The following is a 72,089-nucleotide window of genomic DNA, read 5'->3' on the forward strand; positions in this document are numbered from 1 at the left end:
TGCTAAGTCCCGACCGGGTGTGCTGGTGAAGGTAAAGAGGTCAGACACCGACTCCTAACAAGCTTGCTAGCTAGCTAGCGATTAGCAAACGCCATTGCTAGGTAGTTATAAGTCTTTCCAACACATGAACAATCCCCTTCTGGATAATAAATTAATGTTGAATTCGGGAAAGGGTCAGGTAACGTTAGTTAGCGTTAGCTGTTAGTATCCGGCTTCGGTGTTTGTACAGCTGCGGAGCTAGTGGTTAACCGGCAGCTGACAAAGGGAAGCGTTGGGTTTGTGCCTTTATTTAACATGGCCCGGTATAATAGTTTCTCATGGTTCGGTACTGGTTATGGGTTATTGTTGGTGTGTTCGTACTGGAAGTAAAGCTAATATCCGCCTCAGGGTGTGTTTTAGTGCACCGTCACTGGAAAGCGCAAGAGACTCCAGTTGTTTCTGTCATGACCCTCCATTTTACAGTCCCCCCTCCCTTCTCTGTACATCTGTGCGTTCATGAAGTCGAATCCGAACAGAATCGTGACTCGCGATGTTTATTTGCCTAAACGCTCCATTCTGCCTCTGCCTCTCCTCCAGAGCGGTCTGGAGTTCGGCAGCTATGTGCGATCAAGCTCGGGCTGTGTGTGTGTGTGTGTGTGTGTGTGTGTGTGTGTGTGTTTTCTGGCTCCTATTTGCTACCAGCTGAGTACACCGGGTGCATTTATTAATTGGTTAATGATGACAAATCGCCATGTTATGAATTCACTTAATACAATAACTTTTGTCTCTACCATCTGAATGAGACACATAACATGCTGTCTGCCACCAGCTTTGTGTGGAAATAGTTCAAAATATTAAACAATGAAGATGCAAACTGTGCGCTGTGCTGGATGGATAAAATCCGCTGGATTTATGTTTGCTGCAACTTTTAGAATCTCAGATAAAATCCCAGGTGAAGCTCGGAGCTTAAAGATCACTGGATTTATACTTAATCCAAAACCTATCGGGATGAAATACTGCATGTGATGGATTTACCATGAGCTGGCTGTGGCACAAAGTGAACCTCACTGAAGAAAGACGCCAAATTCTCCAGGGAATGCATACAATTTTATTTTATGTTCATAATAATGTTGATTAATATTGAAATGGTGATCTTCTTCCTCAATAATAATTATTAATATCAGCAGAAAATACACTAAAGTGTTGAGGTTGAACATACATACATACATCGGGATAGAGCGCCTCTGTTTCCAGGATAGAAAATGTAATTTTCAGGAAAATATTAATCCACACACCTCCAAAAGGCTATTTATGGACTCTGTCAAACTACGAAGTACGAAATTGTGCAAAAATAACTACAGAAAATAACCATAAAACAGTACCGAACAAACAAACCAATGAACATAGTCGGGATCAGCACCTTGGACAGCGCATTAGCACCTTGGAAAGTACCGCGGCCGCGAGTCTAATAGATATGGTGGAAATCTAACTTTACAGACTAACTTTAAAAGATGTCACCATTATTATTCTAATGAGCTATGTGTCTGTGGATATTAATTGAACAAAATACTGAAATATTAATGAGAGTTTTTTTGATATTTATTTTAGGTAAATTAATTATTTTATTAATCAAATGATTAAAAATAATCCTCCGATTAGTTGATCAAATAATTTTAAAAAAATCATAAGGTGCAGCCCTATTCATGTGGTTCTTTGATCTTCTGAGTGGCTCCCTGTGGCTTTGACAAAAAATTATATGGAAATGACAAACACTGTCCACTTCCACCATCCTCGGGCTGTCAAACTGCCGTCCTGTCCTGCCAGTGAGGTGTGTGGATTCCCGGGAAATGTAATCAAGACCATTTCCGAAAATGTTTTATTTATTTATCTATATTATTTATTATTATTATTATTTATTTATTTATTTATATTCTAATTGACTGATCTTACTAGCCTACTATTTATTGCTTTGTTATTACGCGAGGCTCGCTCTGGCAGCCTCGGCTCGCACCAGTGGAGGAACCGCAGAATACAGGAGTGTGGATTAGTAAAGTGTCCTTTAAACATATTTTCTATCAGCAATTAAGTGTAAATATGTTAACGGCATGCACGTGTGTGTCTCGCACACAGTTGAGGCGCACACACATCACAATCGCAAAACACCTTCATATATGTTGAACAGTCGTGTGCGCGCGTCTTTAAACTTAATCTCACTAATAAGGAAAAAATGAATTATTATTAGAATTGTAAAGCCCGATAAATCTCTAAGTGCGCGCAGGATGGAATCACAGCTGTCAGATCGTCTTACACAGATCAGCCAGCATGACAACTGGAACAGCTGTAGTGTTTGTGTCTGTGTGTTTATCGGGATCCAGAAAAAACAAGGATTAAACAATTATGATTTCTAACATACAAAAGATGTTATATCTGACCCCACGAGACCGGCACGACCCGGGGAGAAAAAGGTCTGTGTGCTTCTGTCAGAGCTGGTTGGATATACCAGAGTGTAATTTTGTGCACTTTCTCTGTTTCCTCCACCCACAATAGTGTTTGCGGGACAGAGGAGCGAGGATGGGGACTTGTTATAAGGATGAGGAGCACGAACTGGACACGTAACTGCTCCTCAATCCACAATGAACAACCCGGGCTCCCCTACAGACTGCGTCTCCCAGCAATCCAGACCCTGCTGACTGTGTTCGTCTCCCGACCTGCCATATGTTTTCTGTTCTGTTTATCCTTTTTGTGCTGGGGCTCTTTTGGATATGCTGCTGGAAATAAATTTATGATCACGAACTTGAATCGTACCTGTCTCTTTATTTTATCCACACACAATATTACAAAGCTATTTAGTGGTCAAGCATATTGTTTTTTTGTTATGATATTGCCATATTCCTATCACATTTTAAGTAAATACATGTTAATTTCGACTATGGATATGGAGATATTTATACTAATTGAATGATCTGACCTAAATAAAGGTTGTATAAAAGCTGTAGAGGGGCTGCGCTGAGCATCTTTGATTCATCGTCCAAACATCGTCTGGGGGGCATTTTTTACCAAATGCCAATGTTTCGGCGACGTCTTCCCAATGAGCAAACGTTCTCCATAATACGTCTTGCCGATGCAACTTTATTCATCGTGCCGACGTCGGCAAGACGTATGCGTGCTGTCTGGGCAGTGTGGCTAGTGAAACGTCGCCACGAGAGAGGCAAGTCAAAACATATCCTCCACCAGTCGCCATTGGCAAACTTGAGTGATGGATGTCATCAGTTGAAGAAAGATTCCTCGTGGGCAAATAATAGAATCCTCATGGTCAAGTGAGTCATCGTGGGCAAATGTACTTTGTGGGCAAGTAAATAAGAGTTCCTAAGAAGATTTATGGGGACAGAACTGTTTATTAGAGACTCAATTGAGAAAGCATCTGCATATTCCACCTTTCACTGCAAGCTTCACGAGTTAATTGCAACAGGACAGCACTGCAGTTCCCAGAACGGCCGCAAGGTGGCAGTGTGATGCTTTGGTATAATACTTCGCCATGGGATATCAGGTCAGATGTATCACTTCTGTTGGAAACAGTATGTTGTCTGCATTAATGTGTTTGTAAAACGAATTTTTCAGATAATATGTTTATGGAAAAAGTGTAATGTGGTTTGATAAGTGAGGTGTATTTCCACTGTGTTTCTATAGCTTGCCTTTCATTCTTGAATTTCTACAGTGTGGTCTCAAAATAGCAAAATAGCAAAGCAAATATGGAATCACATACAACAGAGAGTTGTGCACTAGAGAAGGAAATCAAGGATTTAGAAGAAGAGAAGGCACAATTAGAAGAGAAATTAAATTCAGAAATGGAAGATACAGAAATCCAAAGGACAGAAGACCACATAGGTGAGATTTATGCAGAGCTTGAAATAAAAAAGGTAGGGCTCACAGAGTCAGAGCCAGCAAGCAAGGTTGAGCCAGAGCTGAGGCGAAGTGCAAGGGAGAAACACCCAACAGAAAAAATGCTCGCATTTCAACAAAATGAAATAGAAAAAAAGGAAAGGAAGTTTATCACTACATATGTCAACTTTAAAGGAGAGATCCAGTATAGCAAATCTAAACTTAAGGAAGAGTGCTCTAAAGCTGAGCTTAATGACATGAAAGAAGCTATAGACAAATATGAGTCAGAACTAAAACAAGTGTATGAGAGTCTACGTGCAGTGACCACTCCATCACAAGACATAAGAAGGAAAATGGATAGCTGCACCTCAGTCACTACTGAAATAACCGAAGTCCTGAAAAGGCGTCATACTGAAGTTGGCATCAAAGAGTTTGATGCAGTGGCTGAAAAAGAAACGCTCCTCCAGTTACTCAAAAGAGGCGATGCCAGGTCAATCTATGGATCAACGGTGTCAAGAGCTGCAAAGAGTCAGCATGGAAGTCATGCATCTCAAAAGAGGGCAGACGTAGCAGCATGGCTGGCGTCAAAATGAGCTGAAATGAAAAGAGAAGAAGAAGTCACAGTGCAGAGGATGGAGTTGCTCGCCCAGCAAGAGAGAATAACAATGCTGGAAGCTCAGGGGGACATCGAAGCCATGGAGGCTGAATACATTATGTATGCTGAAGAAGAACCAAAATGGAACGCTGAAATGGAGAATAATGGAGTAATAATCACTCAGCCTCAAAGTAAGCTTCCAGAACAACTGAACAGTACTCCATGTATCAAGGTTCCCCAATACACCTCAGTCCCTCCTCACACTGCAATTAAAGAAGAGACAGGAACAAATGAGGTCTCACTGGCTCAAGTGTTAAAAGAAACCCTGGCAACGACTAGACTCCCAGCACCAGAGTCCTTCGTGTTCAAAGGAGACCCACTGAAGTTCATTGACTGGAGCAACTGCTTCAAGGCGTTGATCGAAACAAGTTGTGCAGACCCAGCGCATAGACTGTACTACTTGAAGAAATACATAGATGGAGAAGCACTCAGTGTGCTAGAAGGAACATTCTACAGAAGCCTACACACAGGCATGGGAAGCCCTGAACAAACGCTATGGCCACTCCTTCATAGTACAGAGAGCATTCACGGGAAAACTAAGCAGCTGGCCAAAGATTGGGCCAAAGGAGTCTCTCAAGCTAAGGGAGTTCAGTGATTTCCTTGTCTCCTGCAAGAATGCAATGCCTCATGTGCAAGGTCTGAAGGTTCTAGATGACTGTGAGGAAAATCAGAAGTTGCTACAGAAACTTCCTGACTGGGCAACAACCAGATGGAATCACCATGTCACTAAAGAACTGGATGGAGGGAAGCCATATCCAGGTTTCAAGGCATTTTCAGACTTCACAGCAGAAGAAGCATGCATAGCATGCAACCCGATCTCCTCCCTTCACGCACTAAAAGGTGGAGATGAAAACCCAGGAAGAGAAAAGAAGCGTGTCAAAGTCAACACCCTGGCGACATCAGCGAAGGTGTCTCAAAAATCAAAACGCACTGACCCACAAGACAAAGAATCCAGTGCATCAGACGGAGACAAGGGCTCTAAAGAGAGCAAAAGACAACTAGAGTGTGCCTGCTGTAAAGAAAAGCACTTTATCTACAAATGTGAAAAGTTCACAGCCATGTCTCAGGAAGAAAGGAAGAAGTTCATTCTAGACAACAAGATGTGCTATGGTTGCCTGAGGATTGGCCATGTCGCCAAGGACTGCAGAAAAAGAGCTACATGCAACATCTGCAAACGGAGCCACCCCACTCCACTTCACGAGGAGCGTCCGCAGAAAGAGAGACCAGAAACTCTGCCACCAGAAGAAAGTGCATCTAATCACAGTGTGAGAGTAGACAGCAGTGATCGCACTTCGATGATCGTTCCGGTGTGGCTCTCCTGCAAAGCAAAGGATTGCTCAGAAATCCTGCTTTATGCGTTATTGGACACACAGACCAGCAATACATTCGTCGACCAAGATGTTTGTGAGAGACTTAAAGCAGAGACTGAACCTGTCAAACTGAAGCTGTCGACAATGACTGACAAAGGTTCAATAGTGAACTGTCAAAGAGCGGTTGGACTTCAAGTGAGAGGATACCACTCAAAGGAGAGCATCGAGCTACCACCAACCTACACTAGAGAATGCATCCCGCTGGAGCAAAACAGTATTCCCACACGTGAAACAGCAAAGGGATGGACTCACCTTCTCAGTGTAGCTAATGAGCTCCCCGGTCTACTGGACTGTCCAGTAGGACTCCTCATAGGATATGACTGCGCAAGAGCCCTGAAGCCAACACAAGTGATATCAGGGGAAAACAATGATCCATATGCAGTCAAGACAGAGTTAGGTTGGAGTATAGTGGGATCCAAAACAGCACAGGCTAGCTCGAAAGATGTGACAGGGTTCTGTCATTGCGTCTCTGTGAGAGAACTTCCGCCTATCACACCCACCTCTGTGATCAAGGCACTGGAAACAGACTTTCTGGACACAAGCACCAGAGAAAGGAACATATCCCAAGAAGATATCCAGTTTTTACAGCAGCTGAATGGGAACATCATTCAAAATGAGAAAGGACATCTGGAGATGCCTCTACCTTTCAGAGAACGTCCCCGGCTCCCGAACAACAAGCACCTCGCTACAGTCAGAGCGAGACATCTAAAGAGAAAACTGGAGAAGAATCCAAAGTAAAAAGAAGACTATGTGAAGTTCATGGATGGAGTGTTCAAGGATGGAGATGCAGAAGAAGCAGTCGGCTCACCAAAGGAGGGCAACACATGGTACATCCCACACCACGGGGTGTATCACCCGCGGAAGCCTGAAAAAATCCGAGTTGTATTTGATTGCTCAGCCAAATTCGAAGGCACCTCTCTCAATGATCACCTACTCACAGGACCGGATCTAACTAACACTCTTACAGGGGTACTGTGTAGATTCCGCGAGCATCAGATTGCGATCACCTGTGATGTGGAGAAGATGTTTCATCGCTTTCACGTCCACCCAGACAATCGGGACTTCATGAGATTCCTGTGGTGGGAAAATGGAAACACAGAAGGTGAGCTCAAGGAGTATCGGATGCGAGTACATATCTTCGGAGCAGCATCATCTCCGGGATGCGCTAACTACGGCATGAAATATCTCGCCTGTGAACATGAAAAGGACTACCCAATGGCAGCAAGCTTCATCCGCAAACACTTATATGTGGACGACGGTCTCATCAGTGTGGACTCAGTCAACGAAGCCATCCAGCTGATCGGAGAAGCACAAGATATATGTGCAAAAGGAAAACTGCACCTGCACAAGTTCGTGTCTAACAGCAGAGAAGTTTTAGACACCATCCCAGAGAGTGAACGTGCTACTGTAGTGAACGACGTTGACCTGAACTACAGTGTGCTCCCAATGCAGAGTGTACTAGGAGTGAAGTGGAATATAGAGACAGACGCGTTCTCATACAACGTCGTCCTCAACGAAAAGACAGCCACACGGCGAGGAATCCTGTCTACAGTCGCGAGTGTGTATGACCCTCTAGGATTTCTCTCCCCCTACATCCTGATTGGGAAAAGAGTGCTGCAAGAGATGTGCAAGCAAGGAGTCGGATGGGATGATCCTCTTCCCCCAGAACTACAGCCAAGGTGGGAAGCATGGCCCCGTGACTTGGAGAATCTCCAAAAAATCCAAATACCAAGATGCTTCATCCCTGAGAATGTTGGTGCCATCCAGAAAATTGAATTACATCATTTCTCAGACGCGAGCAACAACGGTTATGGACAGTGTTCTTACATCAGGATTGTTGCCGAAGAACAGGTGCATTGCGGACTGGTCATGGGTAAAGCAAGAGTGGCACCCGTCAACCTCATGACCATACCGCGTCTTGAACTCACTGCAGCTACAGTCTCTGCTGCAGTAAGTATTCTTCTGAGAGAAGAGTTTGATCTGAAGATCGACCAGGAATTCTTCTGGACTGACTCACAGGTGGTGCTCGGTTATATCAAGAACGAAGCCCGGCGCTTCCATGTGTTCGTCGCGAATCGAGTCCAGAGAATAAGAGACACCACAGACCCAAACCAATGGTTCTACATTGAAACAAGTCAAAATCCAGCTGACCATGCATCTCGGGGTCTCAAGGTGGCAGACCTGTGTGAATCAAACTGGCTGACAGGTCCCAAGTTCCTATGGGAACAAGAGATAGACACAAACCAAGGATCCCCAGAGCTTCTTGTTGGTGACCCCGAAGGTCAAAGTCCTTAAAACTGACGCCTTCGAAAGTGAAAACTTTCTTGAAAGGTTGTCAAGATTCTCAGACTGGAACACAGCCCTCAACACTATCGCTTGGATTCAAAGGCTGGCTAACAGAGACCAGTCGGGGCCCGTTAGTGTAGAGGAGAGAAGAAAGGCCGCTACTACACTCGTAAAGGTAGCACAAAGAGAAGCCTTTGAAAGAGAAAAGAAATGGCTAAGCCAGAAAGCAGACAAACTACCAAAAACAAGCAAACTGTACCAGCTTGATCCTACATTCGAAGATGGACTGCTCAGGGTCAGAGGGCGGCTGAGAAGATCTTCTGCATCCCTTGAGCTAAAGCATCCAGTGATTCTACCTAGGGAAGGTGTCGTCACACAGCTAATACTGGATGACTATCACAAGAGAACTCAACACCAGGGACGTGGCCAAACGCTGAACGAGCTCAGGGCCAGCGGATACTGTATCATTGGCGCCAGCAAGATGGTAGCCAAGCATATCAAGAACTGTGTCACCTGCAGAAGGGTGCGTGGACGTATCGAAGAGCAACGTATGGCAGACCTGCCTGTTGACCGAGTAGATCCCTCGCCTCCTTTCTCATATACCGGTATTGACTGTTTCGGACCCTTCTACACGAAAACAGGTAGGAAGGAAAACAAAAGATATGGTCTGTTGTTCACCTGTTTAAGCTCCAGAGCGATCCACATCGAGATGCTGGAGGATCTCACAACCGATGCATTCTTAAACGCTTTAAGATGCTTCATAGCAATCAGAGGAGTAGTGAGACAGATCAGATGTGACAGAGGAACAAACTTCGTCGAGGCCAGGAATGAGTTACAAAAGAATCTAATGGAATTGGACAAGGACAGGATTGCAACCTACCTTGGAAGGAAACAGTGTGACTTCCTGATGAATGTTCCCGAAGCAAGCCACATGGGAGGCGTGTGGGAACGCCATATACGGACGGTGAGGAGCGTGATGAGCTCTGTCCTGACACAAGCTACAGGAAGACTGGATGACACCTCACTGAGGACATTCTTCTACGAGGCCATGTCGATTGTGAACACCCTCACAACAGATAATATCAATGACCCCCAAAGCGTGGAACCGCTAACACCGAATCACTTCCTCACTATGAAGACCTCTGTGCCCCTCCCGCCTCCTGGCAACTTTGTCGAAGAAGATCTGTATGGAAGGAAGAGATGGCGGAGGGTGCAATACCTGATGGAACAATTCTGGAGCAGATGGCGCAAAGAGTACCTGGCCAATATAAGCCTCAGACAACGATGGCTTGCACCCAGAAGGAACGTACAAGTAGGAGATGTAGTGATTGTCAAGGAGGACAATGTTCCCAGAAACGAGTGGAAACTAGCCAGAATAGTTGAGACTAGCGAAGATGATGATGGTCTAGTGAGGAAGGTTAAACTTCAAATGGGTCAGAGTAATCTAGGCAGGAAAGGTGAACGCTTGACTCAGCCATCTATTCTCGAACGTCCAGTACAGAAACTAGTGGTACTAGTTGAAAGCAAGTCTTAACTATTAGGAAAGAGCACTGAAATAGAGAAGTCGAAAGGAGTTGATTATAGAAGGGTTAGTCGACAGTTTATAGGAAAATTATATGATTTAATTTCATATTTTCAATAATATGGTCACGTAACTCATTATAATTTTGGTGGCAGTGTAACTGTCGTGATTTTGAGTTCATAATTTTAACATGATTGTTTATAAGTAACTTACCTTTTGCATACATGATTGTGATAATATTGCTATGTACAGTATATAATATGCTGAGAAATGTATTTACATTTATTTGGTTTACTTGCACCCCCTACTGTTAAGTATTGCAATGAGTGTGGTGCATAGAGGTCATGTGATCAAAAGCGTCAAGTTAGATGGAGAGGAAGGAGACGAGAGCAGGAGTGCTACAAAATGTCCAAAGGGTTTTAAATGAGTCAAGACGGATTCACGTTCTCCTAACTACTTCCAAATTCCGGTTCAGAAGGTGAAACGGTATGTGTGACCATGTATATTTTATTTTGTATTTGTGTTATTGATCTGTAATATATATTTCATATTTGAGACTGACGTTCAGAGCTAGCAAGTCTGGGTTAGCTAATGTGATAGAGACCATGGTAGGTTAATGGCGGCTTTGGGTCGCATGTAATTATTGTAAATGTGATTGTGATTGTGTATATTTTGTGTTACAGTTTTCCACCACAAAATGGTGTTCACATTGTGGATTGGAGGAGAATAAAGTTGTGGAACACTGGCTGGTTGACTTGTCAAGTCTGTCTGAGCTAGAACAAAACATTTGGAGGCAATCACAAGTCTGCCAAGTGGGCTGAGTACATGAGTGTTTTTTGAATTCATTAGACGGACAGATTTACACAATAGAATCTAATCTCTGATTCACACTCCGGAGCAGAAGGTGGCGGTAATGCACCTAAAACGCTGGTTGCCAACCGCTGTTAAAATACAAAAAGAAGAAGAAGAAGAAGAAGAGTGCTGAGCCGTAGGCTACGTCAACGTCGCCGCCATACTGGATGTGGCAAGAATCGGAGCGGAGAAGATGCCTTATTCATGTGCTGCATGGAAGTGTACGAATCGTTTTACTGTCCAAACCAAATCCCAGGGAATAACCTTTCATAGGTAAGACTTAACAATTACCTTTGATAGTATTTGGCCCATAGACTGCATGATTTGGCAATTATAACATCGTTTTGAGAGCATAATTTGGCGACGTTGTGGAAAATACTGTATTCCGGTGTCATGTCCCTACTGGTTTCGAATTTAACTGGTTTCCTTACCGAACAGCTGCAGATGTGCTGCGCCTCCGTCAGCAGATTCATCACAAATTCACAAACTTATACAACATTACTGGCGATTATAAAGTCGCAGCCCACATCTACCACAGCGAATATGCTTATGTAAGTGAGCACTACGTACCAGCGACATTAAAAAAAGAAAGTAAAGAAAATATGATATACACAAATTTGCGTCAAGCTGGACTCGATTTCACGCCAACAAAAGACAATATAACACAAACCGCATGTCTACCTGTGTGAGCCACTGAGACTCACAGAGTGCACAGCTTTCCTAAGGTAGTATTAGTAAATTACGTCAGCATCCAGGGGTACGTCCCAAGTCCCTTAAAATTACTGCTAACCACCTAACCTAGCCACCTTACCTAACTGTTTAGTCCCTCCCACTTAGGAAAACATTTAAGGAGTCAGGAGTTAGGAGTGAGGAGCGAGGATTGCTAATAAGAGACATGAGACGGCCTTACTCTGAAGCGTCACGTAAAGCGACGTCCTATTCTGGTGACGGCGGCACCTATGGGCGGCACAGCTGGATCTGCTGTGGCAGTGTTTCGATCCCTGCTTCGGCACGCCCACAATCACATGACTACCGGGAGCGAGGCCTCGTTACAGGCAGTCTTGAGGCTTTTCCAGGGGTACGTCCCAAGTCTCTTATTTTATACTGCTAACTCCTAACTCCTTACTTGAACCGGAAGTCGTTCGAGCTCCGCCATCTTTAAGGCCGTCTCATGTCTCTTATTCCTGCCAGTAAGGAGTTAGCGTTAGGCGTTAGAGGGATCTGTTAGGTGCGATGAGTAAGGTAACACGAGAGGTTCCTAACAGGAAGTCTTTTTCAGCTCGAGGCCATGACGTATAAATACCCGTCCCCTTCGTCTGTCTCATTTGAACGAGATGGCGGAGAAATAGCGCAAGTGTACCCGTTACATGCATTCTTTGCAATGAAACGCTGTAGGCTAATTCACATGCCTATGTGACTACAAAGAGTAACGTTAATGATATTTCGTGCAAGACGGTCATGTTGTAATTAAGTTTATTTCATTCACAACCCGTTGCGGTGTTCAGCGGACTGTCTGTGATGCGTGGCTGTTAAATGTGCAGCTGCTCGAGTGATATAACACCACGCACACACACATACACAAACACATTTGCCCATCATAAATTGTCCTGCATGTCATGTGAGTGGAATAATGTTTAATAGGCTGTAGGTAATATTAATTATTAATATTAATATTAATTAGCCTATTATTATTACTTTCATTAATGTTGTTGTACCGTCTGTCCTGCATCTCTCTCTGTCTCTCTCTCTCTCTCTCTCTCTCTCTCTGTCTCTCTTTCTGTCTCATACGGATTACTGTTAATTTATTATGTTGATCTGTTCTGTACGACATCCATTGCACGTCTGTCTGTCCTGGACGAGGGATCCCTCCTCGTGCTCTTCCTGAGGTTTCTACCGTTCTTTCCCCTCTTAAAGGGGTTTTTTTGCGGAGTTTTTCCTTATCCGCTGTGAGGGTCCTAAGGACAGAGGGATGTCGTATGCTGTAAAGCCCTGTGAGGCAAATTGTGATTTGTGATATTGGGCTTTATAAATAAAATTGAATTGATTGAGTTAGACTGACAGGTCTGATATGTCTTATTCACTCAGCAGCTGACTTGTTGAATGATGGCGAGTGGATTTAATAATAGTGATAATAATGATGATAATAATAATGATAATGATGCTCATCACAGTGACAGTGGCAGGGCTACAGACCGTTCTTTAATTGCCACAAACTTCGGCAAATGACTCAGTAACAATGGTAATACATGCAAAACTGTGTGACCAAAGTCATGGCGATGGGGGGCAGGGGGTTACGGCTTTGATCAGCGAATATAATGTGACTTGGGATGTACGCCAAACGCTGGCTCCGTTATGCAGCAGATCCAGCTGTGCCACCCATAGGTGCCACCGTCACCAGAATAGGACGTCGCTTTACGTGACGCTTCAGAGTAAGGCCTTCTCATGTCTCTTATCAGCAGTCCTCGCTCCTCACTAACTCCTGACTCCTTAAATGTTTTCCTAAGTGGGAGGGACTAAACAGTTAGGTAAGGTGGCTAGGTTAGGTGGTTAGCAGTAATTTTAATGGACTTGGGACGTACCCTATGTCTATTGAGGCAGGAGACTATTTATGATTAAAATCATCATTACTCGCTGAATTCTCCACCGATTTTCATGCGGATTGGTTTGTTACAATCGTCAGACATGTAGTTATGATACAGGATACTTGGTTAAATAAAAAATGCAGCTTTTCATACCAAAATATTTGACCTTATGTAGATAAAGTAATAGTAGGCTAATAGTTCTACAACACATTTAAACTAAACTTTCCCCATGTAATAAATATTCTTTTTTCTTACTAGATGTACAATGCCCACCATGATGTCATTTAATTATTAATTTTGATTATAAATATTTATTCACATTTTAAGTCACACAATGTGCAAAAATAGTGTATCAGCAGGGTTGTGCTGAGCTGCAGTGTAGTTACACATTCTGATTAACAAATGTTGGTTTTGTACAAGTGAAAATAAATGACTGCTGCATGTTTACACAGAATTTTGTGTATAACACCACAGTGCTCATGGGAGCCTGGACACAGAACTGTTTACATTATTAGGTCATATTTACAAAAAATATATACAGTGTACAGTAATATAATTTTCAGGAGTCCTGGAGAAGAGGTTAGGGGACCCGGAGGAAGCTTTAGAGGTCCTGAAGGAGGTTTTAGAGGACGTGAGAGAGTTTTAGGGTTCCTAAAAGATGTTTAGGGGTCCTAGAGGACAATTTAGAGGTCCTGGAGAAGGTTTTAGAGGTCCTGGAGGAAGTGTTAGAGGTCCTGTAGGAAGTTTTTGAGGTCCTAGAGGAAATTTTATGGGTCCTGGAGGAAGTTTTCATGGTCCTGGAGAAAGTTTTAAGGGCCCTAGAAGATGTTTTATGGGTCCTGGAGGAAGTTTTAGGGGTCCTAGAGGAGCTTTGAGAGGCCGTAGAAGAAGTTTTAGAGGTCCTAGAGCAGTGGAGTCAAACTCATTTTAGTTCAGGGGCCATATACAACCAAATTTGATCTCAAGTGGGCTGGACCAGTAAAATCATAGCATAATAGCCTATGAATAATGTCAACTCCAAAATTTTCCCTTTGTTTTAGTCCAAAAAAGTAAAGGTACATTCTGAAAATGTTCGCATTTAATGAACTCTTTTCACAAAACATTATGAACCTGAAATTTCAATTAAGTGCATTTTCAACAATATTATGCCTCAATTTATCATTTATTATGCATGTGCATTACAACTTACAGACCACAGTGTCTACAAAGGCACACAACATTTAGACTAGAATAAAGTATTTTAATTTATGATCAAAACAATTTGTAAAGATCTATAAATTGTTTACATGTATTTCCACATTGTAATCCTAACCATCTGAACTGACACACCACACCATTACAAACTAAAGTGGGAACTATTGAGGAGTTATTAAGTTATTACCTTGTAAATAAAAAAATAAAGATACATAAAAGTTGTGCAGTACATGAACAATAGGTTTCCACCAAACCAAACTCTTTTGAACTGAAGCTGACTAACATTATATTGCACAGTGTTCAGTGTCTTAAATATTTCCACAATAAGCATTCATTTTCACAGAACTATATTCTTAATTTTTACACTTTGCAAAGTCATCCCGCGGGCCGGACTGGACCATCTGGTGGGCTGGATTTGGCCTGCGGGCCGCATGTTTTCTCTAATAGCCCTGTAACAACACTACTTTACACAGCTTCTTTCTCAGGTTGCCACTCTGCAATTGTAGAGTGTGGATTTTTGCCACATGGTGTTACCTCAACTTATGAAAGCTGCTCACGACTAAAGATATGAGGCTATAGTTATGGTTGTTGATACCATCCTGGGTTTCAACAATGTGGTCACCAAGATCAAACACATTTTCAGAACCTATGTCTGCTTTGACAACACGGTTGACCAGGGACACAGTGCACTGATGTGCTGCAGACGATATGTTTGAGGCACCTCGGATGCAGTGCTCTGCTGTGCGGATCACCTTGACTGCACCTTTACTTGGAATCATCAGGCCTCCTTTGTTTTTCAAAGTTAGCAGGCGGTAGCTCTCACAAAATGATGCTGGTACAGCTTCACAAACCAGACTGTTACGACATACATCACATGAAAGCTGCTTCATGACCTGTCTGACAACAAAACCTGCAATATAAGCATTCTCGGTTAGGCACCCAAAGCCAGTTGGCAGGTAGGTGTGGTCCAACAACACACTAACACCACACTCAAATGGAGAGGATGCAGTGTCAGCCTCTGCAGCTGGCACTACAGATGACATGTCCACAGCTGACAGAGACACTGTGTCATCCTGTGCTCTGACGTTGCCTGTGTTTCCTGGAGAAATGCTGCAGTGCACCATGAGACGCCTGAAGACACTCTGGAAGTGGACCACACTTGGATTGTTGTTCCATCCGCCTGGAATTTATACAAGAGATAACATAGTCACGTGTTTTTTTAACCAAACAAAACAAAACCCTCCATCCTTATAGGACTGTGCTCTTAAACACCAGCTCTTAAACATCAGCTCTTACCTGAGGCCCTGATGGCGTTAAAGAGGAGCTCCAAATGATCCTGGCTGAAGCAGTATGTGCACACATACCGTTGGGACTGAAGCAGCTCTGGTATCATCAGGGTCAGTGTCTTGATGTTGATCAAGAAACCAGTCACAGACAGGTACCTTTTGAAATATAGAAGAACATCGGTATGCAAATACTTGCTGTATAAAACCATCAACTCTGTCCTATCATATCAAATAATTTCAAAGTAATTATAATTGAACTTGAACACATGCAAAACAGAATAAGAACACTGAAGACTGCTGAGAACTTTTTTTTGTAGTAAGTAGCACAAAACAGTGCATGCAAATACTCAAAGATATAATGTAGTATAGTAATGATATTGATCTATACATTTAATATATTACCAAAACTTACCTCTGATATTAAGTGCCCAACATTTTTCAAGTAATGAACTGGACAAAGGTACCAAAAAGAACACCAAACTGGAACAGCAAGCAGACGTTTTTTGAACACAACGTCAAAGAAAATGAAATGAATGTAGAACTCAACACAACAGAAGTTTTAAAGAGTAAATCTTTTTGAAACAATTAATTATGTTTTTCTTTAGGTTTATATTCCTCTGGTTATTAATTATTCATGTTTGAAGGCCCTGCAAAAGAACAATTTACTCTTTAAAACCTTAGTGAAAGTAAACACCTCTAACAAGCCATTCTAGGTATAGGTATGCTGACTTGTTCTTGTTTGTCATGTTTGTTTGTTTGTAATACTGATTTCGATTATAATTTATTTTACTTTAGCTGTTTACTTAGTCCAGTGAGATGATGTTAGGAAACAAGAAACATTCACCAACATGTAAAAATCAACACTGCAAATATTTTCCCTGGCACCAACTGATGTTACTGTTTAGGAAAATCTTTGCAATATATATAAAAATTTCTGGCCTGATAGTGGCATCTACCTTACTTATGGATATAAGAGGAAAGAAATATTCATAATACTAAAAAACCTCTTTGAGCGATGAAGTGGAGTGCCATCATTCATCATTAACTCTGTCAAGTAAAGCCGGGCTTTAGTCATGAACTCTAATGTCTCTTTCCAGTTGAGGAGACCTAGTGGAGCTTTAAAGCCTTTGGCACGTGGGTTCCTACTGTTCATCACATCAAACAATCTGTCAATCACCTGAAACACAAATATTAGGTTATTATAGGTCCTGGAGAAGGTTTTAGGGGTCCTAGAGGAAATTTTAGGAGAGATGGAGCTCTTGTGTCCATGATTACTGTGAGATAGCACAATTAATTACATTACAGACAAAAAAATTTCATAACTTTTCCAAAATATTTGATGATTTTACTTAATTCCATGACTTTTCCAGACCTGGAAAATTACTTTTAAAAATTCCATGACTTTTCCAGATATTAGTTGACCTTGGGGATCCTGATAATCTTATGTGAATTGACTAATTGTTGCAGCCCTATTTTCCTATACATAACATTTACACAATGCTGAATAGTACGAGTACTGAGGAACTTTTCAAGGATTACATCAATGAATTCGACTGTTGGAGAACAGTCCTTGAACTGTGGATACCCAGCTTCTTTCACCATTTGCAGAGCTTTCCCCACTGACCGGCTCAATGTCTGCACTGCCAGAGACACCTTCATTTTCTGACTGCTGAAGTTGATGTGTTTTCTTGTTATTTTGTTGGCAGCATGAAGACCCTCTTTTTCCTGTACATCATTTAGCTCAGATATGTGGCTTGATCTCACAATATCAGCAGGACTGATGATGGAACTGTATGCTTGTAATATGTTCCTCGCCAGTTTCAACATGTGACATGGGTCCATCATGACGAACACATTTTCCCCTGTAGATGGGTGGGGAAAATATGTTTTGAGAGGCTCTAGAGGGTTCAGCTTGAGCTTGAGCATGGTGCACATGTTGATGTTGGCCAAATGTCCATCCATAGTTACACACAGCACTTTAATCCCTCTTTCATGTAGTGCCTCCAAGGCATGCTGCAGCAAAACCTTTTGGGTGTTTGGTGTCAATGTTTGGATAAAGAAGTACGCAATAGGCATTTTCCAGTGGCCTTGCAGTCCAACAACCATAAAAACAAGGGCTTCACTTGCCACACTGGTCTCATCCATTCTGTCTCCAAGATTGACAAAGCCTGTCATTTTTTGGGTGTGAGAGTCATACTGAACCTGCCTCCTGATGGCCATGCCATCCACCATAAGGCACACTTCACCGAATCTTGCCGGATCGTCATTTTTTTGTTGTTGCAGCATATCTAAACGTGAAGTGTTTAAGCCAGGCTTGGCGTCCACAGTCTGCAACCACCTGTTTCAGGTAAAACAACAGATAATGTGTAAACACCACAACACATGCTGACATATAACCTGTTATATTTACTTTTGACAAGGATGAAGGCAAGTTTATTTGTATAGCACACTTCAGACACAATGCAACACAAAGTGCTTTACATTAAAAACAAGATAAAATGAAAATAAAAAGACAAAATGTAAAAGCAACACAAGGCAATGTAAACAAACTTTAAAGCTCAAATTAAAAAGACCATAAGACAATATGTAAAAGCAACACAAACAGACACAACAGATAAAACAGTAGAACAAAAGTTACAGTGCAGTGTAAGATATTGATCAAGGCCTTAAAACTGATTTAATAAAAGTCAGTAGCAAATAGGAAAGTCTTCAGGCTTTATTTAAAAGAGCTGAGAGAGAGTTGGAGCAGATCTGCAGTTTTATGAGAGTTTGTTCCAGAAATGTGGAGCATAAAAACTAAAAGCTGCTTTTCCATGTTTAGTTTTAACTCTGGGGACAGAAAGCAGACCTGTTCCAGACCACCTGAGAGGTCTGGATGGTTCATAACGTAGCAGCAGATCAGAAATGTATTTTGGTCCTAAACCATTCAGTGCTTTATAAACCAACAGCAGTACTTTGAAATCAATTCTTTGACAGACAGGAAGCCAGCGTAAAGACCTCAGAACTGGAGTGATATGATCCACTTTTCTGGTCTTAGTGAGGACTCTATTATCTACTTTTCTGGTCTTAGAAAGGACTCTATGATCTACTTTTCTGGTCTTAGAGAGGATTCTACGATCCACTTTTCTGGTCTTAGTGAGGACTGGAGCAGCAGCGTTCTGAGTCAGCTGCAGCTGTCTAATGTATTTTTTAGGGAGACCTGTAAAAACACTGTTACAGTAGTCCAGTCTACTGAAGATAAATGCATCGACAAATTTTTCCAAATCCTGCTGAGACATAAGTCCTTTCATCCTTGATATATTTTTCAGGTTATAGTAGGCTGACTTTGTAATTGTCTTAATGTGGCTGTTGAAGTTCAGGTCTGAGTCCATGATTACACCCAAATTCCTGGCTTGGTTTGTGTTTTTTAACATTACTGATTGTAGCACAGCACTGACTTTTAATCCTTTCTTTGGCTCCAAAAACAATTACTAAAGTTTTATCTTTGTTTAATTGTAGAAAACTCTGACACATCCAATCACTGATTTGTTCACTGCACTTACTCAGCACTTGTATGGGATGAAAATGTGGAAATGGAAACATTTACCTTCGTAGAGTGTGAGGATGTGGGAGTGGCATCTTCATTGTTTCTCTCAGGTATTTGTAGGCTTTGGGTCCATGCAAATGCAGTGTGAGAGAAAATTCCCTTTGAGCCTGGGTGAAGACACAGTCCTTGAAGAGTTCAACTGGAAGATCTGAAATCGGAAAACAAGCTATACATTAATGATGAAACCAGCACAAAACATCATACATTAAAATTGTGGGATAACCAAGAATGTGTGTATTCTTTACAAATCACAGTATTTATTTATTTATTTTTTTTAAAAATAGAATGTTGGATACTTTAATTACAAAGTATTAAATACTTGGAAGCTCAATTAGGTTGTTTTCTAAATAGTGTTTTTTTTAGTCCAATAATCTAATTTGATCAACTGTAGTATTTCAGTAAATATTTGAGAACATTGGTGAGACTGCAATCAAAAGGTGTGTATTGAGACATGAATTTAAACTAATACAAAATTATTAATGTTACACATGCATCTGTTAAATGAAGGAGCTGGGCAATTCAACCAACCTGAGTACGAATCCAGCTTGTGCTGCAGTTCCTCTGTAAGCAGGTTTTTCTCTTTTAAATCCTGGAGCAGGGATTTAACTGTTTTAGTGTGCCTTCTTTCTCGATCCCTGGAATTTCGCAATTTTCTCTGCAATTCATCCACCCTCTCCTGTGCCTCAGTTAACTTCTGTTTAACATCGATCAGGTCAAGGGCATACTGATGATCCTGAAAAATATGAATGTAATTATATAATCATATATTTAAATAATTAATTTAAATGTATTGTCCTCATTTCATAAATGTCACTGTAACAGAAGCCCAGCTTCCCGCAAAGGTGTTTAACTACAAGTTGTTTCACTCACTGACGTTGACTCCTCCTGATCATCTAGTGGCTGAACCTGAACATCAGGAATTTGTAGAGCAGCTTGGGATGTCCTGGTTGACCTGGATGTACTGGGCACCTGGAGATACCAGTAAGTCAAGAGGAACAATATCAAACAGTGTGTTTCTATTAAGTTTAGTGGGCATTACACGTGTTAGATTATGTCATTATTTATACATAAACTATTTCAATACTAACTTTGCAGAGAAGCTCCGGAAAACTGAATTCAGAGGGAGTCACTCCGTCCCTTAAACGGACAGTCTGCTCAGTCCTGTCAAAGTCCTGTGGTCTGAAGTGACAGCTGCAGATGACTGAGGAGTCACTTGGGACAAAGTCCTTTCTTCTCACTGCTGTTACCCATGCCCGTCTCCTCTCTGTGTTTTTTGGGAAACTACACACAAAATAAGTGTGTCAGAAAAACGCAGTTCCACATAAATTGTAGTTACAATTCAGGCCACAAGTTAACTACTAACGTTATACTGCGTTATGTCACGTTGGTGCCATGAAACAGATAGTTGACAATTTGGAATAACACATACACCGACACAGCTGTTTGACAAAGCATCATAATTTTATAAGTAATATTATATAAATGTTAATCTTTTTTCTTTAAGTTGTGTGACATAGCGTTAGCTTAATTTGGCATTAGGACCAGATCAGGACAGTTAGTTTACTTGATTAGCTTAAAAGAAGGATCACTTTTTGAGATATATATCTCATTAAACATGTTCGTAACAGTAAAATATTGTAAAACAACTTCTTACCTGTGGAATGTTATTCCCTTCTGCTTGGTTTTAATACTTCTTTCGTTAGTACACCCAATTGCAGAGCAAAAATGTGGCATTTTTGCCGAGTCTGACATGGGTCTGAGGTCTGAACCGGTCAGACCACCTAGGCAAGATGGCGGCGGTATTGACGCATCCCACAAGCCAGGATGCGGCATCTGTGGGTGCGTCCCAAATCTCTTATTTTTATAGTGCTACTGCTAGCTCCTCGCTTGAGCCGGAAGTCGTTCGAGGTCCGCCATCTTCTAGGCCGTCCCAAGTCTCTTATTTGTGCAGCGAGGAACTAGCGCTAGGAGCTAGCAGCAAGCTTTAAGCAGCTACGAGCTAGGATGGTCCAAAGCCCTTGAATAGAGAGTCGCGTCATCTCTATTCACTCTAATGGGCCATTTTTTCACAGCAATGGCGGTTCGCGGAGCCTCTCAATAGTTCCCGGAAGTAAGCGGCACATGTTAGCAGCGCAATGGAGTTACAGCAGAAAAGACCGGCTGTGTTGTACTTCTAACGGGTAAGATGTCCAAAGACTCAAATTTTACATTATCAGCACAACTTATCCAAATTAACATGTGCATTAAAGCTTGTTAGTGGATTATCTCCCATTAAATTAGTAGATTTATGTAATGTTAAAAGATAAGATAAGAGATTAGGCTAGGACACAGTACATACTGTACACACCATACAGGTAATGCTAACCATGAACAGCCTGTTAGTTTTAAATTGTCTTCTCCTAAACCATTTTATCTAACATTGGGAAGTTAGAGTGCCTCCAGTCCTGATTTTTTGCGACTATTGAATATTAGCTCAGTTAAATATGACATTGCTGCGTGATTGTTGAGTGGAGGAGGTGAAATTAAACAACAACGTAACTTAAGGTCTGTTTTTTAGGCTTTGTGATTCTGTTGAGTATACCTGTCTATAATATGTTACAGCTCAGCTGATATTACATTGATAGAGAAGTGAGAGGGAAGTTTGAGTACCTGAATGAGATTTAATACACAAGATAAGTAATTTTGATAAATGAAACATACCAGGCTAAATGGGGAATTATTCTAAATACCAAATGTATGTATATATTACTGTGTTATACATATAATCATGCGAAACATATATTCTATCACAGTATTAGATATGTAATCTTGTATATTTGTAACCTGCTGTAGGAGCACTGGGTGGTGGCCGAGCAGTGATGCTGCAGGACCACTGTGTGAGAGAGGACGCTGCAGGTAAGTGCTGAGTCGATCTTGGTGAAACCTAAAACTTAACAAGGTGTGTTTTCAAGTAGTTCCAGAGATAAGGAATCATACTTAATATGTATTATACTGCATTTTATAATAATTATATAAGTAATTATATTGAATATAATATAAGATATACAGTGTTGGGCAAGTTACTTTGAAAATGTAATACATTGCATATTACCAGGTACCGTCATTATAATATTATAATATTAGTAGGCATTATAAAATAGAAGAGGGTCATGTTGTTTCATAGCGGCTAATTAAAGCACAGTTTTAATTACAGTTCATTAACTTACAAATCCAGTAGTGGGCGATATTGTATAGTCTGATGAAGGCTCTCCTCTGGAGTGCAGATTTGACAGATTCAGGCATTCACATACAGTGGTTACAACTTTGTATTAAAATCCTCTGCTTATATAAATAACAGTGTGATGATATTAAAGAATTAAATAGCCTAGACCTTTTCAAATAAAGAGATAACTGTGGACACAGAGACGACCAGACACTGGAGCAAAGTCTGATAACTTATGAGATAGGGATGAATATTTGAGAGCCAGTCATATGAAACACAGTAGGCAAATGCTGAGGTTAGCACAACAAAAGCAAATTGGCTTGCCAGTCAGTCACTATGACAAGTGCAAATTTATACACCAGAGCTGGTAGAGCCACCTGCTGGTTTCCAGTGTGCTGATCAGTTACAACAGCACCCAACACTGAAATATAAGTAAACATTTTAAGGAATTATACTGCAGTGATGCCGCGTGCCTCATGTCAGGAGTGCTGCAGGATGAGGACCATTCATGTTACAGTTCAGGAGTGGCAATAACAATGATGTTACAGTTCCAGGGGTGCATTGTGGTGCAGGGGCGCTCACAGCATGATGCACAAAGATGGTGGGAATTAAATCTGCTCTAAGCCTTGTCTTGCCCTTTTTGGTCTTGGCAAACTGGTCTGCACCAAAATGTGCCTGCAGTGACTTCCCACACACACCTCACTTTTGTCTACTCACAGACATATCCCATAGTGGTTGAATGCATACAGTATTCAGGAACATTTTATACATGAGACAACTTCAAACAAATGCAATTAAAACTGATGCCACTTGTCATACTTGTGCCTTATCTAATAAGGCAGCGTCAGACCCAGGCATATATACGTGTGCCTAACCATTTCTCCTCTTTCTTTTTTTCTCTTTCGGCACAAGAACAACAGGGGGATGCAATGGAGCCTGAACTCACCCCGCAATGAAACAGCCCCCTTACCCTGAGTCTCAACTCCCTGGGTTTTGCAAGCCTTTCTCTGTTCCTTATTTTTAATAAACCAAACACTGAGCTTCCCAATAGTGTGGTATTTGTTTGTGGAAATGTGCTAATGCAGTATTTGAGAATGATAACCTTACATATTTTTGTTGTTGTAGCCTGTAGTGAGTCTCAGGTTACTCCTGCTGACTTAGGCCAAAAAAAAAATTTCTCATCTCTGTGTCAATGAAGAAATTGTGCATGTGTACCTCTCTCTCTAAACGATTGGAACATCCCCACACAGCACCATGGTGGAGACTGTACAAGAGGACAACACAGAAGGAAGGGCACAGACAAACTGCTTGACATCCAAGTCATGTTTCTGAGTTTATTAAAAATTAATTTGTTATAGTAAATAAGTACATAGTAAAAAGACAAAGATACATAAAATATATATGTCTATAAACTGCTGCTGCTGCTGCTAGCCCAGTGACCCATTGCGCTGTCACTTGACAGTCATTGGTAGTCATTCGTTGGTCTCCTTCTGTCCCACTGAAAGTAATTAAGATAACATTAGTTATAAATCATTACAACCATTACATTATCAATAAATGTTAGGATGTGATTACTCTTGGCAACCATACTAAGGACAGAATTGAAAATATCATTTAAACCAATAAAAGCAACATGCTGTTTCACCAAGGTAAAGAAAGACTAACATATTTAAACAAGGCAGACAACAATATATGTTATATACACATAACACATAGTTATACTGTGTAATAATACATTTCTATCATATAATTATGCTATGTCATTAATATACTGGCCTGTATACATATATAAATACATATCCTTATCCACATCCCTTATATTTAAACTCTGCACTGTGTACATACTGTGTAATATTCCTGTGTGCAATATTTTGCCACTTCCTGTGGGATATCTATACATTCCTATATTTTTACAGTAAGAATACTACACATCATATTTATTACACTCATCCTGTGCAGCTATTAATCATGAGCATACAGTATCTGTTTCAGTGAAGGGCGTATATGGATTTTCTATTATTTTCATTATGTCTAATTTGTATTTAAAAAATATTTTATCCTTTTTCTATTGCTTCTGCTCTGAGCTGCTGTAACGTGAATTTCCAAGGTTGGGATTAATAGAGTCTTACATAACTCTAGTAAACTAACACTAATCCTCAAATATTAGCACATTACTTTAAAAAACAACATAAAGATGTAACTGTTTATGGCGTGCTACACGTATATTATAAATAAATGTATTTATTTACAGCTACTTACCAAAAATCGGAGTTCTGTCTTTCAGTGTTATGTATTTAAACGGCCCGCCAGTAACTTCCGGGAACTATCCGAGGTCTACATGAGTCACGTGACGCACAAGCATTTTGGACTTCCGTTGTCGCGACTCTGTTATATTCTACGGCACCATACGGCACTGGGATGGTCGAGAGCATAGACTTTTTTCTTTTTTTTTTCCTTTAATAAAACTTTATTTGTCGTTTGCTAAGTTTACAAAATTGCATTCTCTCATAAAGGAGAGTATCATACTTTGCAGAATCAATACAATTGCAGATTTTGAAAAATAAAAACAAAAAAAAAGAAAAAGAAAAAAGCATAAATAATATAACAACATAATTTGCCAGGGGGGATACAAGTTTACAGAAAAATGCCAAAAAGTTCACAGATATGCAAAGTTTTGATTGCCTTTTGATTAAGAGAAAACTTTAAGGAATAAATGTACTGCTCGATCTCACTGTGAAAAGCAATGAAAAAGGGCTTTCTATGAGAGAACTTACACTTATGAATGTGAAATTTAGCCAAAAGAATGATAAGATTGATAATAAATGTTTCATTTTGTTTAGCCTTGGTTCTGTTAAAGTTATAGATACCAAGCAGCACATCCTTCCAGTACAGCTCACAGTTTTTATCAATAGTGTTCGCCACAAAGTTACAAATGTCGATCCAAAAGCTTTGGACAATGGGGCAAAGCCAAAATAAATGAGTAGCTGTTTCGACCTCCACAGAACAGAAAGAGCATTTCATATCAATGATTTTTTTGAACCTTTTACGAATATGAACTTTAGAGGGATAAAATCTATGAATAAGTTTAAACGAGATTTCTCTAACTTTGTTGGTCAATAGGTATCGGTGAGAGCATAGACATATATATATAGACGCCGCATTGACTGCCGCTGCCTATTGGAGCCGACGTCCTCGCCGGCCGCCATCTTGGATGGGTCTCGCTTCGCCTCCACAGTGCATTCACTTCTATTGAGGAAGGAGCTGTATGCACAAGTAAAATAGAATAACTCGCTGAATTTTCAACTGATTTTCACGCGGTTTGGTTTGTTACAAACGGCACACATGTAGTTATGATACAGGATGCTTTCGTACATTAAAAATGCGGGATTTCATGCTTTAATACTTTCTGCAGATAGCAACAGCATGTTATTTAGATCACAACACAGTGCTTTTATTCACCTCAACCCCAGAGTGGGATATATATATATGTAGCATATTATGTATAGCATAATATGTAGATCTGAGGTTTGCTCAAACTGTCAGCTCCTTTAAATCAGGGTTAAAAACACTATTGTTTACTGAAGCGTACTCTTAGATTAAATACTTACCTGCTGTATTCTACTGCCCGTACTTTTTAACTACACACTGCTGATTTATGCCCTTTATTATTCTACTTCTTTTCTTATCCTGACCGTTCAATGTATTGAGCCTGTTTTTATTTTATGTTACTGTATTTTATTATTATCACTATCATTCTCAATTTCTATTTCCCTTTTCAATCGACTGTTTTTATTGTTTTAAATAGTGTCTTGTTGCTTTTAATGTCTCTGTAAAGCACTTTGAACTACCTTGTGTTGAATTGTGCTATACAAATAAACTTGCCTTGCCTTGCCTTGCCTAGCACACTTTTGTGCACATATTCACTTTTCCACCAGCTGTGCTGCAAATATCCCCTGCTGCTCATCCTTCTGTATCTTTTTTCAAATTATCTTGACCACAGTCCCATTTTCATAGTTATAATACCAATACCAAAATTAATTTCAGTGTTTATGTAAATACTGAAAATGTTTTTACTACTTTTGAGGATCACAACAGTCAGTGTAATAAGAATAACTTTACTAATCCCGAAAGAAAATTTCAAAGAAGTCTGTAAGATCATCTATTTAACAAAGAATTATTAAGTCTGATGGCTGTGGGTATAAAAGAGAGTGGGTGTGTGTGAGAAATAAACTCAATCAACAATAGAGCTTTTTCTTTATTAAAATATATTAATAAATTTATTAATATGCTATACTGTTTTGTATTGTCTATATTGTGTTTATACAGTGTATATATATATATATATATATATATATATGTGTGTGTGTGTGTATATCTATCTATCTATCTATCTATCTATCTATCTATCTATCTATCCATCCCACTCTGGGGTTGAGGTGAATAAAATAACTGTGTTGTGACCTAAATAACATGCTGTTGCTATCTGCAGGAAGTATTAAAGCATGAAATCCCACATTTTTAATGTACGAAAGCATCCTGTATCATAACTACATGTGTGCCATTTGTAACAAACCAAACCGCGTGAAAATCAGTTGAAAATTCAGTGAATTAATCTATTTTACTTGTGCATACAGCTCCTTCCTCAATAGAAGTGAATGCACTGTGGAGGCGAAGCGAGACCCATCCAAGATGGCGGCCGGCGAGGACGCGCTCAGGCAGTCGATGCGGCGTCTATGTATATATGTCTATGGGTGCGTCCCAAGTCTCTTAAATTACTGCTAGTGCTACTGCTAGCTGACTTTGCTAGCTGTTTAGCCCCTCCCACCTAGGAAAAAATGCGAGGAACTAGCGCTAGGAGCGATGAGCGAGCATTGTCTGTTTAAGAGACATGAGACGGCCTTACTCTGAAGCGTCACGTGAAGCGACGTCCATTCCTGATGACTGCGGCACAACTGGATCTGCTGCATAACGGAGCCAGCATTTAGCGTACATCCCAAGTCTCATTATATTCGCTGATCAAAGCCGTAACCCCCTGCCCCCCGCCGTCATGACTTTGGTCACACAGTTTTGCATGTGTTACCATTGTTATTGAGACATTTGCCGAAGTTTGTGGCAATTAAAGAACGGTCTGTAGCCCTGCCACTGTCACTGTGATGAGCATCATTATCATTATTATTATTATTATTATCATCATCATTATTAACACTATTATTAAATCCACTCGCCATCATTCAACAAGTCAGCTGCTGAGTGAATAAGACATCAGACCTGTCAATCTACCTCAATCAATTTTATCAATTTTATTTATAAAGCCCAATATCACAAATCACAATTTGCCTCACAGGGCTTTACAGCATACGACATCCCTCTGTCCTTATGACCCTCACAGCTGATCAGGAAAAACTCCGCAAAAAAACCCTTTAACGGGGGAAAAACGGTAGAAACCTCAGGAAGAGCAACTGAGGAGGGATCCCTCTTTCAGGACGGACAGACGTGCAATAGATGTCGTACAGAACAGATCAGCATAACAAATTAACAGTAATCCGTATGACACAATGAGACAGAGAGAGAGAGACAGAGACAGAGAGAGGTGCAGGACAGACGGTAATGACAGTAGTTTACAACAACATGAAAGTAATAATATTAATTAATATTAATAGGCTAATTAATATTACCTACAAGCTATTAAACATTATTCCACTCACATGACATGCAGGACAATTAATGATGGGCAAATGTGTGTGTGTGTGTGTGTGTGTGTGTGTGTGTGTGTGTGTGTGTGTGGTGTTATATCAACACGTGTGGTTCTGGACATGAGCAGCTGTACATTTAACAGCCACACATCACCGACAGATTGTGAATAAAATAAACTTAATTACAACATGACAGTCTTGCACGAAATATCATTAACGTTACTCTTTGTAGTCACGTAGGCATGTGAATTACAGCGTTTCATTGCAAAGAATGCATGTAACGGGTACACTTGCGCTATTTCTCCGCCATCTCGTTCAAATAAGCCAGATAAAGGGGGCGGGTATTTATACGTCATGGCCTCAAGCTGAAAAAGACTTCCTGTTAGGAACCTCTCAACCATCCTAGCTCGTAGCTGCTTAAAGCTTGCTGCTAGCTCCTAGCGCTAGCTCCTCGCTGCACAAATAAGAGACTTGGGACGACCTAGAAGATGGCGGACCTCGAACGACTTCCGGTTCAAGCGAGGAGCTAGCAGTAGCACTATAAAAATAAGAGATTTGGGACGCACCCAATGCATGAGACAGCCTTAAAGATGGCGGAGCTCGAACAACTTCCGGTTCAAGTAAGGAGTTAGGAGTTAGCAGTATAAAATAAGAGACTTGGGACGTACCCCAAGTAACATTTTGATTTGGGCTGACCTGAGACAACTGGTTACCCTCGGCTTGCCTTGAAAATACCCAAACATATTTATCAGTGTTTCTTGTTCTTTTTCCAAATGGCCATGGCCACATGTCTACAAACATATTCAGTGCCACATTACAGTCTGCACAGCACTGCACACTATGACAAAGCCTGTCATGTTTAATAAGTGACGATCTAACTCCGAAAATGCTCTTAAAATACGCTAAATAATATGTAAATAAAAACCAAGCACTTATAGCCACTGGATAATTACAGAGGTGAAAAGCAAGGACTGACATTTACTCACGTCACTGTAACTGAGTAGTTTTTTGTGTAGGCTACTTGCACTTTTTAAAATCTAATTTGAGTGTTACATCAGTAGCCTATGTTTTAATTTACGTATTATGCTTCGCTGCATTTTAAATGACTTCCGTGACCGAGTTAATAAAAAAAAGTCGGCCGAAATTTTAAAAAAGCAAACGGAATTGTACATGCGTTAACTACCATGACACAATACTAATAGTATTACACTCTATGACAACCTGGCAGCTAGCTCTGATGGTGACATATGAGCTCTAAGAACAAACTCACATTTATGGGATGCACACTAAAAGAAATGTCGCCATGGTCCGAGAGAGGTGACGTCATGCTGTTATCTCTGTCTCTACAGGTACGCAGTGAGTGAGTTAGATCGTCAACATGACAGACTTTGTCATAGTGTGCAGTGTTGTGCAGACTGTGATGTGGCACTGAATAGGCCTATGTTTGTAGATTCTTGGAAAAAGGACAAGAAACATTGATAGGCTAAATATGTTTGGGTATTTTCAAGGCAAGCCGAGGGTAACCAGTTGTCTCAGGTCAGCCCAAATCAAAATGTTACCTCGATGCTGACGTAATTTACTGATACCTGAGGAAAGCCGTGTGCTCTGTGAGTCTCAGTGGCTCACACAGGTAGACATGCGGTTTGTGTTATATTGTCTTTTTGTTGACGTGAAATCGAGTCCAGCTTGACGCAAATTTGTGTACATCATATTTTCTTTACTTTCTTTTTTAAATGTCGCTGGTACGTAGTGCTCACTTAGGCTACAGAAGCATATTCACTGTGGTAGATGTGGGCTGCTAGTTTAAAATTGCCAGTAATATGTTGTGTATGTTTGTGAATTTGTGACAAATCTGCTGACAGAGCACATCTGCAGCTGTTCGGTAAGGAAACCAGTTAAACTGGAAACCAGTAGGGACATGACACCGGCGCACAATTCATTCATTCATTTATTTTAATTTATTCTGCTCATGGTAGTATATATTTTCATCAAAACATATACAGCTAATTTAACAACTCAGTTTACACATCCATAGTCGGAAAGGAACAGGAGGAAGAAATCTTACATTACCAGAACATAAACAATGAATTAGCGCGGTCAAACCCGCCTTCAAACAATGAAGTCGTCATTCTTATTTAATTCAATTGCTCCGAACATTTTAGTAAGATTGTTGTTATTTGCTTGACTAACTTTTGTCATACTATGTAGGTTTCCCAAAGATACTGCTTGGAGGAAACAATGGGAAGTAACTCTCCTGAGGGAAGGGTTTTTCTGCTAGCTCGTCTTCCATGCTCTGTAGTGAGTATTTCAATCCGGAGGACTTCGACAGAACAGGTCAGTCAGTCAGGATCAGAGATGGAGCTGTCCCTTCTGTCTTCAGTTTCCCAGCTCACCTCCAGAAGGTATGTATATCACCATAGGCTGTAAGGTTTAAATAAATGAATGCCATATCATGCTGATTTTTTTTCTTTTGAAGTTGAAGTTCAAGTTGAAGTTTGAAGTTTATTTCGTTCATGAATGTGTTCCAATAACAAAACCTTTTTTTTTTTTTTAACATCTTCATATCCATATAGTTTACACAGCCATGACGAAAGTGTCATGAACGTGGCTCGGAAAGGACACAAAGGCTCAATTCTTTTCCGGTTGACAAGAACGAGGTTTATTCAAAAGACAGGCAGGGTTCGGTACACAGAATAACAATCAGAGCTGGCAAAGGCATCCAAATCGTGAGGCAAAAACTAGATCAAAAGACAAAACTGTTATTACCAGCAAGACGAGACAAGATAGAGTGCTGGGACGAGGACTGTGAAGTGCGACGAACTGGCAACAAGACAGGGGAAGACATGAGGGTTAAATACATGAGGTAATGGGGGTTGATGAGACACAGCTGGGGAGGAACAATCAGGGAGCAGGTGTGACAGCGCCAGACAGGAAGTAAAACCTACGGAGACAAGGAGAGGCAGGTGAACACTTCAAAATAAAACAGGAAGTACAAGACAAGACACAAAACGTGAACATGAAATGGGTAACAAAACTTAACAGAAAAAACAGGATCATGACAGAAAGGGAGGCAGAATGAAGAAAATCTTACATTTTCTGCCCCCTTTACAAAAAATTACTCTGATACTTATCAACACCTTATGTTTGCGCATGAGAATAATAAGTAAAAGAAACAAAAATAGAAACCAAACCAAAACATCCATTCCTAATATCTTAATCTGAAACAAATTTTAAAGCAAAAGCAAATCATCGTCGTCATCATCATCATCATCATCATCATCACCACCATCAAGTTTTAAAGCAAAAGCAATCCATAATCATCGCCATCATCAAGTAATGATACTCACTCATATCATAGCCGAACATCCAAAGAGAGATAATAGTAAGATAAAACAATACTAAACAAAGATCCATAGCTACACAACTAAACAACAGAAGTAACCAAGTGCAACATGCCTTAGTGTATTTCAAGTTATCATTGTGGCTATAAAGTTGATAAGAAATGTAAAATTTTCAAGAAACATAAATACTAATAAAACCAGCTGAGGCAACACCTGTTTATCAAACTTAAATGTCAGGTTAGGGGGATGACTCCCATCTACAGCAACAAAACAAAACAATAACAACAACAACAAAACAAGACAATAATAGAAAAAGACCCTGATTTTTCTCTTTCTATGAATGCTCATACAACTTCATCGTTTTCTCTTTAAATACTTTTTTTTAACTGAAATATGTTTTTACATTACTTTAACTCATTCTGTAGAGAGTTCCAGAGTTTCACTCCCACCACTGAAGTACACATTTGTTTTAAGGTTGTCCTTGCAAATTGATGCCTAAAATGCCCTTTCTGTATAAGGGTAAACATTTTTTGTAGATTTGTTGGTAGTACTTTATTTTTTGCCTTGAACATTACCACTAGTGTCTGTAATTCAACAAGTTCAAGTTTAGAGTTAAAAAATAAGATATTTGTGTGCTCTCTATAACCTGTTTTATGTATGATTCTGATGGCTCTTTTCTGTAGGAGATATAATGACCTTGTGTTGCTTTGGTATGTGTTTCCCCACACCTCCACACAGTAGTTGATGTAGGGTAACACAAGTGCACAATACAAAGTTCTCAATGCCTTATACTCTAACACATGTTTTACCTTATTTAATACAAAAATACTCTTGGACATCTTTTTTTGTATGTGTGAGATATGCGATTTCCAAGTCAACCCTTCATCTAGGAGCACACCCAAGAACCTAATTTCCTTAACTCTTTCAGTGCTTGTTCCTGCTATTGAAAGTACAGTATTTTCATCTTTTTTTCTTTTACCAAAAATCATAAATTTTGTTTTCTTTAATTTTAATGATAATTTATTAATATCGAACTATTCCTTAAGTTTGACCATTTCTTGTTCCATGCTCTTTACCAATTCCTTTAAATCATTTCCGGAGCTGTAAAAGTTTGTGTCATCTGCGAATAGAACAAAATTTAATAACTCAGATACATCACAGATATCGTTAATGTAAAGTATAAATAATTTTGGTCCTAAAACTGAACCTTGTGGTATTCCACGTTGAATTTGCATGTGATTGGATGTGTTATTAGCATACTGAACATACTGTTGTCTTTTATCCAAATAACTACTTAACCAGTCTAATACTATGCCTCTCACACCATATGAATGTAGCTTTGATAACAGGATGGAATGATCAATTGTGTCAAATACTTTCTTTAAGTCGATAAGAACACCTATTGTGTATTTCTTGTTGTCAGTTGCAGTTACTATGTCCTCAATTATATTCATTACAGCTGAAGCAGTAGATCTATCTGAACGGAAAACATACTGGCTCTCATTCAACAACTGGTTCTTTTCGATAAACTCATCTAATTTTTGTACAAATATTTTTTTCAAGCACTTTAGAAAATTGAGATAATAATGACACTGGTCTGTAATTTGTAAACATATGCTTATCCCCATCTTTGTATAGTGGGACAACCTTTGCTACCTTCATCCTATTTGGGAAGGTCCCTGTTTGAAAAGAAAGATTAAAAATGTAATTTAGAGGTTTGACAATGCAGTCAATGGTTTTTTTTCACAATGATCATGTCTAACCCATCCTTATCTGTAGATGTCTTATTTTTTAATACATTTACTATAGATAGAATTTCATTTTCATTGACGTCTCCCAGAAACATTGACTGGAGTACTCTACTGCCCCTTGTCCCTCCATTCTGTACTGGCCCCATGTCATGTTTTTCAATGGTCTCTGCTAGCTTAGGTCCTACATTTACAAAAAAAAGAATTAAATTCATTTACTACTTTGTTTATGTTTTTAATTTTCTTGTTATCCTCCAAGAAAGTGGCTTGGTGGGCTGGTCTGACTCGATGTACTTTTCCCCATTACCTTATTCAAAATATTCCATGTTCCTTTAATATCAGTTTTATTTTTTTCTAATAGGTTACTAAAATAATCTTTTTTCGCTTGTCTCATTATTGTTGTTAATTTATTTTTATACAGCTTACGCCAGGGCCACACTGCCCGCGGAAGCGCAGCGCACCGAAATTCTCGCGCGCGCCGGAGCACCTCCATTCACATCAGACGCGCATTTCTCCATGCCGTCGAAAAGCGATTCTGCTCCCAGCTCTTGTTTTTCATTGCCTGGCTTGTCAGATTCACTCGCGGCTCGCGCAGAAAATAGACCAGACACCGAACTGATCGCTGCAAATCGTGAGCCTGCCGCGGAGCTTCCCGGCGCGGCGCGGCCAGTGTGGACGACACAGTCGGTTAACATGGGCGCCGAAAGGAAACTGCCTTCTCTTCTCGGCGCTTCGAGGCTATTCGCGGCGCTTCCGTGGGCGGTGTGGCCCTAGCGTTATACTTTGTTTCTGCTTCCTTTGTTCTGGATTTTATAAAGTCTCTATAGAGTTTATTTTTCTTTTTACATGCATTCTGTAGTCCCCTTGTAATCCAAGGGTTTTTGCCATAGCTGTCCTTATGTTTACATTGTACATTTGGACAATGCTTGTCATACAATGAGAGATAGTTATCTAGAAAAGCTTCATATGCAGCATTTACTTCCCCTACATACACCTCCTTCCAGTCCTGCTCATCCAAGTCATTTCTAAACCTGCAGATTGCTTCATCTGTCCTTTTTCTGACATATTTAGTCCTATCGGCTGCTTCTTCCTCATTATTTATTTGACAGTCATAAATACAGAATACAGGTAAGTGGTCGCTTATATCATTGATTACCAAGCCACTTTTGATTTTACCTTCTAAAACATTAATAAAGATGTGGTCGATCAGTGTCGCACATGTTGTTGTTATCCGACTGGGCTTGGTGATCAATGGGTATAACCCTCTACTGTATAGTGTCTCCAAGTAGTCACTGACTGATGCTTGTCTACGTGCGCTCAACAGGTCAATGTTTAGGTCCCTACACAAAATATATGTTTTCTTTTCATTAAGCTGACACAGTACTTTTTCTAAATTTTCATTAAACGTTTCTATTTTCAATCCAGGTGTCCTGTAAATGCACGTAACAACAATATTCCTCTTCTTTTCCATATCAATCTCCACTGTAATACATTCAAATAAATCATTGATGGCCATTGTCATACATTCTAAAATTCTGCATTTCAGGTCAGTGTTCACAAAAAAGGGCAACACCGCCTCCCCTCTTATTTCTTCTACTGCAGTGGTGCAATTCATAACCTTCCATACAGAAATCTACACCGCAATCTTCATCAACCCATGTTTCTGACAGCGCTATGGCTGAAAATTTATGTTTTAAAGACCTCAAGTATTCCTGAATCTTGGTAAAGTTTGCATATAAGCTTCTACAGTTCAAGTGTATTAATGAAAATTTGTTTTCCAGGCTAACCGTGTCATTAAACTTTTCTTCTGCATAGTAATCACACATGGAATTCATTGAATTAGTCAAGTGGTTTTCTGGGTCAATATTACATTCAAAATCATACAACTTGTAATCTGTGTATTCAGCTCTTGACAGTGTATGACCCCCTGAGGACAGGGGGAGATCAGTAGTCTCAGTCATTTTCTATAAAGAAAATACTAATATTACGAAACATATTCATTATATTTACAACTCCTGAGTGGTCTACGTGTTCCAACACCCATACAGTAACGCACAATGCAATATTGCCACTCCTCTCTAAGACGCAGCGCATGACGCGAGATCCTGATATTATCTGTGGAGTACAGTTTGGTAGTTGGATGACAAGTCCGTGCTACTATGCGCATAGCTTGTGTCGTGATATTTTGTGGGGAGTACAGTTCAGCTGTTGGATGACATGTCCGTGCCAATAGGCCTGCGCGCAATGCGCACAGAGCCAAACCGCCTCGGTGTGACTGGCGCACCAACAGTGCAAATACACACTCCCATACACACACGCACCCATTCACACACGCCCATACACAAACTGGTAAGACTACCAGGCATAGGCCTGCGGTAGACAAAAAAAAAAGCAGCCAAAAAGAGAAAAAAGACAAAGAGCTAGTCCACAGAAAGTCCAAAATCGAAATAAAAAATCGATGTAGTCCGAAGGAAAAAAAGATCTGGTAGAAACCCCAGCAGCACGGAAAGAAAAGAGCAGCAAAAATATCAAAAATAGAAGAAAGCAGCGGTAGGAGCAGAACCAGTGCAGTATCAACAGGTCATAGAGTTTGAACCTGCGTCGCCTGAGGAGCATTGTAAATCCAGATCGATGGATAGAAAATATATTGTCAACAGTCATAGTGCAAGTGGAAAAGTATTTCCTACCTTGTGTAGAGAGGTGCTCCGAGCTCCCTTCAAAGATAGTAAAACATACAGGGAATAGATGGCCAAAAACGTGCCTAATCCTTTGATATTCACCTGGCACTGAGCTCCTGTCTTCCAAAAAAGCGTATTAGCTGTCACCTTCATTTGTAGCGATCCAGGTCTTTCAGCTCCCTGATCATCAACACCTTCTCTGCTTCTGGCGAGGGGCCATTCAGCCTTATGAACACCTTGCAGTCTCTGGTCCACATTACTTTTATTTTGTGGTCCCTCCATAGTTGTCGTGCTAATCTGGCAATCTCAGCATTTTTAGATGTGAGATGTTCATTGATGTACACCGCCGTACCTTTGAGCTTTTTACCCTGCATCAGCAGCTCTGTTTTGTGTTTACGATTCACAAAACGCATGATGATTCCGGGCTTAGCCGCGCGATCCTTTCTTGGTAGAATGTGACAAGCTGTGATGTTGTTCTTGTCAAGATATATGTTCTTGCTTTGGAGAAAGGAGATCACCTGCGTTTTGAGAGATTGTTATCTTGCAGACTTAGGCTTTCCTTGCTGTCTCTCTTCCTGGTCACCGCGGCAGCGTACGACCTCGGTTTGACATCAAGGCCGCTTATTATTACATCTTCTTTGCGTGTAAACAGTTCCAGGTCTTGGATTCTACGTTCTAATTCATCCATCTTCAACACTTTCTTTTCAAGTGCAACAATCCTCGTTTCTTTTGCAGCCACACTTTCTTTAAGTTCTTTGACTTCTGTCAAGAGGTTTGTTATCTCAGTTTGCTTTGCAGCGATGTCTCTCACCTCTTGTGTTAATTTCTTCAGTGTTTCGTTCATTTCTTTCATTGTTTCTTCCATCGAATCCTTCTTTGGAGACATTAAAGTCTCCCAGTTTCACAAAATTATTGTTTGACTTTTCAAATAGGATAGAAATTAGAAATTAATAGAAACAACAAACAATTGGAGCGGAGCCGCGAGGCCACGCTTTCCCATGATGCCTTGCTCAAGAAAAGTCACTATGGACTGACTTTCTGAGTGTCAAGGAATCAGTTATGTATTTTGTAATAATACACTGTGATAAAATTAAAATATTGTATCCTTCACTTAAGCCTGTTGCTACCAGGACAACTGAGACCTCAAAGGAGGCTCAAGAGACTCTGGCAGTGGACTGTTCCCAGCTTGTGCAAGACACTGATGAAACCCTGCCTGTACCCAATGTTGTGAGTACCAAACAGACATGCCTCAAATAGTTGTGAGCATCATGATCCTTGTTATGTTCAAATGTCTTGTCATCTCCCATTCTGTCACTATTTTCAGACATACTCACATACACATATGCACATACATGAAACATGTCAGTGATGAATGTGTATCCCTGACAAACACACACACACACACACACACACACACACATACACACCCACCCACACACACACACACACACATACACACACAGTGCTGGCAGAACAAATGTGGAGTGATGAGATTAAGAATGTGGGACAGTTGTACTAGCCAAGATGTGACTGACTGTGACTGGGTGATTAAGTGTAATATAAAGTTATAATATTTTCATCCTTTGTTTCTACTAGGACCACTCCTATGTCCTGCCTTCATCACCAGAGAATGAATAATACACTTTCTGTCAAATTTAAAGATGATGGATGGTGACCTTTCACCTACACCTGCCCCCCGCCCCCCAGCTGCCCCACCCTCCCCTCCCTCCTGAGTGCGGATGTGTGACATCATCATAAGGTTTTTCCCGCTCATTTACCCCTCCCTTTTTGGAACCTTCTGTCAGCTAAGAGACCGTGTGTGTGTGTGTGTGTGTGTGTGTGTGTGTGTGTGTGTGTGTGTGTGTTGAGATCCGTCAATATTATGCTATTAGATGGCACACCAAACACCAATCATTGTTGAGATCCGTCAATATGTGTTCTTAACCTTGAGCTACGGAGCACTTTTATCCGTATCATGTTTTTCTTTGAATCAATGAATCTAATCTTCTTAATCTCTTTTTAATCGTTTGGGTATCCGCATCACTCCTTCCTCTTGGGGTGAACACCGGGGTGAATGTTTTTTTTTTTTTTATTGAAAGATAAGTACAATAAAATAAAAAATAAATCACACTCATATTAACTTAAATGTTTCTAGTAAAGAAAATAATGTAAGGGCTTTCTTTTCTTTAACAAGACTGAGGGACTTGAGAGTTTTAGCTCATTCCTCCAGTGAGTCTTAAAATATCCGCATTTGTGAATGAAGAATTTTCCCAATAACACACCGGAGTGAATGTTGTGGGAGCCGGGATGTAGGGAGGGGGGAAAAGGAGACGCACCAGACATGATTCACAATATCACAATACGGTGATGTAGTTAAAATAAATCCTCACCATCTTCTTGTTTCCCTTTCTCTTTCTCTCAAACACACACACACACACACACACACACACACACACACACAGCAATTAAATATTCAGTTTATTTAAACTCTTTTTGTTTGTGACATGAAAAAATACATTAATTATATTAGTTACAGAGGGTGAAAAGATGAGTTCTAACTAAAAGTACAAAGTGTGAAAATGCAAGCGATTCTCACCCAACATTCACCTCCACACATGCACACACACACACACACACACACACACACACACACACACACACACGCTATTCACTTTGCGTCAGTTTCTCCAAATCACCTTAGCATATGGGGTGACCATTATGGAGTGAGCTTTTAAGCACATAGGCCTACTACAATCAATAAAGTATAAGTTACCATTCGTACGGTTTTCTTTACAGCTTTTTCCACTGTTCGTTAGTTACTCACACCAAAGAGCGCATTTACAGGAACACTGAGACCTATCATGGACTTCGGTAAGAAAACAGAAAACAGAGTATAACAACCTGTGCAACTGTAAGTCTTGTTCTTGTTGATGTTGTTAACGCACATCTCATACACATTTACGCATCTAATACACAATATATTCCGTAGTTTTTGTTTGTTTTACAGTCACGGTCGATGAAGACCTGAAGAGCTGAGCAAAATCATTCGTCAAGCAGAGGCTGAAGAAACTAAGCACTCTGCTCCGGCACCGATTCCCTCAACAGCTGACGTGGTTAAAAGAGCTGACCCGGTTCAATCATCGTCTCAGACCACTCCGGAGCATGCTAAGGACGCTACACGTCCTCCTGTACAAACGCTACATTCTTCTGCACCCGGGAGGAAGAGGTGGCGGACGCCCAGCAGCAGCAGCAGCAGCAGCAGCGACAGCGACGGTCGACCGAGTGTTTCTCGCAACGGTCATAAAACCGGTGAGTCAAAAAAACCTTTTATTTTCTTTTTTTAAAAAAGTAAAAACACAGGATCTGTGTCGGCTTCACGCTGCAATGCTACAAACATGAAGTTGGACCATTATCGATACATGTCCGACGTGAAACGCGTCGGCTCATAAACGTTCCCCCCTAACCAACAAACGTATATTTCATATTTATTACTTGTTTTTATTTCATTAAGAATACAATTTGAATAAAATAATGACTTTTAAAATGATTACTTTGCACTAGATGCGCTCCCTTTTATCCACAGCTCATTTTCATTCATGGCTTCTCATTATTATTATTATTATAATTATTATTATTATTACTATTATTATAATTGTTATTTATCGCCGTTTCTTGTATTTTGTACTTATTTGGCATGCCTAGTTTTTCAGGTTTAAATTTTGAAATCTTTAATCTGACTCTTTCCCCTTGACCGCTGTAATACCGGAATTTCTCAATTATGGGATCAATAAAGGTGTATCTTACGTTATCCTCCCTCTCTTTTTCAGCAAAAAGACCCAGAAAATGTACGCATAGTTTCAAATGTGCGACCTGTCAGAGAGAGAGACAAGAAATACATCTTCTCGTCGGTACTACGCTAAGGACCATGAGCGATATCCTCTTTGTGATGGGCCTTGGTGTTTGAGCGTAAGTTTTGTTTTTTATTTTTATTTTTAGTTTTGTTTTCTGTAACCACGGATGAAAGCAACCACCGTCCCTCAATACTTGATGATGCATGAATTAAACCAGAATGTATTAAATGAAACTCAGGAATCCGTTCGATCTATCTGTGAGGAACAAGAAAGTGATATAGATATGGGATATATAACTAACCAACAAACGTATATTTCATATTTATTACTTGCTATTTAATTTAGCATACAATATGAATAAAATAATAAATAATCCTCTCTCTCTCTCTCTTTCTCTTTTTTCAGCAAAAAGACCCAGAAAATGTACGCGCAAGCTGTCAGAGGGAGAAAGAAGAAAATACATCTTCTCGTCGGTACTATGCTAAGGGCCATGAGCGAGATCCTCTTTGTGCTAGGCCTTGGTGTTTGAGTGTAAGTTTGGGTTGTTGTTGTTGTTGTTTGGTTTTTTAAAATTTTGTTCTTTATTTTCTGTAACCATGGATGAAAGCAACCACTGTTCCTCAATACTTGATGTGATGATACAAGAATTAAACCAGAATGTGTTAAATGAAACTCGAGAACCCGCTCAGTCTTTATGCGAGGCACAACAAGATGTAGAAATCACCGACCCACTCACAGACATCAATATGGCTATCGCAGATCTTGATCATTCTCAAAGCATTTTAAACACCATAAATCAATGTCAAGATTTGCTAAATCAAATACCCTCGTCCTCTTCAAACAGCGTACCCACGTGGTGTGACTCTTTAATCGGAGAACAAAGCCCCGTCATTTCTTTTATCCCTGACCTGTTCTCAGATATTGATGTTGCTATCGCCGAACTTAATCATAGCAAGCTGTTTTAAATACGATAAGCCGATGTCAAGATTTGTTAAATCAAATACCCGCCAATCCCTCGACCTCAAACGACACGCATTTGCAAACCGAGACCTGACTTAATAATAATCAAAGTGCCCAAAATCAAACGAGCGTCTTTAACACCATAGACCACGCCGTAAATCGTTTAGAAAATGTCCAACTCGCAACATCCGACCGTCAAAATCAACAGCGAGGGGGTAATGTAGAGGACGTTCGTTCGTCAGGGTGTTTACAGAGATGGCGCAAGTGTTGACGAAAGTCATTTCACAAGTCGAACGACAAGATGCGGTGCAGCTCGAGATGAGAGGCGATACTCTGCCTCAAGGCGCGTCCTCCGTCATGAGCGGAGAGGAGTTTGATTTAACTCACTTACAGTCTTTCCTAGACTGAATTGTGCAATCTAACACGGCCGTTAAAACCGACGGTAATATTCACCGTCCAACTCGTCAAAAACCCCCGAGGCGGCGGTCGAAGACTCTTGTCTAATACTTTAGATGGCGAGATTATTAAAAAAAAGCGACGGTCTCTGCAGGTCGTAATCAACGCCCACGACAACCAACTTTGTTTTGCGATTAATTTGGCTCACCTGCTTTACCCCGATATCGTCGATAGCGAAGCATTTGCGCTCAGCAGAGACTTTCAAAGTAAGGCGGGTTTGAACGATCAGACCGCGGTAACGTTCGGCGATATAGCGAAATTTGAAAAAGTTTCAAACTGCAAAATTGTAGTGTTCTACAGAACCGACGACGCTCGAACGCTCTCTAAATTTGTGACCGATTCACCAAGAAGACAAAAGACGGTGTTTATGTTTCTGTTTGAAAAACACTACTACGGCATAACGAGCCTGAAATCCTTCCTAGGCTCGCCGTACGTGTGCGAGTATTGCTACGCGGGGTACACCTCCGTCGCATCTCACTATTGCAAGGGTCATTGCTCCGTTTGTTCGGACCCCTCCTATAGCGAGCGAGAGCTCCGACCCATAGTTTGCGTCGACTGTAACAGAACGCGTCATGTTTAGCCAAACACAAAGAGCCCGTAAAGAGGCCCGTGGCTGAAAAATACGTCAGTAATTGCGAGCTGATTAAAAGATGCAAAAAATGTGACATGCTATACTACATCGCTATGAACGGTAACAGTAAACAACACGCGTGTCCAAAAGTCAAATGTAAAATCTGCGGTGTAACCGAGATGAGAGCGAGGAGCACCTGTGTTACATACAGCGTTTACCCGTCGAGACAAAACATACAGAGAAATTGATTTTCTACGATTTCGAGACGTACGTAGACTCGTCGGGAGTGCACGTCCCTTTTCTGGTGTGTACAAAAACCCTCGACGGCAAAAGGTGGAATGCTCAGGGCGTAGATTGTGCCAAACAGTTTATTTTGCATTTCAGACGACCCGTGTACAGAAAATCTGTCTTTATCGCTCACAACGCTAGAGGATTTGACGGATACATTGTGTTCAACGCCATGCTGTCTCTGAACCTGAAGCCTGAGGCGCTCATAATGCAGGGAAGCAAAGTTGTACGTTTCACCGACCCCGATTACGAACACAGGTACATCGACAGTCTCAGTTTCTTGATGTGCCGTCTGTCGGCTCTGCCCAAAGCCCTAGGTTTTCCCGATAAAAACAAGGTTTTTTTTTCCCCATCGATTTAGCTCCGAGAATCATTTAAAGTACGTAGGCCCCTACCCCGAGCCAAAGGCCTACGGCATCAAACAAATGAGTAGAGAGGGCAAGAGAGAATTTGAAGCGTGGTACGAGACGGTGCGTCACGGCACGTTCAATTTTGAGAAAGAAGCCGTCCGCTACTGTCAAAACGACGTGGATATTCTCGCGTGAGCCTGCGACATTTTCAGAAAAGGTTACGTCGACGAAACGGGCGTGGACCCTTTCAGTTGCGCCACCATCGCTTTGGCCTGCATGAAAGTGTTTCGCACAAATTTCCTACGTCCCGACACCCTGGCCATTCCTTCTCCTGATGGCTATCGAAGACGTCACAAAACCTACTCATACGGTGGCGTTCAGTGGTTAGAGTGGGTGGCGCAAACCGAGGGCATCTTTATTCAGCACGCGTTGAACGCAGGTGAAAAACAGATCGGTCGCTACTTTGTAGACGGTTACGCCGAGGTCCGAGGCGTGAAAATGGCTTGGGAGTGTCTGGGTTGTTTTTATCACGGTTGTCCGTCCTGCTTTCAGCCCCACGACACCTGCCCTCTGATGGCCAGACCGTTTGACGAGTTGCACGCCTCCACCGTGGCGCGAATACAGACGTTAGAGTCCGTCCACGGTCTCAAGGTGAACGTGATGAGAGAGCACGATTGGCTTGAGTTGAAAAAATCCAATCCACCTCTGAGAGATTTTCTCAAGCGTGCCAAAACCCCCCGACCTTTGTCACCCCGCGACACTTTGTACGGCGGTAGGACGAGCGCCGTGAGGCTGAGGTACACGGCGGCAGCGAACGAAACTGTACACTACGTGGACGTGACATCCTTGTATCCCTACGTTAACTGCACCTTTCCCTATCCTCTAGGATACAGGCTCGGGCTACCCCGCCGAGGCCTCGGATCCGGAGAGTAGACGAAAGTACATTGCGTACTACGGGGCAAATCAGGGCATTTTGCTGGACGCGGACAAAATTCAATCAAACCCGGCTAAAAGACAGGTGGCTAAGCTCTGTCTAAATAGCTCATGGGGAAGGTTTGCCCAGAGAAGTAACCTGAACCAGACCGTGCTCGTCAGGGAACTGGAGGAGTTTTTCAGTTACATGTTTCCAGAAAAACACAAAGTCAAATACTTTTCCTTCCTAAACGAGACCACGGCTCTGATTCAGTGGTGTCACAGCGATCGGTATATCGCACCCCCCAACAAGACTGACAACGTGTTTATTGCAGCATTCACCACAGCCTACGGCTGTCTAAAGTTATACGACTATTTGCATCAATTGCAAAATCGGGTACTTTACCTCGACACCGACTCTCTAATTTATGTCGCAAAAGAGGGGGAGAAGGGGCTCAAACTGGGTAATTATTTGGGAGACTTGACTGACGAGTTGGGGGGCGACACCATACAGGAATTTGCGGCGGCGGGTCCTAAAAGTTACGCCTACTTGACCAGAAAAAACAAACGAGCCGTGCTGCGGGTGAAGGGCATTACTCAGACGCACGAATGTTGTGGAAAAAATCAATTTCGACAGCGTCAAAGAGCTGGTAGAGGGTTACCTGCAAAACCACCATATGGGGGAGGAGGAGGAGGAGGAGGGGTTTATCGAGACTCTTCAACACGGTATAAAGAGGGATAAAAACGGGTTTCTGCTTAAAAACACGTCATTTTTAAAAAGGTTTCGTGTGGTATTTGACAAGAGACGACTGCTTTCCACAGGTGAAACGTTGCCGTTTGGCTATTGAAATGTTTTCCGCAGACCACCGGCCAATTGGCTTTGATCCTAGACTGCGAGTACCTTTCTCATGTCAGATTGTGGGACCCAGCAGTTGTGGAAAAACTTTTTTTGTAAAAAGTGTATTGGAAAACTGTCAAGATGTTTTGTCTCAGGTGCCTGAAAATATTGTATGGATATATACTTTGTTCCAGCCTATGTACGGTGAACTGCAAAAGATGAATAAAAAGATTACATTTGTCGAAGGCTTGCCTGATTCTTTCGATGATGAGAACCTGTTTCCCCCCAATCAAAGTCACTTGATTATCCTGGACGACGTCATTTTTCAGGCCTCCGACCATCCCGAAGTAGTCAAGATTTTTACACAATACAGACACCACAGGAACATGAGCATCATGATGTTGACGCAAAATGTTTTTCATCGGGGCAAACACAGTCGGACCATCAGCTTAAACAGTAATTACCTGGTCTTGTTTAAAAACCCCAGAGATAGGTTACAGATAAATATATTGGCTCAGCAAATTTTTCCTTTGAGAAAAACTTTTTTTCAGAAAGCTTTGAAGATCCCACCAGAGACGCTCACGGTTATTTAATCGTAGATCTCACCCCAAATTGTCCAGAACAATACAGACTGAGATCGGGGTTGTTACCGGAGCAGTGGCCCGTCGTCTATCTACCTAAATCACGGTCTTCCTGAATCGTCATCATCGTCGTCATGTCTGCGCGTTTAAAAAGGAATGCTCCTTTACTGCGTGCTTTGTGTCACGTCACGCCTCAGAGGCGTAAAGATATTCTTAACCACGGCTCTTCCGACTTTCTTCAGTCTTTGTGCGAACTCTCTTTAAATGTTTTGAAAGGAAACATTCCCCTGACCAGGGCTCAATATCAAAAACTCAGAAGGCAAAAGAAAATTATCAAATTGCTGGCAAATAAAAAATCCAGCCTAAAAACCAAGCGCCGAGCTCTGATGACCCAGTCCGGAGGGTTTCTATTGCCTCTGCTTTCGGCGGTTGTGCCCATCTTTGGACAGCTTCTAGGAGGACTAATTAATAGGCGCTGATCAGAAAGAAAAAGAAAAAAAAAGTCTCAAAAGATGTTTCTGGTCACGCCTCAACAGCTGAGCCGTATGAGTCAGACTTTGGGCAACAACAACAACTACGACGGTGAATCTCAGGCCATGAGACGCACGGCTGAAAATAGTTTAGAGGCAAAAATGAGGGATATATTAAACGAACGGGGGCTTAATCCTTATGAAAAAATTAAAAAATATAACGCTCTGTTACAAAGATACCTCACCCTGGTCAAACAAGGGGAGGAGGAACGTCGACTTTACCTAAAGACGGCGAGAGGCCTACCTCGCGACTCTGACGAGCTGGAAGAAAAACCGGATGAAAATGAAGAAAAGGACGAGAAAGAGGCAGGACTGGATGAGACGGCTCGCGAGGTACTGTAAAATCTTCCTCAGCGCGACCGCAAAAATGCTGAGTATATTATGAAGAAATTAGTCAAGAGCCAGGACGGGTGGTCTCCCAAGGGTGAATTTATTCACGAGGGAAAGATTGTGAGAGGTTCGCATATGATTGACTTGTTTAAAAACCTATCAGTCTCTTATAAAAAGAAATCTCCAACGCCCAAGGGATGGACGGGGTTTTTGAATACCCTGACAGAGCTCAACATACCAATAAGCTCGGTGACCAATCCTCGCGCTCAATATCGTTGACTAAAAACCGTCGGAGGGTGGCGTGAAGGAGAGCAAGCAGAAGATGAAAAAGAGGAAGAAGGAGAAGAGGGGGCCGTAGCGCCAGTCGAGAGGGAGAAAGGAAAGCGGAAAAAACAAGATTTAATTCCGTTTGCGGAGGAGGAGGAGGAATGGGTTATGCCGGTAAAAAGGAGTGAAAGAAAAAAGTGGAAAACGGCCGCTTGTTGGATTAATTATACGGCATGATAATTACTTTAATAAAAGAGTAGTACAATAACAACAACAACAACATTGACGTTTGTCTTGTCTTTTCTTTTAATTTTTAAACAAGTTGTAACAATCTTTGAACATTTCTGGAGAACAGGCGGTGTGGTAAAAAGAATCTGCTCATTGAATCCTCGTACAACGTTGATATTTTTTCACAAACTTTGATTCCATTTCATCATTTTTTACGACGTCGTCGTGATACAGAGATAGCACGCTCTCAAAAGGTAGCCTGCAGGCCCTATGACATAAATAATAAACACAATGCTGTCCGCAGGCAGTCGACGCGATGTCTTGAAGTTGTCTTTTCTGGTACAGTAATTTTTTCTTACAACGGCTTTTTAAAAACTGTAATACGGTTTTCGGGTAATACACAAAGTCGGGCGGTAGTCCGAACGAGTCGAAAAAAGTGGCACTCCCGTCTTGGTCCAGAGTGAGTGCTAGCCAGTGTTCTCCGGGCTGATGACTAGGATGCGTGTTGACGATCATGTAGGCGGGACGTCTGAATGAGCGCGTCAGCGCCGGTAGTTGGTCCAAAGCCCACATGCCGCAAAACGCATCTCCCAGTAAATGTCACATGACACTTTCCAATTGGTGGTTATTCATATTCTTTCTTTTCTTTCTTTCTTTTCTCAATAATAATCCACCAGCACTTGACGTTTGGAGTTGATCTTCAAAATACTCTCATAACACGCGTACACAATCAGAGTGGTTGTATGCGGCAGGGGAACTCTGAATCTCATTTCCAACCTCAAGCACCCGTTGGAGACGGGGGACAAGGCGTCTGCGTCTTCGGCCGCGTTGAGATTAAACACAAACAACGAGTAACCCTGGTTAAAATCCTCCCTGTCGATGCCCAGCGGCAAATCTTTCAGGTGTCTTCCTGTGGCCGTATACATGTTGTAAAACTCTCTGACCGACTGGCCTTGGTCAAATTGAGGCTGGAAAGCTTTGGCGGGCACCTGTCTGCCATCCTGACAGAGGGCCAAGTATTCCACATCGTTGTGAGCAAAGTTGAAGGGCGACAGGTCACTTTTTCCCGTAAAGGCTTCGTGGTTCACCATAGCCAACACTACATATTTTGGCATCGTGCCCAAAAAGAGATTTTCTTGATTACATACTCGAGCATTTTCCAGGATGGAGTACATTTTCACGTTGACGCAGGACAAAGGATAGAGTGCGTTACCCCTCAACAGGGCCGCCGCGTGACCCAGACACACTGCGGTCACAGTCTTGACAAACAAAGAAGCGCCCGATATTTTTAATTTAAAATTAGCATTAGCGGCTTGCATGAGACAGAAGGCGTCGCTAGCGCGGGTCAGTTTAATTCTCAGAACCACAGAGTTCAAGAGAAGCCTCTCGCAGAAAAGTATGTCGGCGTGGAGAGGGCCCAGCAGGTGAAGCTCGCGGTGAACTGAGCTCTCTTCACCAGACCTTTGTTAGGTCCGTTATTTGTCACCACAGAATCCATTGAGCCTGCCGTGTCTTTGTAAAATAACCCGGCGGTAAACTGACTTTTTAGAGAATCTTCTGAAAAGTTGAGGAGGGTTTCGATCATGGCTCTGTATGGGTGAATGCCGCTGGATTGCGATATCAATCTATCGCCGAGAATAATGTCGCACTGACTGAAAATGGTATTCAGAGGATAATTCACGAGGCCTACGGGCACGTCATTATCCAGGTTCGTACCATCCGCTTTGGTAATTTTCAGTCGCAGGTGTAGCAAGGTGTCGTTCAAATCCAAATATTTTTCGTCTCCGGGAATGAAAAACTCTATAGGCCTCGAGTCTGTAATGGCCGATAAAGGCAAAATCTCTGCGTAGAGCTTTTCGTCTATAGACAGCTGCGTCATGGGGGCTGAAAATAAATCCAGCTCCGCCATGCTGCACTCAGCTGATTTGTGATGTAAAAGAGCAATTTTTTTTTTTTTTTTTCCCTAAAAGATATCGGCGGACCTTATTGCCGCTGCTGAGGGGCTCTGGGTAGACTTGTTTCCCTTAGCGCCTCTCGTGCCGACTGACTTGCCCTTGGCGGAGCGTCGACGTTTTTTAGATCCTCGTGAAACACGCTCCCCCGGAGGTCTCTTTCTCGCTCTTCTGGCCAAAACCATAATACCCCCGGATCCTTCTTGAGACGTCTGATCAGAGTTTCGACCCATTATTTTACCTACGGCGTGGCTTATGACCTCCGAAGCTATGTTTTTAGCGGCCGACCTGAAGTGAGGCTTAGCGATGGCAAAACCTTTTTTCACGACAGGGGACACGAAACGGAATAATCTTGAAAATGTAGACCCTATCCCTCGTCCGTACATGACGGGGGAGCCGTAAAAACTGGGGAGGCCTCCACCCGCTTGGTTTTCATAGTAGCTCACAAAATGACGAGGATCGTGGTAAGGGGTCATGGTTTCAACAAGGTCTTTGCGGGTCTGAAATGGAGTTTCACGATAGTCTTGCCAAAGGTAAAGTTTACCGGCTTATTTTTATTGGTCTTAATCTCAACGTGGATTCTTTCAATGTGTTTCTTGATGACTGGTAGATACGAGGCGGGATTAAAACACTGCGTGATGACGTCTCCGTACGTCCCTTGTATAGGGATGGTCCTCAAGAGCGGAGCATAGGCGTCGCCTACGAGCTGATGACTTACCACGTCGCTGTAGCAGTAAAGGTGGTAATTCCCCGCTTTTATATTGGCCGGGTGGGGTGCCGACCTGGCGTCGAACGTGAACCATTCTCCCGATTTCATGCCCAATATGTAAGACGCGGGCGGAAAAATGCGCAGATGATACTGACAGCCTGCCTGAAATTCAAATCTTTTTTGGATGTTGTTAAACGCTAAAAAGATGTCGCTGTCGACGACTCTAAGATGTGTGTTTAGCTCGGCCCTGAGCTGCTCAAAGTTGGCGTAATATCCCCCTCTGAACCTTCGACGGTTGACTACGGTCTCCCCGTAGGGTGTCGCGGGTTTCTTTCTCCACTCAAAGTAGGAAAGTTGACATGGAAACTGGAGCCGGTATTATTTTTAAATACGTGCGCGCTGGCGTTGGAGGACAGGGTAATGTAAAACCCCTCGCCGCCTGAGATCTGAGACATGATGAAATGAAATGAATACGAATCTGACGTACGGCGCGCTCTTATAGATTTTTTAGCTTGCCGACTTTGACCCAGCTGTTGAATTTCTCGGGCCAGTTTTTCCAGCATACCAACGCTTGTTTTTCTCCGCCGATGATGCGTTGGTCCAAAATTTCTTCCACCGCGTAGCTCTTGTCTCGCGATATCTTTACTTTTTGCAGCTCCGCTTCATAAAACGTACCCCGGATAGGTTCTCCGTCATAATCTTTCAGTTTGTACACGGGGGGTACTCGGGGTACGCATTCGGCCACCGTAAACACCTCGTCAGTATAACTCTTCTTTCTTATCAAACACGCCTCTCACTTTAGATATTCTCACGAGATCTCCCTGTTTAAAATTCATCTTTAACTTTTCTTGGAAGCTCAGGGGGATCGAGCCATACAGGTTTTGAAAAACTTGCAGGGTGTTCTCGGACGTCACTTGCATAGGCGTCATTTTTATACTCGTGTGATAACCGTTATTATAGCTTTTAACCAAGTCCTGCAGGACGTCTACGTACCTGCGGGTGTTTTCGGCTGTAAAATATCTCCACATTCTAGTTTTCAACGTATGATTAAATCTCTCAATCACCGAGGCATTCAGATCACTGGCCATGGCGAAATGTTTAATACCGCGTTTATCCATCAGCGCCTTAAAAGTCCTGTTAAAGAATTCTTTACCCGCGTCCATTTGTAACTTTTCAGGGGTCTGACTGTCGTCTAAAACAGAGTCAAACGCCCTAGCGACTTGGGACGCCGTTTTGTTTTTTAGCGCTCACACGTACGCTTTCTTTGAAAACACATCGATGACCGTCAACAGATATTTAAAACCGTCGTCGTGCTTGGTCAAGGCTTGCATGTCACAGAGGTCCGCTTGAAATTGGTTCAGAGGTCACGGTACAAAAACCCTATTTCTGGGAAAATGTATTCTGGCAGGTTTATGTGTATGTGTCTTGCTCGGCTAAAAATTCTCTGACTCGGTCAGGGTTTACTCTTTTCCCCGTCTCATCTTGTACAGCCCTGTGGAGTCGATCGACTCCTCCTAAACTACCCAGGTGAGACGGGTCGTAGTAAACCTTTTTCATGACACGTTTCTCCGACATGTTGAATCAATAATGAACATAACCACTCGCTTACCAAAACATTTATTTTAAAAGTTATATGAGGTATACATGATCCAAACATTTAAGTTATATGAGCTTTACACATGGTTCAAACATTTAAGTTATACGAGGTATATATGATTCAAAAACATTTAAGTTTTATGAGCTATACATGATTCACACATTTAAGTAATACGAGGTATACATGATTAAAACATTTAAGTTATATGAGCTATATACATATTCAAACATTTAAGATATACGAGGTTTACATGATTCAAAAACATTTAAGTTATACAAGCTATACATGATTCAAACATTTAAGATATACGAGGTATACATGATTCAAAAACATTTAAGTTATATGAGCTATATATGCTTCAAACATTTAAGTAATACGAGGTATACATGATTCAAACATTTAAGTTATATGAGCTATATACATGCTTCACGGTTACAAACAACAACATAGCATTAGGCTAAAGCAGACGAGAGCAAATTCATGGCAGAGGTCCCGGGCATAATGCAAATATAATAATGCAACCTTCTCAATTCTGTCAAGGTGTCCGCAGGTACGAGACAACACACTGCGTCTACAAACAAAGCGTACAGAGTAACCAAATGGCTTACGTTTGAGGCATTCATCTAACAGCAACTAAGAAACGAGATCACATTTCTCCTGTTTTAGCTTCTCTGCACTGGCTCCCTGTAAAATCCAGAATTGAATTTAAAATCCTACTGTTAACTTATAAAGCTCTAAATGGTCAAGCTCCGTCATATCTTAGAGAGCTCATAGTGCCTTATTATCCCACCAAAACTCTGCGCTCTGAGAACGTAGGGTTACTCAATCAATCAATCAATCAATTTTATTTATAAAGCCCAATATCACAAATCACAATTTGCTTCACAGGGCTTTACAGCATACGACATCCCTCTGTCCTTAAGACCCTCACAGCGGATAAGGAAAAACTCCCCAAAAAAAACCCTTTAACGGGGAAAAAATGGTAGAAACCTCAGGAAGAGCAACTGAGGAGGGATCCCTCTTCCAGGACGGACAGACGTGCAATAGATGTCGTAGAGAACAGATCAGCATAATAAATTAACAGTAATCCATATGACACAGAGAGAGAGAGAGAGAGATGCAGGTAATGACAGTATCTTACAACAACATTAATGAAAGTAATAATATTATAGTTATAGTTCTGGTTACTGCGGTACAATATGTCGAAAGTATGTATTAATACCTGGCAGTATACATGTGTGACAATAATCATATGTGAATAATAACAGAAGAAGTATGACTAATGACTAATGATGGCAGCAGCAGCAGGAGGCATCTGGCGGGACCACGGCAGCAGCACAACCACACACGTCACGCTGTCCAGGCACCGCTGTGATATGAGTTAATCTGAGAGACAGTGGAGCACAAAGGCTCCGGAGAAGAAGCCGAGTTAGTGACATCCAGAATGGCCGGGTTAGCTAGATGCAGTAATAGGATACGAGAGAGAGAGAGAGAGAGAGAGAGAGAGAGAGAGAGAGAGAGAGCAGGGGCCCGGTGTATTATAGAGGGGTCCTCCGGCAGACTAGGCCTAAGTCAGCCTAACTAGGGGCTGGTACAGGACAAGCTTGAGCCAGCCCTAACTATAAGCTTTATCAAAGAGGAAAGTCTTAAGTCTAGTCTTAAATGTGGAGACGGTGTCTGCCTCCCGGACCGTAACAGGAAGATGATTCCACAGGAGAGGAGCCTGATAGCTGAAGGCTCTGGCTCCTGATCTACGTTTGGAGACTTTAGGGACCACGAGTAACCCTGCGTTCTCAGAGCGCAGTGTTCTGGTGGGATAATATGGCACTATGAGCTCTCTAAGATATGACGGAGCTTGACCATTTAGAGCTTTATAAGTTAACAGTAGGATTTTAAATTCAATTCTGGATTTTACACGGAGCCAGTGCAGAGAAGCTAAAACAGGAGAGATATGATCGCGTTTATTAGTTCCTGTTAGTACACGTGCTGCTGCATTCTGAATTAGCTGGAGAGTTTTTAAGGACTTACTAGAGCTACCTGATAATAGAGAGTTACAGTAATCCAGCCTTGAGGTAACAAAAGCGTGGACCAATTTTTCTGCATCTTTTCGGGTCAGGATAGGCCTAATTTTCGCAATATTACGCAGATGAAAAAATGCAGTCCGTGAGGTTTGCTTTAAATGAGAATTAAAAGACAAATCTTGATCAAATATTACTCCGAGGTTTCTTACGGTAGTGGCAGGGGCCAGAGCAATGCCATCTAGAGAAACTATGTCATCAGATAAAGAGTCTCTGAGTTGTTTGGGGCCAAGAACAATAACTTCAGTTTTGTCTGAATTTAACATCAGGAAATTGGTGCTCATCCAAGTTTTTATGTCTTTAAGGCAATTATGGAGTTTAGTTAATTGATTGCTTTCTTCTGGCTTCATTGATAAATACAACTGAGTATCATCCGCATAACAATGGAAATTTATAGAGTCATTTCTAATGATGTTACCTAAAGGAAGCATATATAGAGTAAACAGGATTGGTCCGAGCACAGAACCTTGCGGAACTCCAAAACAAACTTTAGTACGTAAGGACAGTTCATTGCGAACGTCAACAAATTGAAAACGATCAGATAAATAAGATTTAAACCAGCTTAGTGCAGAACCTTTTAGGCCAATTAAGTGTTCCAGTCTCTGCAGTAGAATTTGATGGTCAATTGTGTCAAACGCCGCACTAAGATCTAATAAAACAAGTACAGAGACGAGTCCTTTGTCTGAAGCAATCAGGTCATTTGTAATTTTAACTAGAGCTGTCTCAGTGCTATGATGCACTCTAAATCCTGACTGAAATTCCTCAAATAAATTATTATCCTGGAGAAAATCACACAGCTGGTCTGCGACTACTTTCTCAAGGATCTTTGACATAAAGGGAAGATTAGATATTGGTCTATATTTGGCTAACACCTCCGGATCCAGGGTGGGCTTTTTGGTCGTGGTCCCTAAAGTCTCCAAAAGTAGATCAGGAGCCAGAGCCTTCAGCTATCAGGCTCCTCTCCTGTGGAATCATCTTCCTGTTATGGTCCGGGAGGCAGACACCGTCTTCACATTTAAGACTAGACTTAAGACTTTCCTCTTTGATAAAGCTTATAGTTAGGGCTGGCTCAGGCTTGCCCTGTACCAGCCCCTAGTTAGGCTGACTTAGGCCTAGTCTGCCGGAGGACCCCCCTATAATACACTGGGCACCTTCTCTCCTTCTCTCTCTCTCTCCCTCTCTCTCTCTCTCGTATTCTATTACTGCATCTTGCTAACTCGGCCATTCTGGATGTCACTAACTTGGCTTCTTCTCCGGAGCCTTTGTGCTCCACTGTCTCTCAGATTAACTCATATCGCAGCGGTGCCTGGACAGCGTGACGTGTGTGGTTGTGCTGCTGTTGTGGTCCTGCCAGATGCCTCCTGCTGCTGCTGCCATCATTAGTCATTAGTCATACTTCTACTGTTATTATACACATATGACTATTGTCACACTTGTATACTGCCAGGTATTAATACATACTTTCAACATATTGTACCGCAGTAGCCAGAACTATAACTATAATATTATTACTTTCAATAATGTTGTTGTAAGCTACTGTCATTACCTGCATCTCTCTCTCTCTCTCTCTCTCTCTCTCTCTCTCTCTCTTTCTTTCTCTGTCTCATTGTGTCATGTGGATTACTGTTAATTTATTATGCTGATCTGTTCTGTACGACATCTATTGCACGTCTGTCCATCCTGGAAGAGGGATCCCTCCTCAGTTGCTCTTCCTGAGGTTTCTACCGGTTTTTTTTCCCCGTTAAAGGGTTTTTTTTGGGGGAGTTTTTCCTTATCCGCTGCGAGGGTCATAAGGACAGAGGGATGTCGTATGCTGTAAAGCCCTGTGAGGCAAATTGTGATTTGTGATATTGGGCTTTATAAATAAAATTGAATTGAATTGAATCTCTTTAATGATTTTGTAGAATGCATCGGCCACCGAACCGTCTTTTACAAGTTACAATGTGGACCGTACCAACACATCCCAGGGTGTATGTACAGATTGGGACCTAACTATATCCAACATGCATTCCAATCGAGTTACTTTAACGTCCCTGTTCAAACCCGCGTGATTCACAGTCATTTTGTTTTTAATAACCTGATCCAAAACAAGGATTAAATGACAAATGACTGCGTGTTCCTCTACACGCGTTACGAGTTTAGTCCAGTAGTGACCCATTTTCACTCTATAAGCCAAAACTCCAGAGCTTGGTCTACGATTTCAATCTTTTCCCCGTTCCCTTCAGTCATCGTGTTGTAAATCTTGGCGATTGAGTGTTCGATGCGTCTCATCATCTTAAAGTCATGCAGCAGGAAATCACAAGCGCCCCAGACCTGGTACTCGGACACGCAGAGATGGCGAGCGTTAAGAGCTCGTTGGATGGTAGGGATAAACTGACCCGTCCAAAGTCTTTCCATCAGCTGGGAGTGGTGTACCTCGTAAAAATAGTCCGGCGTCTCTTCCAGACATTCGTGCTGACACTGACTCGGATGGTTGATTTGACACCCGTTGCCGATTTCCTTTCTGTACCGGGCCAAAACATACAGCAGCAGTTTACTCACTACGGCTCTCACCGTATTCAGAAATGCCACAGACAGCACCAAGTCCATTTCATCGTGCATTCCTTTACAAGGAGGTCTGGTTCACACGTCTGCGGCAGCGGGAGCGGGCCGTGAAGAAGAACCATCGCTGTCGGGTGAATCGGGCGTTGTTGGAGTCAGTGGAGGAGGACTAGGAGGAAAGCCCTGGGAAGACTGCAGCGGCGGAGAAGGAGAGGCCCAATGCCTCAGCGACGGCAGTGCCGAAGAAGGCCTTATAAGGTCGGCCTCTGGCGTTGAAGGAGCTGATGAAGGCGGAAGAGACATGATTTTTCAGAGTCCGTCGGTCGTTTTTTAACTAGTCCGCCCCCAGTCGTAGCTTTTTTAAACGTATTGGTAAGGAGGGAGGGAGAGAGGGAGGGAGAGGTTTTTGAAAAAAGGAGGAGTCTTTTAAAACAGCGTTTTTTTCACAAGCATAATGTCTCTAGAGCTCCGACTGCTGGCAAAGAGTTCCTTAATATTTTCCGCATTTTTCTCCATCATTTCCAACCAGTCTGTGGGAAGAATGCGTAATGACGCCTGGAATACGCCGCATTCAGAACTGAAATACTCCAAAACAAATTCGTCCGGGTGTTTGTCCTTCAGCGACACCTGACGGCTGGCTCGATAGAACCATCTGCCTGAAGCCGAGCTTTTTGTCTCCCACACGGTGCTGGCCACAATTTTCTTCTTCTCTGTACCTGGCAGGCTTTCTTTCAGGCTGTGCGAGGAATTTGCTTCTCTCGTGTCTCTTGTCTCTGGCGCTCTAAGATCAGTCGATCCCACCATATTTAACACACTCCAGTCTATTGAGGTGAGTGTTGCTTGGGCCACAAGAGATCCAAAAGTTTCCCCTTTCTCCAACTGAAACACACTTCGTTAGCTTTATAGTTGAACTTGTAACCCCACGCACCTCCGGCATCTAAACTCCATTCCTGCATAGGAGCGGAGGCCGGAGGCATCTGAATGCGTCCGATATGCCTGACGCGCTTCTGGGGAGCTGGCCATGATTCACGAAAACTCGTCACAATGGTTCCGCAGATGACGTTTCTCTCATCATCGTACATCATTTTCCCTCCTTTTCCCGGCATTTCTTTTTCATTCGCCGCAGCATTCTCGGAGGCATCCAACGCTGTCTTTGCCATGTTTGTTTTCTCTTAGTTTATTGTTTTTTCTTGAATAAAAATCCTGAGTCTTTTCGCTCTGCACAACGCAGCTTCTTGGGAGAGGGGGGTGGCAGGGGTCCGCGGATCTCAACAATGATTGGTGTTTGGTGTGCCATCTAATAGCATAATATTGACGGATCTCAACACACACACACACACACGGTCTCTTAGCTGACAGAAGGTTCCAAAAAGAGAGGGGTAAATGAGTGGGAAAAACCTTATGGGGGGGGGAGTAGGTGAAAGGTCACCATCCACCATCTTTAAATTTGACAGAAAGTGTATTATTCATTCTCTATCACCTGATGATCTGAGGGCCAGACTTAGTGATGCCTTGGCTAGGGTGGAGAGTCTGGAAAGAGAGAAGAGGAATGCAAAGGATAGAGAAAGGAGGGCAGTTCAAATAAACACAAGAAGTTTGTGCTCTAGAGAAAGGATCAACACTCAGTGAATAACCTAAGCCCGATGATAAGCTAATATGGCAATGCTTAACTATACAAACCAGCGAGCAGTGGTAACTAGCATGTCTTTGGGGTCATCGGGTGGGAACCTCGTTGCACCAGTGTTTCGTCTAGTTGGTCCCACGACACCTCCAGGAGGCTAGACAGTGATCTCTGGTGTCCCAGAGACACTCCCCTAATGCCAGGTCTCACTGCTCCCCTCCCCACACCAACCGAATAACCTCCTTTACCTTACTTACACATGGCTTTCTCAGCCCAAACAGCACTGCCACTTTCAACCAAACCCAGGCTCCGTACATGTGAGCTCCAGGTAGAAACAGGGCTGATATTACTTTTCGTAGCACATTCACCATACTCTGTTTCACACGCTACATAGCATAACTACAATATAAGCTGAAGTTAAAGGCGCTAAATAAACTTACAGGATCAGCAAACTAGAGTTGGGCGATCTTGTCCATATCCTTGGCGTCTGAGCAGCTTTATAAAACTCTTGAACATGTAATGGCTCCTTAATTAGCAAGTTGACTTTACATAGATGGCATATCTTTTCAATTTCTCCTGACATTGTGTTGTTTGGTTTGTTCACCGCTCCGTGACATGCGCGTTAAGGCCCGAACATACTCGGGCGGAACATACGCGGAACAGATTCCGCGGAGGTCCGAGCGGACTCTAAGCGGACCTCCGCAAGCCCTGTGTGCGCAAAGCTCAGATTTTACGACCGCGCAGACTCCGCTCCGCGCACCGTACATGCGAGCTTCAGGTAGAAACAGGGCTGCTACTACCTTTCCTAGTACATTCACCATACTCTATTTCACACGCTACACAGCATAACTACAATATAAGCTAAAGTTAAAGGAGCTAAATGAACTTACAGGATCAGCAAGCACACTCACCTTGTCGCATGGCCTCAAACAAAATGGATTCAAATAGGCCACTCCCACACTTAAATACTTCCTCTTCCTGGATTTCCTCCTGAGAGGAAGTGGATCTCTCCACCTGATCTCAAGGAGTTATGTGCCCTACTTAGTAGTTCCCCCTGCTGGCCCCCAACTGACATTATTTTTTCGGTAATAGATAAACTGGCTGGTTCTTGCTGCTTCATCTGACATTTCCCTCATTGTCTTCCTTAAACTCTGTCCCCGCACTCCGAGTTCCCCCAGGAGCGAGACAGCTGATCTTGCTATGAATCCCCTACACCCCACTTCCACTGGACAAATCCTAGTCTTCCATCCTCGCTGCTCAGCTTCTGCTCCTAAGTCTGCATATCTAAGCTTTTTTCTTTCATAGGCTTCTTCCACTGAGTCTTCCCAAGGAACTGTCAGCTCAATGAAATAAACTATCCGTTGACTCACTGACCACAACACTAAGTCAGGTCTCTGCCTGGTGCAAACTATTTCCTGGGGAACAACAAGCTTTCCGCCTAAATCTCCTTGCATTTCCCAATCACAAGCACCTTCTAGGCGGCCACACCCTTGCCTCCTCACTAACTTATCCCTTCTGTATTTCTCTCCCTCACGGACAAACTGAATTGCTAAACTCCTATCCTTAACACCTTCTGAATTCACCTGTCTTCATTTTCCTTCAATGCCTGCAGCTAAACATTTCAACATCTGGTTATGTCGCCATGTATATCGGCCTTGTGACGAGCTAACTTTACAGCCTGACAAAATATGTTTTACGGTTGCGGTACCTGAACACAATGGGCATGATGGGTCCTCATTTACCCACAGTTTTAGGTTCTGGGGTGTTGGTAACACATCGTATGTAGCCCCTACCAGGAATCTAATGCGATTCTCCTCCATACTCCACAGGTCCCTCCAACTAAGCTTCCTCTTCTCTACACTTTCCCAATTCAGCCACTGTCCCTGTTTAGCCTGGGCCACTACCTTTGCACCCCTTAACATCTCTTCCTGTCTACGTATCTGTTCTACAACCAGCTTTCTTTTATCTTTGAGACCTGCTTTATTCCATACCAGTTTGCCTGAGCCAAGCCTCAGTACTCCCCGGCCAAACTGAACATTACCTACAATCTCTGCATGGCTAAGAGCTGCCTCTGCCTCCTGAACTGCCGATCTTGGGTTCCACTTCCTCCCCTTAGTTGAATTTGGAACCACACTCCTAACTACCACGTCCTTACTCCCAGATAACAAGAGCTCTGTCCTGACCTTGGTACATTTAAATTCCTCTGTTAAACTAGATACTGGCAGCTTAAGTATCCCTTTTCCATACAATGCAACACTACTTAGGCACCTAGGAGCACCCAACAACTTCCTAATATAAGAGCTAACCGACCTTTCAATTCTCTCCACTACGGACATTGGAATTTCATAAATTGACAATGGCCACATTAACCTAGGATATAGGCCAAACTGCAAACACCACAACTTCAACTTTCCTGGAAGTTCTGATTTATCTATTCGATCCAATCCTGCAGCCACATCTTTCCTAAATTTCACCACCTGTTCTTCATCATTCAACTCCACATTGTACCACCTACCGAAGCTCTTTACTGACTTTTCCCTAATTGTTGGGATTTCCTCATCATCTACGACAAACTTCCTATCACTAGGTTTACTAGGCTTGATCTTCATGCTGGCCCACTTGAGATTCTTGTTTACCTTCTCTAGTAGCCTCTTTGTACATGGCATTGTTGTGGTCACCAGTGTAATGTCATCCATGTAAGCCCTAACTGGTGGAAAATGCAACCCGTTCTGTTGTCTCTCTCCACCTACCACCCACTTAGAAGCCCTGATGATTACTTCCATTGCCATAGTAAATGCAAATGGAGAAACTGTACACCCTGCCATGATGCCTATTTCTAGCCTCTGCCAACCTGTTGTGAAACCTGCTGTACTTAGACACAACCTAATATCCTGAAAATATGCTTTCACTAAGTTAACAACTACCTGTGGCACTCTGAAGTAGTCAAACGCACTCCAAATGAGGCTATGCGTTACTGAACCAAACTCATTTGCAAGATCTAAAAATACTGCATGCAGGTCCCTTTTCTTGCAAAGAACACTGTGTGCAGTCTTCTGGAGGATCTCAGAGGAAAATCTCAAATGTGCCATTTTGTTACCTGAAAAATGGCAAAAAATAAAAAATGATAAGATATTTTTCTTTATTTTTCTTATTTTTGTGAGGGGGGATGTTTTAATCCACACTCTATTATTTGTATATATATATACACATATGTATATATATGTATATACATATACAGTACAGGCCAAAAGTTTGGACACACCTTCTCATTCAATGCGTTTTCTTTATTTTCATGACTATTTACATTGTAGATTCTCACTGAAGGCATCAAAACTATGAATGAACACATGTGGAGTTATGTACTTAACAAAACAAGGTGAAATAACTGAAAACATGTTTTATATTCTAGTTTCTTCAAAATAGCCACCCTTTGCTCTGATTACTGCTTTGCACACTCTTGGCATTCTCTCCATGAGCTTCAAGAGGTAGTCACCTGAAATGGTTTCCACTTCACAGGTGTGCCTTATCAGGGTTAATTAGTGGAATTTCTTGCTTTATCAATGGGGTTGGGACCATCAGTTGTGTTGTGCAGAAGTCAGGTTAATACACAGCCGACAGCCCTATTGGACAACTGTTAAAATTCATATTATGGCAAGAACCAATCAGCTAACTAAAGAAAAACGAGTGGCCATCATTACTTTAAGAAATGAAGGTCAGTCAGTCCAGAAAATTGCAAAAACTTTAAATGTGTCCCCAAGTGGAGTCGCAAAAACCATCAAGCGCTACAACGAAACTGGCACACATGAGGACCGACCCAGGAAAGGAAGACCAAGAGTCACCTCTGCTTCTGAGGATAAGTTCATCCGAGTCACCAGCCTCAGAAATCGCAAGTTAACAGCAGCTCAGATCAGAGACCAGATGAATGCCACACAGAGTTCTAGCAGCAGACCCATCTCTAGAACAACTGTTAAGAGGAGACTGTGCGAATCAGGCCTTCATGGTCAAATAGCTGCTAGGAAACCACTGCTAAGGAGAGGCAACAAGCAGAAGAGATTTGTTTGGGCCAAGAAACACAAGGAATGGACATTAGACCAGTGGAAATCTGTGCTTTGGTCTGATGAGTCCAAATTTGAGATCTTTGGTTCCAACCGCCGTGTCTTTGTGAGACGCAGAAAAGGTGAACGGATGGATTCCACATACCTGGTTCCCACCTCCATGAAGCATGGAGGAGGAGGTGTGATGGTGTGGGGGTGTTTTGCTGGTGACACTGTTGGGGATTTATTCAAAATTGAAGGCACACTGAACCAGCATGGCTACCACAGCATCCTGCAGCGACATGCCATCCCATCCGGTTTGCGTTTAGTTGGACCATCATTTATTTTTCAACAGGACAATGACCCCAAACACACCTCCAGGCTGTGTAAGGGCTATTTGACCAAGAAGGAGAGTGATGGAGTGCTGCGGCAGATGACCTGGCCTCCACAGTCACTGGACCTGAACCCAATCGAGATGGTTTGGGGTGAGCTGGACCGCAGAGTGAAGGCAAAGGGGCCAACAAGTGCTAAACACCTCTGGGAACTCCTTCAAGACTGTTGGAAAACCATTTCAGGTGACTACCTCTTGAAGCTCATGGAGAGAATGCCAAGAGTGTGCAAAGCAGTAATCAGAGCAAAGGGTGGCTGTTTTGAAGAAACTAGAATATAAAACATGTTTTCAGTTATTTCACCTTTTTTTGTTAAGTACATAACTCCACATGTGTTCATTCATAGTTTTGATGCCTTCAGTGAGAATCTACAATGTAAATAGTCATGAAAATAAAGAAAACGCATTGAATGAGAAGGTGTGTCCAAACTTTTGGCCTGTACTGTATATATATATATATATATATATATATATATAGATATAGATATATATAGATATATATATATATATACGCGCACACACACACACACACACACACACACACATGCACAAACAGGACCTATACATGCACTAAGTGGAGAGATGTCAGAGTGGGGCTGCCCATGACAGGCGCTCCGAGCGGCACCTCGGCAGTGCCCAGGAGGTGAACTGGCACCTCTCCAGCTATATATATATATATATATACACACACATACATATACATATATAGTGTCCAAAATTAACTTTTTGAGTGAAGCACAATTACTGGCCACTTGCTTATTTTACTAGCAGCTGGCTAGTGGCTAGTGTTAAATTTGGACCCTGTATATATACAGTAGCAATCAAAATTATTCAATTTATTGGCAAAATGTACAATTTTTCAGCTGTTTGCAATAAACAAAGTAGACAAGAACAGTTGAAATAGTTTCATAAAACTAATATTACCATGGGTTTTATCCAAATTCAGCGCAAAATGCTACTTTTAATCACTACTGCTGTCTCAAAATTATTCAACCCCCTGTCTCAAGCACACCTGATGCAACTAATCAAAACTATTCAACCCCCTGTTTCAAGCACACCTGGTGCAACTAATCAAGGGCTTCATTAGTTCAGATGTGCTTGAGATAGAACACATAAATACCTCAACTGGCTAGGGGTTTGTTGAGAGTGACGTTTGATTGCATGTTAGAAATATGGCTAAGTCAAAAGGATTGTCCAGAAAGTTCAGAGAAGAAATCATTGCCTTGCACAAACAAGGAAAAGGATACAAAAAGATAGAAAAAGCTCTGAATGTTCCTAGAGATACAGCTGGAAGCATAGTTCGCAAGTTCAAAGTTAAGGGAACAGTGGCTACACTACCTGGACGTGGCAGAAAGAGGAAACTATCAGCGGCTGCCACCAGATTCCTGAGGAGGCAAGTGGTCAAAAACCCTCGAGTGACTGCAAAACACCTGCAGCAAGACTTGGTGGCAGCAGGCGCTGAGGTTTCAGTTTGCACAATAAGGTGCATACTTAACACTGAAGGGCTCCATGCCCGGACTCCAAGACATACACCACTACTGACCCAAAAGCACAAGAAAAGTCGGCTCCAATATGCTCAAAACCATATAAATAAGCCACAGAAGTTTTGGAATTCTGATCTGTGGAGCGATGAAACCAAACTGGAACTTTCCGGGCCTATGGAACAGTGGTATGTCTGGAGGAAGAAGAATGAAGCATATGCTGAAAAGAACACCCTGCCTACAGTTTGGACGTCACTGGACCTTCCAAAAGGACAATGATCCCAAGCATACTTCAAAGTCCACCAAGGCTTGGTTTCAGAGGAAGAAATGGAAGATTCTAGAGTGGCCGTCACAGTCGCCTGACTTGAACCCCATAGAAGATCTCTGGTGGGATTTGAAGAAGGTGGTTGCAAAACGCACACCCAAGAATATTACTGAACTGGAGGCCATTGCCCATGAGGAATGAGCTAAGATTCCTCAGGAATGCTGTCTGAAGCTGGTGTCTGGCTATACATCACGTTTGCAGCAGGTCGTAACAGCAAAAGGGTGTTCTACTAAGTACTGAAGATGCTTGTCATGAAGGGGTTGAATAATTTTGAGACTGCAGTAGTCATTAAAAGTAGCATTTTGTGTTGAATTTGGATCAAAACCCTTGTAATATTAGTTTCATTGAACTACTTAAACAGTTCTTGTGTAATTTGTTTATTGCAAACAGCAGAGAAATTGTACATTTTGCCAATAGGCCTAATATGCAATGGGGGTTGAATAATTTTGATTGCAACTGTATATATACAGGGTCCAAATTTAACACTAGCCACTAGCCAGCTGCTAGTAAAATAAGCAAGTGGCCAGTAATTTATATATATAAATAAATATATATATATATATGTAAATATGTAAATATGGAGCATGGACTGGTAGCTGGAGAGGTGCCAGTTCACCTCTTGGGCACTGCCGAGGTGCCCTTGAGCAAGACACCGAACCCCCCCCCAACCGCTCGGAGCGCCTGTTATGGGCAGCCCCACTCTGACATCTCTCCACTTAGTGCATGTATAGGTCCTGTTTGTGCATGTGTGTGTTCAGACCTGTGTGTAATTGACAACAGAGTGAAAAAATTTAATTTTCCCTCGGGGATTAATAAAGTATATATATAAAATATATATGTATGTATATATACTGTGTATTGTTTTTCGGCACTACCTTGTTCTCTATAGCTGATGTAAGGTGAATTACTCCTGTGTGGGATCAATAAAGTTCTTATCTTAGCCATCTGAGAAGATCAAATACATTGTTTTTGGTGCCTAACTGTTTCCCAAGTATATTATTGTGTGAATGAATAAACGAGAGGCATTAACGTAAATTTCTTTGTAGAAAGGCGCTTTATGAAATTAAGTCCATTTACTTGCCTTAGTTTACAGCGCAGCTGATCCGAAGTCCGGCAAGATGGCGGAGGGAGCAGACACACTGTAAACAGCTCAGAGTAGCAAAACCAAATAATACGAACTCAAAACTCACATAAACTTCTATGTGATAGATGTAAAACTTACCAAAGTCAAGTCAAAGTCATTCAGCATCCAGTAAGTAATCCTGGACACTTTGGAACAACACCAAAGACAAAGTAACGTTACGACATGGCTAAAACTAGCGCTGGTGCTAACACTAAAGCTAGGGCTCTCCTACAACACGACTACTGCAGACCAGAGAACGTGGAGACAAATGCCAAAGGCACAAAAAACCCTTTAACATCGCCTTCCAAACCATCAGCTCCACAGAAAAAAAACAAAGAGGAGAGGATAACACGACTGCAGGAGCTCATGTCGGTGATGCCTCAAATGTTGCTATCCTGGCTGCGATTGGGACACTTCAAAACATGATGGAGGACTTAAAAAAAGAACTCAAATAAAACACACTCACCATGGCCAACATCGCAAAAGCGGTCGAATTTAATTCAGCTGAAATCAAAGAATGCAAGGAAAATCCTGTATTGTCACTGTAATGTCATATTGCACAATAAAAAAAAAAATAAAATTAAAAAAAAAAAGAATGCAAGGAAAAAAACAAAGAATTGGGAATAGATGTGAAACAACTCAAGGAGAAAAACACAGAGCTGGAAAAGAGAGCTGCAGATTTGGAGCGATACAAAAGGAGATGGAACTTAAGACTAAATGACCTGAATGAAGAAAAAGAAGAAAACACACGTCAGATCATCAAGGACATCATCGGAAAGATTGCGTCACACTGGAAGGGGAACATGGACTTCATCCTAGACTCTGTGCATTGTCTAGGACCAAACAACGCCAACCGTCCTTGCCAGACCATCATGTAGTTCACTGGAAGGCACTTCAGGGATGAACTCTGGCGTATCACCAAACATCACCCCGTCTGCAAGGAGCTCAACATTTGCTTTGCAGACGATCTCACCAAAGAAGACAGAGAGGCACGAAAAGCTGTACAGCGAAAAATTGAGCAAGCGAGGAAGGCAGGACTTAAGACTATGTTCCGAGGCCCCCATGCCTTCATTAATGGACAGAGAGTCACACCATAGTCAAAATAACCTGGGATATCTGATCCTACAAGCAAGTGAGTTTTGATAAGCAATTAATGTGCTCAGGGTTTTGCTACCATAAAGGTACAGTATCTTTAGATAACATCTTATTCTTGTTCTAAAACAGTTCAAGTAATTCATCTCAGTCTTTCTTTGTTTTGTGTTATATGTTCCATTTAAAAAATGACATTTCTCTCATGTCTATTAATGCAAGGAGTCTAAGAGACATAACCAAAAGGAAAAGCTTTTTTTTGTTTTGTAAAGGGAAAATGTTAATATTATTTTTCTCCAAGAAACGCATTCCAAGGTTGAAGATGTCACATTCTGGTCTAAACAATGGGGCGATGAAGTTTATTTCAGCCATGGCACTTCAAGATCAGCAGGGGTCGCCATCCTACTGAAAAACTTCAAAGGTCAAGTTATCTCTCATGCGGCAGATGTTAATGGTCACTGGCTGATGCTTATCCTGACCCTTGATGATTTCAACTTAATTTTAATCAACATTTATGGTTACAACGGGAGCACTGAAAACAAAAACCTATTTGAACAAATTGGCTTACAATTAGATAATATTAAATCAACGCACTCAACTGATAATGTTATAGTTGGCGGTGACCTTAATTTAGTCCATGATGAATTTTATGATAAATTTCCTTCCAGATTCTCTGCAAGTCATCCAAACAACACTTTTAGGCAAGGCAAGGCAAGGCAAGTTTATTTGTATAGCACAATTCAACACAAGGTAATTCAAAGTGCTTTACAGAGACATTAAAAGCAACAAGACACAATTTAAAACAATAAAAACAGTCGATTAAAAAGGGAAATAGAAATTGAGAATGATAGTGATAATAATAAAATACAGTAACATAAAATAAAAACAGGCTCAATACATTGAACAGTCAGGATAAGAAAAGAAGTAGAATAATAAAAAGGTATAAATCAGCAGTGTGTAGTTAAAAAGTACAGGCAGTAGAATACAGCAGGTAAGTATTTAATCTAAGAGTACACTTCAGTAAACAATAGTGTTTTTAGCCCTGATTTAAAGGAGCTGACAGTTTGAGCAGACCTCAGATCTACAGGAAGTTTGTTCCACAGGTGAGGAGCATAATAACTGAATGCTGCCTCACCTTGCTTGGTTCTTGTTCTTGGAACACACAACAAACCTGTTCCAGATGACCTAAGGGTCTGGATGCTTCGTAGGGAACCAGTAGATCAAGCATGTATTTTGGTCCGAGACCATTTAGGGCTTTGTAGACCAGCAGTAAGATTTCAGTAAGAAATCTATTCTTTGACTCACAGGAAGCCAGTGTAGCGATTTAATGACTGGTGTAATATGGTCCAGTTTCCTGGTGTTTGTAAGGACTCTGGTGGCAACGTTCTGAATCAGCTGCAGCTGTCTCATTGATTTTTTGTTAAGGCCTGTAAATAAGCCATTGCAATAATCCAACCTACCAAAAAATGAATGCATGAATAAGTTTTTCCATGTCTTGTTTAGACAGAAACCCCTTAATTTTAGCTATATTTTTCAGGTGGTAATAGGCAGATTTAGTAATAAACTTTTATATGGCTGTTGAAGGTCAGGTCTGAATCAATAATAATACCAAGATTTCTGGCTTGATTTGTAGCTGTCAATGACATAGAGCCAAGGTGGGCGCTGATCTTTGCCCTTTCATTTCTAGGGCCAAAAATTAATACCTCTGTCTTTTCTGGATTTAGCTGGAGAAAATTCTGGCACATCAGTCATTGATTTGATGAATACAGTTACTCAGTGAGAGTAAGGGATTGTAGTCATGTGATGACACTATAGATATAGATATAGAGTTGTGTGTCGTCGGCATACGTATGATAGGAGATGTGATGTTCCATAATCTGGGCTAGGGGTAGCATATAGATGTTGAATAGAAGTGGTCCGAGAATGGACCCTTGAGGAACCCCACGTGATCGTAGTTCGCTCAGATTCATGGTTACCAATTGACACAAAAAAGTCCCTATCTTGTAAGTAAGATTTGAACCATTGTAACACAGTGCCGGTGAGTCCCACCCACTTTTCCAATCTGCTAAGTAGTATATTATGATCAACTGTATCAAATGCAGCACTGAGATCTAGTAATACCAGGACAGAGGATTTGCATGCATCATTATTCTGATGAATATCATTTAAGACTTTGATAAGTACAGTCTCAGTGCTGTGATGTGGCCGAAATCCAGACTGAAATGTGTTAAAAAGATTGTTTTGCATCATAAAAGTATGGATTTGGTGAAAGACAACAATTTCAATGATTTTCCCCAAAAATGGCAGATTTGATATTGGCCTATAGTTACTAATTGTTGTGGCATTCAGATTTGATTTTTTTTAGGAGAGGTTTTATTACTGCAGTTTTCAAGGCCTGGGGAAACTGGCCTGCTTTAAGAGAAGTATTTATTATCTGCAGTACATCTGGAGCTATGCAGTTAAAAATGGTTTTAAAAAAGTGTGAAGGCAGAATATCAAGGCAGCATGTTGTGGGCTTTAATTTTGAAACCGTTTCTGTTAGAGCTGTGTAATCTAGGAGGCTAAAATGTCCTAGATTAACCGGAGGACAGGAAGGCACAAGTGTTATCATTCCTGAGCTGGAGCTGCACACTACCTGTCTTATCTGTAATATTTTGTTTGTGAAGAAGGCTGCAGAGTCATTACATGAATTGTTAGACAGTAGTTCAGGAGGGAGTGATGCTGTGGGGTTGGTCAGTCTGTCCACTACAGAAAAAAGTATGCGGGCATTATTACTGTTTCTATTGATAATCTCTGAAAAATATGATTGCCTTGCATTCTTCAGTTCCTGGTTATAGTTGTGAAGACTCTCTTTATAAATGTCGTAATATACCTGGAGTTTGTTTTTTCGCCACCTGCGTTCAGCTTGTCTACATACTCTTTTGTATTCTTTAACCAGTGTGGCGTTTCTCCAGGGTGCCTTTTTCCTGCCTGACATAACTTTGGTCTTAATTGGGGAGATAGAATCAATAACAGTCCTAACACTGGAACTAAAACTGCTTACAAGGTCATCAACTAGAGCTGAGGGCAGGGTTTGTGATGGTGTAAAACCCAGGGTAAATAATGCACAGGTGTTATCATATATATAACACTTTCTGATCACCTCTGCTTCATTTTTCATAGGATTAGCAAGGGTGGTCATTTTGAATGAAACACAGTAATGGTCAGATAAAGCGACATCGTTCACCACAACCTCAGAGATATTAAGACCTTTGGAAATAATTAGATCTAATATGTGTCCTCTGTTATGTGTTGGTTCTGTGACATGCTGAGAAAGCCCAAAGTTATCTAGAATATTTAACAGTTCCTTAGCATCTGAAAGATTATCAACATGAATGTTAAAATCTCCCACTAAAACAACACAGTCAAAATCCATGCACACAATAGACAGCAATTTGGCAAACTCATCAAAAAACCTTGCATCATATTTGGGGGGGTCTGTAGATGGTCACTAAAATTGCTCGACAGGAGGATTTTAACTGAGTGGCAACATATTCAAAGGAGTCAAACTGACCATAAAACATTTGCTTACACTGGAAGCTGTCCTTGAACAGAGTGGCAACTCCGCCTCCTCTCTTATGTATTCTTGCTTCACTAAAGAAACGAGGGGCTGTCTCAATGAAAACAGCTGCACTATTTTCCTGACCTAGCCAAGTTTCAGTTAAAAACATAAAATCAAGTTTGTGCTTGTTAATAAAATCATTGATTAAGAAGGATTTGCCAGCCAGAGACCTGATATTTAGAAGTGCTAGTTGTGAAACTTTATCTGGCATAAGTTTAGAGACAGACTGTGTTTGACATGAGATACATATCAGATTTGATGGGTTGACTGTGCTTGATTTTCTGCAGTTGTTTTTATTTTCGCCATGCCGCCGGCTGAGTGACATTGCCAGCATAAGGGGGAAAGCGGCATGGTGACTGTCCTATCTCTTCTTTTCTTAACATTCTTTCTGGGACAGAGACAATCTCTGCAGGTTTCTTGTAATGTGGAGGACAGAGTCACAGACCGTGACGTCATCATCATGGGAGGCGGTTGTTGTTTTTGGAGCAGTAACTGTCTGTTTGTCTGCTCCCTGTGTGCTGACCTTCCTGCTTATCAGTGCACATATGTTCTGATAAGATGACTCGATGGTGTGACGTATGTTGCAGCCAAGATATCTGGAGCCAAGGTTGTTTGGATGAATCCCGTCTGACATGAAGCGGCTTTTTATGTTCCAAAAAATATTAAAATTGTCAATAAATCCAACCTGTTGCTCGAGGCAGGCTGATGACAGCCATGTGCTTAAGCCAAGGAGTCTGCTGAAGGACTCGTAACCTCTGCCGAGTGTTGGGATAGGTCCAGAGATGAAAGACACTCCTGAGTGAAGTTTTTTAAGTGTTTCCAATAAAAACAAAAAGTCTTTCTTTAGGGTCTCAGATCCAGATTTATTCGTGAGAATGTCAAATGAGCCAGCATGAATAACAATCTTCTTAATATGTGGCTGTGTAGTCATAATGTCTGGTAGCACAGCTGCCACCTCTCTGACTGATGTGTTATTCACAGTTAGATTTTCAGTCCTGGCCATTTCCACCTGCCTCATTATAAAATCCCCAATCAGAATAGTGTCTATCCTCTTAGCTTTGTTTTTGGCAGAATGCTCTCTGGCTCTTGGCCTGGCATTGGCTTGTGACCCGTTAACTTTGTTATTGCTCAGTTTCATAGTCTCACCTTTATGAGTTAAGCGACTCTGTTTCCTCTGTTGCCGCTCTGTTGCCGTGGTGTGTGCAAGGGGGGACACAGAGCCGTCCGCGCGGGGAGGCTGCCAGCTGTCAGCCGGGAGGGGAGCTGCCGGCAGAGGATGACTCCCGGACTGGGGAGACGTGGGACGGGCTGCATCATCCTTGAGCTCATCGGAGTCCGGCGCTTCGACCCGCGATGACAGAGGCTCAAAGCTGTTGGAAAGGCTGAGGTGGGATGAGAGACCGACGCCAAGCGAGGTCCTTCTTTTGCTCCGTAACACCACCTCCGACCATAGCAGCTTACGACGGGGCGTTGAACTGCTGGGCTGCGGAGGAGAGGAGGTAGGATCCCAGGCTACTGTGTCCTGAAGAGCAGCTTTTAACGAGGCGATCTGTAGAGACAGCTCGTGAGCCACGTCCAGGGTGTTTGTCAGCAGCTCAGATTGGGACTTGAGTTCCGCTGACAGCCTTCGGATGTCTTCCTTGAGGTTGGCAATAATCCTATCTTTCTTAACAAGTTGCTGGTTTTCATCGGGAGGGCTGGATGTAGCCATTAGCTTAGCAAACCAAGCTAAGTTGCTACAGGTCGCTTCACAAGTCAGCTCCACTCAGGTTTGCACTGTGCCTCAGCCCTGCTCACACAGTACTAAAGTTGTGAAAAAGTGGTGAAAATATGGCAGTAGTCCTCTGTATCTCTCACAAATTAAGGTCCCAATGCTTTATAAGTATCCAGGATCTACTTTCTGTAGCTTTTAGCAGGAAAAAACAAGTATAGGCTATATCCACAAAAGAATGTAAGCAAAGCGGAGCGCAAGCAGCAGAGCGTCTGCACTGTAAGAAAGCCGGTGTTGTGTCCCTACTGGTTTCCAATTTAACTGGTTTCCTTACCGAACAGCCGCAGATGTGCTGCGCCTCCGTCAGCAGATTCGTCACAAATTCACAAACATACACAACATATTACTGGCGATTTTAAAGTCGCAGCCCACATCTACCACAGCGAATATGCTTCTGTAAGTGAGCACTACGTACCAGCGACATTAAAAAAAGAAAGGAAAGAAAACATGATATACACAAATTTGCTTCAAGCTGGACTCGCTATCACGTCAACAAAAGGCAATATAACACTAACCGCACGTCTACCTGTGTGAGCCACTGAGACGCACAGAATGCATGGCTTTCCTCGGGTATTAGTAAGTTACGTCAGCATCCAGGTAACATTTTGATTTGGGCTGACCTGAGACAACTGGTTACCCTCGGCTTGCCTTGAAAATATCCAAGCATATTTATCAGTGTTTCTTGTTCCTTTTCCACGAGTCTACAAACATATTCAGTGCCACATTACAGTCTGTACAACACTGCACACTATGACAAAGCCTGTCATGTTTAAAAAGTGACGATCTAACTCGGAAAATGCTCTCCAAATACGCTAAATAATATGTAAATAAAAACCAAGCACTTATAGCCACTGGATCATTAGAGGTGAAAAGCAAGGACTGACATTTAGTTTTTTGTGTACTTGCACTTTTTAAAAACCTAATTTGAGCGTTACATCAGTATGTTTTAATTTAAGTAGGATATTATGCTTCGCTGCATTTTAAATGACTTCCGTGACCGAGTTAAAAAAATAAAATCATGTATCTATATATATATATATATATATATATATATATATATATATAGATACATGATTTTATTTTTTATATATATATGATATAAAAATAAAATCATATATATACAGTACAGGCCAAAAGTTTGGACACACCTTCTCATTCAATGCGTTTTCTTTATTTTCATGACTATTTACATTGTAGATTCTCACTGAAGGCATCAAAACTATGAATGAACACATGTGGAGTTATGTACTTAACAAAAAAAGGTGAAATAACTGAAAACATGTTTTATATTCTAGTGTCTTCAAAATAGCCACCCTTTGCTCTGATTACTGCTTTGCACACTCTTGGCATTCTCTCCATGAGCTTCAAGAGGTAGTCACCTGAAATGGTTTCCACTTCACAGGTGTGCCTTATCAGGGTTAATTAGTGGAATTTCTTGCTTTATCAATGGGGTTGGGACCATCAGTTGTGTTGTGCAGAAGTCAGGTTAATACACAGCCGACAGCCCTATTGGACAACTGTTAAAATTCATATTATGGCAAGAACCAATCAGCTAACTAAAGAAAAACGAGTGGCCGTCATTACTTTAAGAAATGAAGGTCAGTCAGTCTGGAAAATTGCAAAAACTTTAAATGTGTCCCCAAGTGGAGTCGCAAAAACCATCAAGCGCTACAACGAAACTGGCACACATGAGGACCGACCCAGGAAAGGAAGACCAAGAGTCACCTCTGCTTCTGAGGATAAGTTCATCCGAGTCACCAGCCT

The 72,089-nt window shown here is 41.7% G+C and overlaps 2 long non-coding RNA genes and 1 pseudogene across 2 annotated transcripts; all 3 read left to right on the forward strand.

Moving 5' to 3' along the window:
* Positions 1-10,736: 10,736 nt before the first annotated feature.
* On the forward strand, positions 10,737-56,592 carry LOC125903189 (THAP domain-containing protein 6-like; annotated as a pseudogene).
* On the forward strand, positions 21,107-23,441 carry LOC125904033 (uncharacterized). The gene is made up of 3 exons (XR_007451349.1): positions 21,107-21,371; positions 22,024-22,086; positions 23,306-23,441. It is a non-coding gene; the product is annotated as an uncharacterized LOC125904033 (long non-coding RNA).
* Positions 37,698-44,283, forward strand: LOC125904038 (uncharacterized). Its single transcript, XR_007451355.1, has 3 exons — positions 37,698-39,162; positions 39,681-39,819; positions 40,110-44,283. It is a non-coding gene; the product is annotated as an uncharacterized LOC125904038 (long non-coding RNA).
* Positions 56,593-72,089: the final 15,497 nt, after the last annotated feature.

The sequence above is a fragment of the Epinephelus fuscoguttatus genome, linkage group LG16 (genome assembly GCF_011397635.1).
Source record: "Epinephelus fuscoguttatus linkage group LG16, E.fuscoguttatus.final_Chr_v1".
Lineage (NCBI taxonomy): Eukaryota > Metazoa > Chordata > Actinopteri > Perciformes > Serranidae > Epinephelus > Epinephelus fuscoguttatus.